The 72,089-nt window shown below is 39.7% G+C and overlaps 5 protein-coding genes across 8 annotated transcripts; 2 read left to right on the top strand and 3 right to left on the bottom strand.

Annotated features, from left to right (window-relative positions):
- Positions 1–46: 46 nt before the first annotated feature.
- Positions 47–11,017, bottom strand: RB195_016773 (uncharacterized protein; the record flags this gene model as incomplete). The annotated part of the gene is made up of 14 exons (XM_013445065.2): positions 47–121; positions 784–939; positions 1,013–1,109; positions 1,202–1,314; positions 2,937–3,028; positions 3,752–3,838; positions 7,738–7,835; positions 7,895–7,971; positions 8,037–8,119; positions 8,241–8,368; positions 10,398–10,485; positions 10,554–10,672; positions 10,731–10,834; positions 10,892–11,017. The coding sequence occupies 14 exons, from the start codon at positions 11,015–11,017 to the stop codon at positions 47–49; spliced, it is 1,443 nt and encodes a 480-aa protein (XP_013300519.2).
- A 14,886-nt stretch (positions 11,018–25,903) lies between these two features.
- Positions 25,904–30,769, top strand: RB195_016772 (uncharacterized protein; the record flags this gene model as incomplete). 2 transcript variants are annotated; one of them, XM_064183469.1, is made up of 10 exons in its annotated part: positions 25,904–25,979; positions 26,029–26,182; positions 27,076–27,221; positions 27,797–27,924; positions 28,176–28,287; positions 28,352–28,437; positions 28,591–28,706; positions 29,778–29,840; positions 30,281–30,393; positions 30,657–30,769. In XM_064183469.1, the coding sequence occupies 10 exons, from the start codon at positions 25,904–25,906 to the stop codon at positions 30,767–30,769; spliced, it is 1,107 nt and encodes a 368-aa protein (XP_064039349.1). The 2 variants fall into 2 exon arrangements, with proteins under 2 accessions (XP_064039349.1, XP_064039350.1); XM_064183468.1 differs by lacking the exon at positions 25,904–25,979 and having other exon boundaries at positions 25,995–26,182.
- Positions 30,770–32,244: 1,475 nt separating this feature from the next.
- On the bottom strand, positions 32,245–62,656 carry RB195_016771 (uncharacterized protein; the record flags this gene model as incomplete). Of its 3 annotated transcripts, XM_064183467.1 has the most annotated exons (37): positions 32,245–32,331; positions 32,389–32,517; positions 33,204–33,276; positions 33,357–33,426; positions 35,792–35,873; positions 36,440–36,535; positions 36,718–36,840; positions 37,180–37,255; positions 37,372–37,462; positions 37,520–37,637; positions 37,697–37,777; positions 37,842–37,922; positions 38,008–38,136; positions 38,577–38,646; positions 38,701–38,820; positions 40,050–40,159; positions 40,877–40,943; positions 41,004–41,100; positions 41,157–41,275; positions 41,343–41,472; positions 41,718–41,879; positions 41,952–42,058; positions 42,125–42,241; positions 42,303–42,385; positions 42,528–42,634; positions 42,704–42,761; positions 42,819–42,924; positions 43,432–43,511; positions 43,646–43,789; positions 44,447–44,643; positions 45,242–45,303; positions 45,524–45,558; positions 58,765–58,831; positions 60,155–60,180; positions 60,243–60,306; positions 60,856–60,922; positions 62,584–62,656. In XM_064183467.1, the coding sequence occupies 37 exons, from the start codon at positions 62,654–62,656 to the stop codon at positions 32,245–32,247; spliced, it is 3,504 nt and encodes a 1,167-aa protein (XP_064039347.1). The 3 variants fall into 3 exon arrangements, with proteins under 3 accessions (XP_064039347.1, XP_064039348.1, XP_013300523.2); XM_064183466.1 differs by lacking the exons at positions 58,765–58,831; positions 60,155–60,180; positions 60,243–60,306; positions 60,856–60,922; positions 62,584–62,656 and having other exon boundaries at positions 45,524–45,579; XM_013445069.2 differs by lacking the exons at positions 32,245–32,331; positions 32,389–32,517; positions 33,204–33,276; ... (28 more) ...; positions 45,524–45,558; positions 58,765–58,831 and having other exon boundaries at positions 60,043–60,180.
- Positions 62,657–64,778: 2,122 nt separating this feature from the next.
- Positions 64,779–67,628, bottom strand: RB195_016770 (uncharacterized protein; the record flags this gene model as incomplete). The annotated part of the gene is made up of 4 exons (XM_064183465.1): positions 64,779–64,913; positions 64,976–65,039; positions 65,897–65,963; positions 67,556–67,628. The coding sequence occupies 4 exons, from the start codon at positions 67,626–67,628 to the stop codon at positions 64,779–64,781; spliced, it is 339 nt and encodes a 112-aa protein (XP_064039346.1).
- A 3,416-nt stretch (positions 67,629–71,044) lies between these two features.
- Positions 71,045–71,466, top strand: RB195_016769 (uncharacterized protein; the record flags this gene model as incomplete). The annotated part of the gene is made up of 2 exons (XM_064183464.1): positions 71,045–71,270; positions 71,414–71,466. 2 exons carry the CDS (start codon positions 71,045–71,047, stop codon positions 71,464–71,466), a joined length of 279 nt encoding a protein of 92 aa, XP_064039345.1.
- Between the last annotated feature and the right edge of the window lie 623 nt (positions 71,467–72,089).

Genomic DNA, 72,089 nt, shown 5'->3' with positions numbered 1-72,089 from the left:
TAAGCTAACTACACATAGAATTATAATTGCAAACTTATTCTGCACCTCAGACGCATTTAAAGAAATCGGCAATAGATTCGAGTTGTAGCACTTGTTTCGTGGGCATGTCGTAGTCGGATACCTGAAGCGTTGAAATTAATAAGCACTTCTGCTTAATGACGAAGATTAGGAATGTCCAGAATTCAAGATTTTCGTTACTTTTTTGAATTTCGAGTGAGAACTTCCATTCTATCACCCTTCGAAGTCGCTACCGAAGTTTCTTGGTCAGAAATGTAAATGCTACCGAGACAGAGTTTTTCCCAACCTTAACCCTAACGCAAAAATGATGTGGGCCCGATGTCGATCAACCCGTAGGTGAAAGATGGCTTTTCTTAGCTGTAGCTGTAGCTTTTTGTGACTTTGGTGTTGCTTGCGGTTTTTTGTTTACAATCCATTTTTTTCTTTTTTTTTTGCGTTTCTCTACAATAAGCCTTGTTATCGCCGAACAACTTTGTGGAATTTGGCCCCGAAGAAACACGTCCCTTAAGCTGACAGCTAGAATTCTTTAAACGGGTGCGGTGGTAGAGAGAATGTCCACCAGTTATGATTTTCTAACCTACGAAAAAAATTGCTAGACTTTTGTCAGGCAGACTCTTGGTTACCGTAAAAGCATTGCGGATTTTTAGCATTTGAGTCTTTGAGATTAGGGGGTCAAAACAAGTGATTATATTCTAGCACATAAGAAAAAACCAACTTTCTTCATGTGATGTCATTACTGGGGTTACAGCTAGACAGGTTACTTACCGTAGTTTCATCAAACATCCAGTAGGAATCACTGCTTCGAACATCCTTAGGAACTCCTGAGCGCAAATCATCAGGCAAGTTCGGGAAATATCTGGTCTTATCATTCAGGAATGATGGCGCGTTTTCAAGCACATTGTAAGTGGCGAAGACGTTCCCCTGTAAAATTCCGAGTGTACGGTGAACAGTACATGATTGCTCTATATACTATGAAGATAAAAGTTTATCTTACCGAAAGTAGAATCACGCTTCCATTTGTCAATGGGAACGCTGCCTGAGGATAGAAAAGCACACGTTCATGCACTTCCCTTGGGAAATCCGGCGCTTCGCTTCAATAAAAGACTTTATAGTTAGTCATAGTGATTATTGATTGCTTCAAATTTATTCTTCTTCCGACTAAAAGAAGAAAAGAAAAACGTACGAGAAGCTAACTCCATCGTATTCATATCCATAAATAGTTCGTTCTGCGATAAGCAGGATTAAGTTACCGGAGGTCACTGTTGCGTTCACGAACTGCGGTCCTTTTGGAAAGACCTAAAGATATATGAGGGTATAGATGGCTTTATTTTGTTGATTATTTTCAATAGATTTGTGAGCAGCTATATGATCTCTTTAATTGGCATTTGGGTTAATCATAATGTTCTCTAGAAGTTCCTTAAATTAATAATAAGCTAAAGATAATCACCAAAGAGCAAAGCTGCTTTTTATTCCAACTCTATTGCAAAGATCTCTTTATTTGGTTCTCCTTAACCTTGTAACTGGTATCCTTCATTTTGTAAAGGTACTAGTTAGTTTAAGAAGGGCGATATGATGTTTTGTTCTTGTTTCTGGACCAAAAATAGGGACAAAATAATGTAAAATGTAGAAGAGATAAAGAATAGTGTAGAATAGAAAGGGTCAGAAAAGAAAGTTGGGCAAAAAGACAGTTAACAGTTCTAAGAAATGTAGAAAAGGCTAAACTGAGTGAAAAAAAAGAAATCTAAGTCCAATGTACTTTTGAAACGCAATTCTAAAACATATACTGTGGATTACGTTAGAACCTAATACAAGAGAATAAACATGACTGAAAAGACCATAGGGAAATTTCTCTACACTTTACGGCGGATCACTAATCATCAGTTTCTTTTCGAAGGATATATTACAGTTTTCGTAGTGGAGGCCAGTTTTCTGCACATTTGACGCACGACCGAATAAACGAAGAAAAACGATAAAAGCCATGGAAAATTATAGTTGGGTCAAAACGACATGAACTGTGGACGGTTGCGTAAGTGGTCACGCTCGAAGCGTCGCGGTTGGGATCGTCTCAGGATCCTTGCTACCGGCACCTGCGTTTCCAGTTCGCCATGATCCCACCTCGACTCCAACCGCCGTCTCAACCGCACCGCTTCGAGCGCAGCTGCTTACGAAGCTGTCCGTGCTTCATGTTGTTTTGACTCGATGTTATACTGGTTGGTTGGGCATATTCCTTAATGGAAACATCATCAGCGTACAGTGGCGTCCCGCACAGAATACGGACATTCGTTGCAAAATAAGAGGGAGTCGTGTAGAACGACTGTTGCTGACAGACTACTCCAGTTCGCTAGGACTAACGACTACAAAAGTTCCCCCTGAACTAATATTTGTGTTTTCTGGGGTTGAGTAAATTAATAGGTCTAGCTTAAGGTGGGTCCCACTATATCCTACTGCCATTGTACTCACAAATGTTCCCGCGTGAACGTGAATTTCCTGTGCTACAAAGACAGTCTTGGCTCCCGCGCGAATTTCAAAACATTACAATATTGACAGCGATCGTCCACCAAATGATTTATGTTCTGAGGGTTTGATTATTTTCTTTTTTTTTCGCTTTGTTGTTGTATTGTTTTGATTATTAGTGTGCGTTTTTTCCTAACAGAATAACTTTTTTCGTTTAGATGCGTCATTCACTTCACTTAGGTGCTGTTTCTTTTTAATTTCCTTCAGATTATAGATTGTAACGTTGGGATTGTTCTCGAATATTCCCTAACTAATTGTTCTTTCAAATCTAATAACAGTCATTAAGTGAGAGTAGTGAGCAGCAGTTAACTTCCTGATCCCTTAGAATTACTTTTGCAAGTAATTGTAGTTTTCCTGTTCTTAGCAGAGAAGGCATGTTTTACATCATTTGTAAGAAAACTTACGTCTTGGATCTTTCTTCCGTTATCGATGAATTTTCTGTTGCTGACTCGATAGACCTTATTCTGGACGAATACCACCCATTCCTTCGTATTTACTTAAAGTAAGAGAAATGAGGAAAAAAAGGGAAAGTCATTATGTTTTGACCGACAATTTAAAGGCATCTCCTCACGAATCTGAGGTGGTGCAGATTTCAGGTGGGTTATGCCTATACGGGGTCGTAGATTATGGGAGGTGATTCCGTCCAATTCTTCCTAATCGTTGTAAAATTGGCCAGAAAGATGCGGCGGGTGCGCAAGGCTGGCGTGCTCGAATACAACTCTTCGTAGACAACAGCGCCCCGGAACGCTCGAAGCCTCATCTTCCGGGCCGTTTTTTGCGGCGATTAGGAAGAGATGAACGGATTCGCCCTCTTCCCCACAATTACGACAATTAGAGTTCGCTCGCTCAGTGGAATACTTATTAGTTAAAATATAAGAATTGTACTGGTGAGGAACTGAGTTGTGCGGACAGACCGTTCTTTGCTGCGCTACTGGCCGATCCTCTCAGGATATTGTAGGGTGAATAACCACAACAGCAAGAACTATTTAAGGTCATTTAGCCTTTACTATCATCGAGAGAAAAAAATTTGGTCCAATAAATTGGCCGATTAAATGTTGAAACACTGTTTCCGCCATGAAGTACAAAAATTTGTGACCGCGCCTGAACATTTATTTGAGGACTGAGCTGATTTCATTTGCAGCAGATACTAGGACCTCCAGCCGCAAACTTTCTATACTTCCACATTTTTGATACCATCCAGAAGATCTTAGGAACTCACCATGAGTGACTGAATCGATTTGCTTTGGACATCTACTTGTAGCAGCCAGATCAGCAGCTAACTTCTTCTCGCTTACTTGTCCAAGTCCTGCAATGAAACTGTATGATCACAAATACGCCATGAATATCTTACTAACTTTTCCATTTATGTTGAAGTATTATTTGGAGGACTTCGAGGAATGAGTTGGCTGCACTTCGACGAAACTGAGTTGATTACACTTTCGAACCATGTTTTGGCTACCTTCATGAATTTGCCTATACAGAATTACCCGAATTGGAGTCCTATCGGATAAAATGTGGTTGGAGGACACAACACTGCTCCAGTCGAACTATACTTTAGAGCGCAAAAAACGTTCCTAGAGCAAAAAGACTGTTCTCGTACTGCATGATATGACGTAGCTATTCACTTAAAGTAATCCTTTCTGAGAAGTTTGGTGAAGTTAAAGCATAAGCAGTTCCGGCTCTGGATTTTATTCGGTCCTATCAACAGTTTGTGACAAATTTAATCAATAGCAATAAGAATGTAGGGATTTATGCTTTCACGGATGACCGCGTCGCACCCGCCGTAACTCACGCCCCATCCTCTTCTTGGTGCACACTCTTTTTTATTGGCTGTTTTGTTCCCTTTGAAGAGAATCAAAGTTTAGGAACAGTTTCTTAATTTCCCAGTCATATACTTCTTGAGTTTAGCGTACGTTATTCTTGATTGATACCTACGTGTCATTTCTGTAGTGCAGGAAACGAATGGAATAAAAACACGAGAACTGCTCCTTGCTCAGAATTTCCCACTTTTTTTTTCTTAAACGGAACATTTCTTTCCATAATTGAGACGATTTTTACTAATTATTGCTGGAAATAACCTATTATTATTTGCTTTGTTAATCTTATTTTAGTGGAGGATCCGATAAATTTCTTTCAACTTTTCCAGGAATGTGATATTTCTCTTTGTGGTTGATTTACCAGCTCTAGGAACAAATGAAATATCCATTTATTTATATTTATTATTATTTATTTATAAATATAAGCACGAGAACTGCTCCTTTCTCAGAATTTCCCACTTTTTTTCTTAAACGGAGCATTTCTTTCCGTAACTGAGAACTGATTTTTACTAATTATTGCTGGAAATAACCTATTATAATTTGAAATTATAACCTATTTGTTAATCTTATTTTAGTGGAGCGTCCGATACATTTCTCTCAACTTTTCAAAGAATGTAATATTTCTCTTTGTGGTTGATTTACCAGCTCTAGGAACAAATGAAATATCTACTTATTTGTATTTATTATTATTTATTTATAAATATAAGCACGAGAACTGCTCTTTTTTTAGAGTTTGCCACTTTTTTCTCAAGCGGAACATCTCTTCTCATAACTGAAATGGTTTTTACTAATGACTACAATTATTATTGCTCTACTCATCTTATTTTAGTGAGATGTCCCATAAACTGCCCCAATTTTTCAAAAAAAGTGATTCTGTTTATAAATGGTTTTGCAACTCTATTCTACACCTAAGTATGTGCTAGAAGATTCTAGAACCTCATATGTTATGGATATCATAATCTTTCTGAGTATATGATGAAAAATCGAGCCGAATGTTACGTAGTTCCCCATGTGACAATACTCCTCTACTCGTGTCCTTAATCGCCGTGCAAAAGTAAGGAGGATTTTGCTAGCAGGTTTGACTCCACTAAACCTATATATAGTCCTGACATTGCCCTTTACCACCATTCTTTATTCTGCTCTTTTAAGTTCTTCTTAGGAAATCTTTTAATGATCTAAGGAACCTCACGATAAGGTCGTTGAATTTTTCTGAACTCACAGTTGTCTGAGTTACTGGCTAAAGAACTCAGCCGGCTAATCGATCGGTCTAGGAAGATCATTGTCTGATTTGATGACTACACGTAACTTAATTTTGCATCATACCCACCTATAAATTTCATGATTTTCTCTCTTTTATCCACAAACATAGGTCCGATAGGGAGAAGCTGGACCCGCCTCAGGTGAAGCGGGATTAGTTCATGGGGTGCAGCTCAAGTGAGGGGGGTCCTTTCCCGAACCGTTCAAAAGTGAACGGGGTCAGAGCACCGACTCCGACTATCGCATCTATGTCCACAAAATATTTCAATGGCAACGAAATAAATATAGGAAAATATAAATATTGAACAAAAAATAGGAAGAAAATCGAAATGGTGTGCTGATAAGCGAGCATGAAACTAATTCTCCTTGAGGACACTACATATCCTCAGATGTATTCATATTCTGACTGCATACAGAAAGCGATGATGTCTGCATAGCTTGGTAAACTCCACCTCCGCTTTCTAATCGAGGATATGTTTTTCTTATGAAAAAAGGTGTTTTTTTTTTAAAGATGTGGGAAAAAGAAGAATTTGATTCTTACCATAAACCGTGGTCAGAGCTAGGAATAGAATACACATACGCATGTCGGCTACCAAATATGCAAGAAAATGAATTGACTGCGCGCCGTGCACATTCTAAACGAACCCTGGGGAATATAATCTGCGTGGGCGCTTGGTTCGGCGTTTACATACGATAAGGCCAATTCGAAGGAGTTTTCTTGGTTTTAATGGAGTTAATTTCTCGGCAGTTTCGTTTTTTTCCCCCACGAATATACCTGGCTATGGGTAAATGTTTAAAGGCATCACCCAACGAAGCTGGGTGGTACGCATTTCCGGTGGAGTATTCGTATTTGGGATCGTAGATTATGGAGAGGAGGGTGATTCCGTTCATTTTCTTCCTAATTGCCGTAGAAAACGGCCCAGAAGATACGGCTTCGAGCGTTCCGGCGCGCTATTTTCCACAACGAGTTCGATTGGAGCGCGCCAGCCTTGTGCACGCGCCGCATCTTCCGGACCGTTTTTACGGGAATTAGGAAGAAATAAACGGAATCATCCTCCTCTCCATAATCTACTATCCTGTATACGATACTCCACCTGAAATTCGTACCACCTCAGATTCGTGGGGTGGTGCCTTTAAGGTAGAAATAAGTGGTTTTTGGTTCTCCGTTCATAGATTAGATTTTGTTCGTGTTTTCGTCCCCATATTCTGGTATATTTGTTCATTTGTTTTTTTTTTTCTGTTACATTCTATCTATTTCTGTTTGGTATTCGAATAGCTGAATTTTCACTTTTGTTCAAACTATTCGAATATCCGAATAACCGAACTTTCTATGTTCTAAATTTTTTTGGGAAGTTTGTGTCGTTCGAATGTTCATTCCAATGCGAGCATTAAAATGAATTATACATATGTCATCACCATTTGGGAAAAACTCAAAGCGCTTGTATTTCCCATTAATAAAGCGTCATTATATGATAATAAAGGAAATGTCCAGATTTTTGGTATTTTTTGTGTATGTTCTTTTAATATCATAATTTGAAGGCGGTTTTTTCCCTCAAAATATTGTAGGAGATTCGCCAATTCTTCCTTTTCTGACTTGCTCTCATATTTCTGGAATGTTCTCGCTCGTTAGAGCAATATTCTCTCGTCAACCCCTGCTCTCTCTTCTCACTCTGCTGTCTGCGCTCTCTTATAATCACATGTTATTCTATCTCTGTGCTCCCGACACACAAATTCTATTTTTTGAGCGTTTTGTTAAGAACGTAACAATAAATAGCGTATTAAAATAAACAAATAGTAAGTATAAATAATAAAATTATTAAAGTAATCGCATTAAGTGCACTGCCTCAATCCTACAGTGGTATGGAGTTACTTTTTTGTAAATTTTAAATACCACGCCCCCAAGTTCTTCAAAAATCATTCGTCCCCTAGAACCAAGCGCTGATTTTGTTGTTGTTGCTGTTGTTGTTGCAAATGCCTTGCTTCTCCCGGAACTACAAAATTATCAAAGAAAGCAGTCCTTTTTTAATTTTTCCTCAAATAAATACACGGGAAGAGAAAGCGGATGTGAACGCTTAGGTTATCTAAATCTTTCGAATACACAAGAGAAAAATTTGCAGAAAAAAAAACTGACCGTAAAGTTTTCTTAACGTTAACTTGTCGATATTAGGGATACCGTCTAACGTTCCGTATGGGACCAGTGCAGGTTTCAATATTGGATACATTATTGAGCTGTAATATCCTGTTATATTTGTGTTCCAGCGTACAAATAGCATCGAATTCTTCCCAACCCGCGATAGAAGTTATGATGTAGACCAAGCGAATGGCCAATTTGATGAAGTAAGGTGTGAAATAGGGAAATTCCCCTCTAAATGAAATTTCTTCACAACATTTCTTCTTCAAGTGCTGTTACGTGTTTTGTTTTTAACGTACTGGAATATGGTTACGGTAGCCCCAAATGCGACTTCTATCCATAATAATTCGACTGTTCGGTGGACGAGTGGCGCCGGCTGCCACTGAAATTTTCTAATATTATTCGGTGTATGGAGGTTATAATTAGAGATAGAGTTGGAGTTGAACTTCTTTCCACATAATTCCAACAAGTATCACTTAAACTTAAGAGCCAAAGGTGCTTACCATTCATAAATATTCTTGGGAAATCCTCGAAACTTATAACAATATCCGCCTTCTTAGCGTTTTCGGTTTCTATGAAATCGATTCCAGCAACTTGTCGCCATTTTTCAAACGCCTCATCACATGCCTCCCTGAAAATTGCAAAAACTAAAGGTGATAATTGGTGGGTGTTTCTCAGAAAATGTCCTTCAGCGACGACACCCTTGCACTTGATAGTTGCCGTTTTATAGTGTGGTACGGTATCAGAAGTAATTTCTAGTACAACAAAATTACTTGCACCAATGGAGACAATTTATAGTAAGGTCAAAGCGAGATGAAGCACGGTGCAGTTGCGTAAGTGGCTGCGCTCGAAGCGCTGCGGTGGAGGTTAGGATCATGGTGAACCCTTCGTAGCACCACCCTCCGCTCAAGTTCACGATGGTCCCACCTCGATTTCAACTGCTACGTCCACCGCGCCGCTTCGAGCGCAGCTGTTTACGCAACTGCAGCGTGCTTGATGTCGTTTTGACCCGACTATATATGTCGCTTTATAAGACATCTATCAAGTTCTATATCAGACTAGAACTATTTTACAATTTCACGAGATTGACTGATGATGACTGATTGAGATTGACTGCAGGATTGAAGACACTCCACGAATCTGGTTTGGTACGGATTTCAGGCGGGTAGCGCCCATACAAGGGTCGTAGATTATGAGGAGGAGGGTGATTCGGTTCATCTCTCCCTATATCAGTATAAACGAACGACCTCGTAACGCTATTTCTTACGACGGCTTCTGTTGCAGTGCGCAACCCTTGCGCCTCTCCCCGAATGCTAATGCTAAGGGGTTTTTTTTTGGGTTTCGAGGGTTTTTTTTGAGCAAGGGTTGTGCACTGCAACAGAAGCCGTCGTAAGAAACAGCGTTCTGGGGTCGTCCGTTTACACTGATACAGGGAGAGACGAACGGAACGGAATCACCCTCTTCCCCACAATCTTCTACCCCGGACAGGCATTATCCGCCTGAAAACCCGTACCATCCCAGATCCGTGGGGTGATGCCTTTAAGGACACACTATATGTGTGCGACCTCCTTTGCAGTTTAGATCCCCTTCCTTCCGCAAAATAAAAAGTTGAAAACGGTCCAGTCTTTCAATGACACCATTTCGTTTTTGAAGTGCACATGTCAAACCACTTCAATTTAACAACGTGTGAGTTGTCGAATAGCTGTCCTTGTTCAAGACTCAGAGCAATGAAGTAAAACATCAGACATATCATTGAAATATAAAACGCAGCAAAAAAAAGTCATCGAGACTTTTCTCCTCTAAGCATGAACATAGCGTGCCTTAATTCCTTGTACTGCTTAGAGGCAGCGTATCACGAAATTGACGGAGTATGGAAACCAGATGAAGCACATAAATTTTGGTGCGTAGACTACGAGCATGAGTGTAGCCCCACTCAATTCCTCCTAATCGTCGTGAAAAGCGGCGTGGGAAACAGGGTTTGTTCCTACGCGATGCAAACTCGACTCCTTGCGCATGTGCCCTGTCCATGAGCTTGACGTCGAAGATCAGCTGCTGAGGGGATCGGAGCGTGTGTAGTGGGACGCGTAGGAACCATGGGATCAAACGTTCTTACGCCGTTTTTCAGGATTTTCGATTAAGTGAAAGAGTGTGGAGCGACACTGGTACGCACGATCTACACCCCGAACTTCATGTTTTCCATCTGGTTTCCACACCACGTCAATTTCGTGATACGCTATAGTAGGGTCAAAACCACCTTAAGCACGTACGCAACTGCTTACGCGGCTTCTCTCGAGGCGCTTCTGCGGAGCTTCTGTGTAGCGGCTAGAAGCGCTGTGAAACCCTTGCTGGGACCACCCATCGCTGCAGTTTGCGACGGTCCCACTTCGGTCCCAACTGCTACCTCCGCCGCTCCCTTTTGAGCAGGTACGCAAATGCACCACAACTACACTCGTAATTCATGTCGTTTTGGTCCGACCACACCTTTAACGAAGTAGATTGTAAAGTGGACATATTCGTTATTGACTGATGTCTCGTCTCCTTCTATTCAGGAGCTGAAAAAGATTCTCTCGAGTCAGTAATGAGGTCGCCCTGCTAACAGACTGGTCTCATAAATAATAGAATATATGCAATTGTTTTTTTTCCGGTATACAAACACCTACCGTGTCTGTGCGGGAGTAAGCGATGACGGATATGAGGTGATGTTCCAGAGAAGAACCTTCTTCTGCCAAAGATCTTTTTTTGGAAGATCTAAAGAGGAAAAAAATATGAATGATACGGTCCCACAGCTGTATCTGTCTGGTCTTTCTTTCGCTTACCTTGTAGTTCTTCCCCGTTGTTCAAATCCTTAATACCACATCGATATTCGTTCATTTTTGCATGCGTAGGTACATCCATAACACCAGAATGATATATAAGGAACGCTTTTTGGAATCGTCTAAAATAGGAGAACTTTATTTATTATCAAACTTAAATTGACTAAAGACTGAACTCACAAAAGTGCTGCCTGCAAATCATATTTGCTTGGCTCCGTGGTTTTCCCGTCAGTACTCTTTGATCCTTTCGGTTTGGACATATAACCAAATGCACTTAGATAAATCTAAATTTGAGCATTGATTTGAATAAAAATTACTCTTTAAAGCTTATTTAAAAATACCTTCGCATCATTGTCCACTAATTCCTTAATTTTCGGATTATCCAATTCACCGTTTGTACCCGGTGCTCCTCCTTGCACCAAATGAGCAGCAAGTAATGATAGCGCGAACAATAGGTAGTTCAACATACTGAATTGTGTCTCTCTAATGTCTAATGTGTCTATATATGCTTTGTTCACTTCGCTAAGGAGCGAGAACTGGTCTTCTTTCACGAACGGTGCAGGACAACACATGAATTCTAGATGTTTAGTTAAATCATAATTATTGCGTAGATCAATTTGAACAATAGAGTAGCTTAAAGGCAGCACCCCACAAATCTGGAGTGGTGCGGGTTTCAGACGGTCCGGAAGGTGAAAGGCGTCGAGCGTTCCGGGGCGCTGTCGTCCACGAAGAGTTGTGTTGGAGCGCGCCAGCCTTGTGCACGCGCCGCATCTTCCGGGGCGTTTTTTAGGGCAGTTAGGAAGAAATAGATGGAATCACCCTACTCCCCATAATCTACGACCCCGCATAGGCGTAACCCACCTGAAATGCGTACCACCCCAGATTCGTGGGGTGATGCCTCTTATTATTCATACTGCCTTTACATTGTCCAATTTTACTCGTCGAATTTTTGAAAATTTATCATACTGGCTCCATAATAAGTACATTCGGATGAACTGTGCACCGCCATTGTAATCAGCGCGTTGAAAAAAATAGTGTGTGAATTCTCGCCGTGCTGATGGCGATTTTCAAAATCTCGAGAAATAAAATTGGTATTTTGTGCAGAGCAATTACCATCCTGGTAAACATTTTACACGACGGAAATCCACAATGGTAACACGAAGAAAGTGCATAAAAATTGATTGAAAAAGGAATAACTCGGAATAGGCATGAAACTTTGTGCAACTTCGAGGTTGCTGGGGTGGGACCCTCGCTAGTTCCAATCGGCTCCGAATCTGGAAACAGGGACCCATCGCGCCATTTCAAGTGTAATTCCAATCGCAACCGCTTGCGGAATTTCACGAGGTTTCACATCGTTATGACCCGACTGTAGTCAAATCCATGAAAAAAGGTCTTCATTTCTAATCTATCAATCAGAGAAAGGAATCACTGCGAAGTTTGTCACATCAGGAAGAAGTGAGCGAAAACAAACAAGAAATTAATGGTATTGTTCATTTCGTGCGGAATCATTGGCTTTTCCTGATCGCCGTGTTCTAAAACCCTTCTACGCGTAACCTTCTTCCGCGTCTAAGTGGAAATTAGGTCGAAATCAAAGCCTACATATAGACACCACCGTAAATTTCTACCAGTCGATCGATCTGTGGGTTCAATCTGATGACCGATCTGGGGACGGTGTAGAGGGCTGAGGCTTCACTAAGCCAAACAGACTCCCATACAGAGAAAGACAGCGAGTTGCAGCGAATGCGTTGCGGCCATCCGCGCAGACATAAGTGCATGTGCATACATATATTCACACAGTAATTTAACTTATAAAACTAAATCAAATTTTAAATTATAACTATAGAATGGTATTCCAAAATTTTATGTTTGTTTAAAATAAAATTGATCATAATTAATTAGTAGTTCTCGATTGTATAGACTACATTTTAGTTTAATAAAAGACACTCATTGAAAATTTACATTCAAAATTTTGAAATTGATAGGAGTTTTAATTTGCGGAATTCTAGGAATTCAAATTTCGCTGAGCGTTGGTCTCGGGGTTCTCTTTAATTATTCTTTGCTTAGTTGTGAATTACACGTGAGGTTTACTCTTCACTTCACTTTATCCGCAATTGCCTCTTGTTCCATTTTTGTGCGTTTGATTCCTTTTTTGTTCTGGTTTATTTTTTTTTAGTATGTGACCTTTTTTGCTTCCTCTTTTTTCTGTTTTTGTTTGGAACGGGAGTTTTGTGAAGGACATATTCTCATGCAGTGACCTTAAACGTGAATCTTTTTTTTCTTGAAAATTGACCTACATGATCAACTAATTCCTAAGCTATACCTTCCAAATTCCTTTGTTTATCTTTAACAAAAGTTCTTTCAAAAGTTATGGGATTTTTTGAGCAAGAGAAACGCTTGGCAGCATTGATCAGTTGATTGGTAATTTCAATCGATTGATCAATGCTGCCATGCTGTCAGATTTATCGATCTTGATGATTCAGGGACAGGTAGTAAATTTGCGCGCCCCGTTTATTTTCTTGCAATCATAGTACAAAGCAAGTTCCTTGATTCTGTTCTATTGATCGTTTGAGTTCTGTGCGGAGTTGAAAAACGCGTCAAACATTGGAGTAATTTACTGTTATTTGCGTGAAATTGAATGTTTTCGTGGGGAACAAACACAGTAAAAGTGCGAAGATTTGCGAAAAATGTAAAGCATCGGAGACTGAGACGTTGGTGGTGTTCTTCAGGAAAATTTAAATTTTTTTTTAGGAAAGTTTGAATTTTCTCGTATGAGCTAACGAGGGAATTTTTGAGTACTAAATATTATGGAACTAGCAGATGTTATATGTAAATATGTAGACATATTTTCTTGTACACATGTACTTCCGTATGTCTTAGCGACTTACGAGATTAGTGGAGAAGGTCGTGTGATTTTTTTCTTGACCCACCGGCGGGTTACAGGTTTGCGAGTTGCTGTCGCCAAAGTGTTAAAGGCATCACCCCACGAATCTGAGTTGGTAAGGATTTCAGGTAGAGAATTCGTATACGGGATCGTAGATTTTGGAGAGAAGGATGATCCTGTCCATTTCTCCCTAATTGCCGTAAAAAAACGGTCTGGATACGGCTTCGAGCGGACTGGCGCGCTATTTTCTACGAGTTCGATTGTAGCACGCCAGCCTTGTTTTTTAAAAAAACCCCCCATAGAATCCCACGCGTATACGATCCCAAACCGACCCCCCAGATTCGAGTGATGCCTAAGTAAATTCTTCCAGGCCCTTTTTCTTTCTTCTTTCGCGCTGCTGACCTAGATAAAATCCTCGTTCTCTTCACCAGTAATAGCACAAATTTATCGTGAATTTTCAAATTTATCGCGAATTTTTTCCCAACATTTTCATTTTCTCAACAAAAATTAAGTATCAGGATTAAAAATTAAGAAAGAATGACTAATTTCGAAAGAAGTTGAAATGAAATGAAATTGAAAAATTGAAATACCCACAATATGCTTACAACATTAATCCAAAGTAGTCTGGGTGGTGCGGAGTTAAAAAACGCGAAAAAAAACAAAAAAAAAACGAAAAATTATTTCCTTCTAACGTTCCTTTCAAATATTTTGAAGAGACTGTGGAGATAAACGTGCCAAACGTACTGTTTTTGGGGATGGACACTGCTGTGTTTTTGTGAAAATGTTGTTGAACTAAAAATTCGTGTTCTCCATAAGCAGGATTTTTTTTCTCTTAGCTACCAAAAGAAAAGCAACGATCCATGTTGAGAGTAAATGAGAAAAAGAGGAAGGACACAAAATTCGCTACATTTCCCCGTTAATTCCACTCTTTGAGACGTACTAATTGAAGAATGTTAGGATAGCGCAAGTATGAAACTTGGAGAGAAAATATTTACAACCGCACGATATGGTGGAAACTGATGGAAAATACGTTTTCTTCTCGACTGAACCAGAGCAACGTAAACCGTTTACGATTTTTCATCTTAAGTCTATTGGCCGAATAAGTTCTTCACTTTTTTTGAGTGGCGAGAAGTTGTTTGTGCGACCGGTTACGATAATTGAGGAATAAACTTTGTGCGGCGTGAAATGGGATGGTGAAGATCAGTGTGATGGCCTGAAGTCTTCTATGTCGCATTAATTTTGAATGAGTGGTGCACAAGTTTGTTAGATAAATATTATTTATCAATAGATATATAAATAAATGTACAAATAATAATATAAATAAATATAAAATAATAATATATAAATAAATATACAAATAAATATCACTTAAAAACCTCGTTTACAGCTCATTAAAAGTTAATACGACATCTTGCTACTCACTGGAGGTCGAACTTATCGATTGAAGTCTTCCGTGTTCACAAACCTCCCATATATCCTTTAACCCTTTATAGGAACGTATTTCGATGGTGTGTCATCCTTTTTTGTAAAAAAAAACTCCATGCGATACAATATTTTTTGGAGGGTATAATGTTGAAATCCGGAAAAATTCGATGGTTCTAGTAAAAACCCAAGAACACGCACTTTTTGCTGTTGTTTTTAGTGTCTGGAGCCGGGCGAAAGAACAGAACGGGGGAAGCGGTCAATTCCTTTTAAAGGCAGTGTTTTGCACAGAGCTGGCGATGTTGGCGATCTTTCCACGAATGAATATTGGTAAATAGGTGTACATGTTTACAGGAAGAGAGGGATCATGCTTAATGGTCTCTAGTTTCCAAGGATAAAAGCGTGTGTGAAGCAGCCTTGTGTGACCCGTCTCCTCAACGATGCAACTTACTACAGGCACTAGGACGCGGGCAATTTGCAACGCTTCCGCGATTGTGCGGCTGCGGCAGCTTCGACTGCTTATTTAAAGTCACATTACCTTATCGGTTATATTTATTGTACGTTATGTCAGATGGATTGCGGACTTTGGACGATGGCGGAGTTGCCTGCCATCTATCCTGTAATAAGTTGCATCGTTGGGAGATAGGATCATGCGAAGTTGCTTCACAACGCTTTATCTTGATCACTGGGAGGATTGAGCGTGCTCGCATTCATACTTGTAACATTTCTCTGCACTCGTCTATTCGTTGAGAGGTCCCAACATCACCAATTTCCGCCTTCAATCCAGACTTAATACCGTAATTGCGTTCGCGCGCGCGCACGAGTGAAAGAAATGAACGTTGCTGTTTACGCACATTTTTCCGCTTGTTACAGGATTCTCGTACAGAATGAACTGCTACCATCGAGCACGCGTTGAGGTCGTTCAAACAAAAACAGATGTCTGCATTTTTATCCGAAAATAGCGCTGTACTGACGGTGTTAGAGTCGTTTCCGTTCCACAAATTTCTAAAATGTTTTTCAAGGAAAACATTGACGAAGCAAAAAAAGAAACATATCGTAAAGTGGCAATTTCGTTGAGTTCTTATTTTCTACGACGATTTTCTTCTAATAATAATAATCAAAATGATGCTTTCGGCGAAAAAAGTTGTTTTGTTAGTGGTGGTCATGCAATTTCCTTAGAAATTCCTTTGAAAAACCTCGAATTCGGCAAGTACAGCTCCTTACGTAGCTGCTTAGAACACTTCTATTACGTTAAAAATAATTCCTGACTAGAGAAACAACGCGTGTTTTTTTTCTGGAATGAACGTTCTTTCAAAAGTACCCTCCACACTACAACTTCCATCCATTATTCAAAACTTCAATAGTGTTTATGGAACGTGAACGTGGTAGTCGAAAATGTTATAAGAAAATGTCAAGGATGAAATACTGTGTAAAGAGAGAAAGTTCCGGAAAATTCTACGATGAAACGACTAGTGGGATACATATGGAAATACTATACGTACATCACAAAATAGACTAGGATACAGAATATAGTTCACGTGAACATAGTCATCCCACACGGAAAAAAAAGACAAAGATCCTTAATTGGACGTAAACGTTGCACGCATTGATTGTTACACTGCGTCTCATAAATATGTTTTCGGAGTCTCTTGCGACAACTTTTACTGACTGACTGACTGACTGACTGACTTCGCGCAGTGATCAGAGAATTTTCTCGATTGGACGACTGGAATGAATTGAGATTTTGATGATTTTTTTCTTACGGATCACATTTACAGAACCTGAACACGAGCTTTTTTTCTGGATTGACGGTTCTTTTGGTTCGTTTCCATTTGTGGCAGCTTTGTAGGGCTCTCCTACCGAAGAATAAATTATTATTATTATTATATTATTTATTATTATTATTATTATTATAATTATTATATTATTATTATTATTATTATTATTATTATTATTATTATTATTATTATTATCATTATTACTGTTATTACTATTATTTTATTTCTATTATTATATTATCATCGTATTGTGTTTCATGGATTTTTTCCGAAGAAAAATTTCAATTACATTTTAAATTACAGTCAAATACATTCACTAAACGATAACAAAAGCAAAGTTCAATAAAAGAGATGAAAATTCGGATTTCGATAACGGAGCGCGAGAAATTTCTCGTAGAGATGTTAGAGTGTGAGGTTATATGCCTCATAGAATAAGTATATAGAAGTATAGTGAAGGATAATCAAATAATTATCCTGGCTTGCGACGCTGGGTGGTTTGACGAACACGCTCCTCCTGATCGTGCGATCAACGTCAACGCGTCTGACGTGAATCATTGGCCGCCGCCGGCCGTGGTGGCCTCCTTTAAGTAGCTGGTTTTTTTTTCTTTGTTTTGGATTCACGTGATTCAGAAATTTTCACTTCACCTCTTCGGGGAAATCTCTTAAGCGAAATAGTTAAAGCAGCGAATCGTGAAGTGTGTTCGTGTTTGGAAATTGAAACACGTGTGTTTTTTTTTTCTCAGGACGAATTAACTTAAATCGAATGAGTCAAGTGTGAAATACATTTTTTCAGCTCTTTCCAGAAAACTGAATAAAGTGATTCAAGAAATTTCCCGATTCCCTTGTATAAGTCATTGTTAACGAGATCTACCGTATCACCATTTGAATGAACACCTATTAGACTGTAAAAGAAGAGCACCATAATAGAAATATAAAGAAATAACGTTTGAGAATATTGTCACTTAGACATTTTTTTCCCGAAAACAAATGACCATGCCTGAGAAACTCACAGATGTTACTCAGCCTCATGAGTCACATTCTTTTTTTTTTCTTCTTGTACTTAGCAGCCTTCTGGTTAGAGCTCATTTGAAATGATGGTTAAACTAAGTTATTCGGGCCAATGATCACACTTTTCTATCGAAAATTCCAGAAAATCGGGTCTCAGTAGTTTTTCGTAAAGCTCTTCATATGCAGAAAATTCAAAAAATAATAGATGATGAGGCACGATTCAGAGAAATTTGTTTTAGCAAACAAAGCAGGGAATTTTTTTCAAATTAACATTTCAAAAAAAAACTTTCAAGTACAGTAAACTTTGTAACTTCAGCTTTCTACTGCGGTTTTCAAGAGCATACAAAAACTCCTCGAACAACAATTAATAGGATGTTTGTTGATAAGCTTACTCAGAAATCAATGAGGAGGTTGGCTTTTTTTTTCTGATTCTTATAGCTTCACGCTTAGGATACGGTAGTTGCGTGTGAAATGTTCGCGTGGTGTTTTTGGATGCGTAAAAGAATATTTGCCGTCTGAATACGCTATTGAGTCCAGACCTTTTCATGAATTACTCGTAATTCATGAAAAGGTCTGGACTTGTAATTAATCCTACCTGTAACTGTAATTAATTAAGACTTCTAATTCATCCTCCCTGTAATTATTCCTTGGTAATTGCAACTCTAACATGAGTACCAAGAAATTCTTGATTGGAACTGATTTAAAATTTATAAAATCCAGAAATTGCATTCATCTGGAAATGCATTCATTGCGTTGGATCTATAAGTTTGCTGGAAGCAGAATTGCCATTGTTGAGAATATAATCGCTTAGAGATTTTTTTCCTGAAAACAAATGACCATGCCTGAGAGACTCACGGAACACCTACATTTAATCCCATGAAGTTAAGAACGAGATCCTAATTCTAATGATTTTACCAATAAATGCGCAGGGAAAAGAATATAAGCTGATGTCGAAGTTTTTTTTTCATATTTCTGGTATACAGATTAGACACGGTTGTCGACAGCGCAGTATTCGAAAAAAAAGAGAAGTGCAGGAGAGAAGAGAACTTGTTTGGAAGCAATATGATATGAAAATATCAAAATAAAAATATTTCTTCCAATTTTTTCTCCGAATTGTGGGGATTCACATGATTGAAGTGGAATTACCTATTTGTAATGGTAAAATAATACTGGGAGGCGAACCTTCTGAGGTATATATACATGCATGAGTCACACAGAGGCAACCGTTCCGCATAATTTTTGGTTTTTTCGATTTTTGGCTCAATTTGTGACAAACAAATCCGATGCTTTACTATGAGAAATGCTTAGAAAAAATGAAATTTTGAATCAGGCAACAAATAATCCGATCCGTATACGAGCAAATATTCCGCTAAAGATAGATAGGACAGCGGCAGCAGCAGCAGCAGGAATGGTGCAGCAGTATTGAAAGTTTACACTGACAGAGAGTATGTATGTAGTCACGCTGTGATCGAAAATTTCATGATGATTGTTTCGAGAAGAACGAGAAAAGAACTTTGGGCGACGACCAGTCGCCGCGATTTATTCGAAAAGGTGTCAACTTAGCGCTGGGAATCGTGATTTTTTCCCCCTTCTGGTGTTTTCGATTCTACGACGCTGTGTTCGTGTGGAGAATTTTAGGTAGATTTATGTACATTTCGGTCTATCGAGTGGCTGATAATTCAGGATTTTTGTACTCGCAAAAATCCTTGGAACACTATAAGTGTGATTAAGCTTTTAAGCCTTTTAAGTCGTTTTATAAGTTATAAGTTAAGTTAGTTATAAGTTCTTATAAGTCTTTTTATGTTCAGCCCTTTTTTTGTAGGAATTTTTAAAAATTTTACCTAATATCATTCGAGTAGATTAGTAGTTTTTCTTAATAGTAACACATATGTACTTTAGCAGTAATTTTTGCATTTATGGATTCTTTGTTTAAAAGGAGTCGGAAATAACGAAAACACTAGACAAGGCCACTTAACACAACCGCTACACGAGGAAGAAAAAGCCTGAAGAGTTGGTTCTTCGCGGAACGTTGATAATAAGAAAAAAATAGGAAAAATTTCAAATAATAAATAAGAGGGCAACAATCAATAATCGATTTGATCAAGAAATAATAAACAAATAATTAAATATATAAGTGATGTAGTCCTAAAGGATTAAGGATCAATCCATGTTTTCCTATTTGATCAAGAAATGATAAATAAATAAATAAATAAATATATAAGAGATGTAGTCCCAAAGGATTAAGGATCAATCCATGTTTTCCTACTTGATGGGAAAAGTATGTATGTACGAGGCACCGGTGTTAGTCGTTCTATTTTCTTTCTTTCTATTCTATTTTTCTTTTTCTATTATTCTTTCAGTTTCTCACAAGCGAATCTTTATGAATCTGTATTTGAAGTTATTCACTACATTTGGTGGGAGAGAAATTTTAAAAAAATAGAGCACTATAATAATAAAATAATAGCATAATAATAACTAAATATAACACATTTTTGCTCGCTGAAAATATTCCAGAAATCCAAAACTTCTACTAAAAAAAAAGCAACTATGTACGCATAGGTTCATATTCTGTGAATCTATTGAATAATTTGGAAATAACGTGATAAAAATTCGATATAAAACAATTTAAAGGTGAGATGACCTGTAGAAGAACGTTAGCGTTTTTAGGTCGTCGGATAACATGTATTCCATCGATTTCCACCTGCTTTTCTATTATTAATGCTACACGTTGAGAGAAAGTCAATTCAATTCTTCGGAAAGTAGCGAATGTAGGTTTTTGCTTGTCATAACTCTTCAATTAGGTGTTTATTGATCTTTTCCCTGTCTGTTTTAAAAAGAATTTAGAAAAGAAAATATAACTCTAGATCACATTGATTGCTTATAAAAATATTGTTGCAGTTGATTTGAAAATAAAATTTAAAAAAATAATAAAATAATAAAGATAAAATAATAATAATAATAGTAATAATAATAATAATTAATAAATCTATAAAAAATATCGCAGTTGATTTGATGTGGTCAGAAAAACTCCATTTGGTATTTTCTTTGAAGGAGCGAATATTGACATAATTAATTGACGAGTTAGGAAAGAGATGGGATGCACTAGTTCATAAATAATAATAATAATAACAATAATAAATTAATTATTAGAATTTCCGGGGGAACTATGACTTGTAGCTCATTTAGTGAGAGCGATGCTGTTGTTCAAACTTTTTCGATGCGAAGGGACAGGCGGAGCTATCTATGGATAAATAGCAGTGCCCTAAGTACAATCCTGAATTTCGTCGACAAACGAGAAAAATGCCTACGGCTATTCCTATCGCTACGATGATCCGGCGACACCGCTCATCGTTGAGCACGCTGACCTTTTGTAGAGAAAAAATTAAAAATTTACTAGATACGAAAATAATTGTAGCGCGACAAAATTTCTTTTTCTTTCTTTTTTTCGTTTTTTTTTTGTTTCTCGCTTGATAAGTATCATGTCTCGCTAGCGAAATATGATTACGTGATTGATCATTTAAAGGGGAAATTTCACTGGAGTGAGAGATCGAACACTCCTTCGAAAAAAAAGGTCATTGCCCTGTTTTCTTACCCAAAACCTTTTATACTATTACTCTATTACTTATTTCAAGGACCGCAGGATGTCCAGGAAAAATTTGGTTGCTTTTTTTTTGCCGTCCTATTTCTCCCATGAGCAAATGGCCCAAGTCGGAACATTAGTAGAGTCATCGAAGTCACTAAGCACTTAATAAGTCTTACGCCACTCGACTTGTAAATCCAGTTGCAGTAGTTGCGTCGTGATTCATCCCGGAACCAGTTCAACTACACCTAGAAACTCGAAATTTCTCTTCATGAGTCATGTGGATAATCCATAATCCAGCAATGTGTATTTTCGGGCTTGGCCGGACAACTGAGAAGTTGTCCTTGTTGAACATTTGCTGAAAATCACTCAGCTAGTTTTCTTCTTTTTTTTATTTCGCTATCATTTTTCCGCCATGGAGCAAGTGATGGATTTCTCAACTGACCACAATGAACACTCATATTGTCCAGAAAACGAAACGAAGGGAAGTTGGACTGTAGCAGAAAATACTCTTTTCAAGAACTAGATTTTACAATCTGAGAAAAATAAACACTATGTTATGGTTGTGATAATAGAGCGCTCAATTCTCTCTTTTTAGCGCGTTGCCATGAATTCTGCGTAGCGTTGACCCTGTGACAAGATGGAATCTGGCACGGATTACGCATATATTCATTCAATTGTTTTTCTCTCTTTGGAAACACTTAGAGAGACAAATTCTCCGATTAATGACGCATATAACCAACGTCACTTATGTTTACTCACGTGACCGCATTGCACTTTCGATTGGAGCAAGGCAAAGGAAGCAAGGAAAGTAGAGGAAACATACGTTAAAGGCATCACCCCACGAATCTGGGGTGGTACGGATTTCAGGTGGAGAGTTCCTTTACGAGGTCGTAGATTATGGAGAGAAGGGTGATTCCGTCCATTCCTTCCTAATTGCGGTAAAAAACGGCCCAGAAGATGCTGCGCGTGCACAAGGCTGGCGCGCTCCAATCGAACTCGTTGTAGAGAATAGCGCGCCAGTTCGCTCGAAGCCGTATCCAGACCGTTTTTTTACGGTAATTAGAAAGAAATGGACGGAATCACCCTTCTCTCACGACTCCGTATAGGCATAACCATTTTCGGAATCGGAAGTTCTCGGGTTTTCCAGCTCCTGTACTTCCGACTTCCGAAAACGTTATGCAAAATCGGTAGTGTTTGACAGGTCCTTCTCCTTTTTTTCCTCACATCTTACTGTTTCTATTCTACCGTCTTTAGTGATATGTGGAATTTTTTGTCATTTGGCTCGGATAATTTTGAATTGAACATTGATTTTTTATTTCTATTTTTTTATAAAAAAATTAATGAAATAAAATTTTTAAAGAATTTAGAATTTTTATTGAACAATTATTCGTACTTTCTTTCTTTATATCCATTGCACTTCCTCAATATTTTGCACAATTTTTTTTACATTCGGGTAATTGTTCCATCATTGAATTTGTTTTGATCCGTGTTTTTTTCTCAGTTGTTTCCACGCGCGCATTCTTCAGTTGCACGACTCTGACGAAAAAATTTTTCCCATCTTGTTTTGTCAGTGAGGATCTGGTGGAACTTCATTTATGAGTCGACGTTTCAACAACCTCGTTTTTATCAAAGGCCAGACTCACCGACGATTATTACATCGCTTTTATTCTCGTTAAAGGCATCACTCCACGAATCTGAGGTGGTACGGATTTCGGGTGGAGTATTCGTATACGGGATCGTAGATTATAGAGAGGGGGGGGGGGGTGATTCCGTCAATTTCTTCTTAACTGCCGTAAAAGAACGGCCCGGAAGATGTGACGCGTGCACAAGGCTGGCGCGCTCCAATCGAACTCGTTGTAGAAAATAGCGCGCCGGAACGATCGAAACCGTATCTTCCGTGCCGTTTTTTACGGCAATTAGGAAGAAATGGACGGAATCACCCCCCTCTCCGTAGTCTCCCATCCCGTATACGAATACTCCACCTGAAATCTGCATTACCTCAGATTCGTGCGGTGATGCCTTTAAACTAGCGGTTGGAATCGAAGCGGGGTCATCGCCAGTTTCACTCTGACAGCATTATTGAGTGCAGGAGCTAGCGAGGATCCCAACTAGAACCTGTGCAATAAGTCCATTTGGCAAAGCAGACAATTGCGTGGTCCCTGATGTAGTTTATAGTTGGTTCACAACGAAATGAAGCACGGACAGTTGCGTAAACGGGTGCGCTTGTAGCGGAGCGGTGGAGCGTAGCGGTTTGGATCGTGTAAGGATCCTCGCTACCGCCACCTATCTCTGGAATTCGCCATCGTACCACCTCGATTCAAACCGCTACCGCACCGGTTCGAGTCCAGCCGTTTACGCAGCTGTCCGTGTTTCATGTCGTTTTGACCCTCCTATATTTAATTTCGTGCGCAGCATGTGAGGAACAATACATTGACAAAACAGAGCGACCTCTTTGTGTTCGTATTAGAGCACATCTAAATGGGATTAAGAAAAACACGGCGTCTCCTTGCTGCGTTTGTTAGCAGTAATAAAGAGTGTTAGCGATCCTGGCTCCAGCTTCACATTGATAATCGACAAGTTGCAGTCATCATATCACGATTTAAAGAAGATCGAGCTTCTGCGCTTCCAAAGACCATCGATTTATTGATCAGTTACCCCGTGAATAAATTCTGGAGGCTGTGATCTTAGTTCCAAAAGCTTGAACAGATTTTTTTCTGAACCTTTGAGTAATTTCCCAACTTATCCACTCGGTTATCTACTAATCTACTCATGACCAATTGTTCCAAAAAAACTACTGTACAACGGAAAGTAAGGAGTTTGGAGAGATTTGTTTTGGATAATTTTGTAAAATCAGTCAGTCAGTCAAAGAAATGATCTACGGATCTTCGCTGAAAGAATGCGATGGTGTTTTGATGATAATTCTCCACAGTATATTTGCTCCGTTACAACAACTATACTATTTTCTGGTCGTGGGGTTGGATTGTTTTCTTCCGGCCCTGCAGTGATCAGTGATCAGTGATCATTGATTAGTGAATTTAGAGGCGGCCGCCGCGGTGCAAATCTGCATCATTTGTTATTGTTAGGTGTTGTTCGTAGTGAGTTAGGTTTTTCACTTCGCAAACATTGCATTCGTTCCCGTCTATGATGTCAAGCTCGTTTTCAAATTGTGGTTTTGTTTGTTTGTTTTTGTTTGTTAAGCTAAGCTAAGTTAAACTGTTAAGTTTGTTAAGCTATATATTCAATGTTTCCATTCATTTGATGTAAACATTTCGAATATTCGAGAAGGGGAAGGATTGACGCTTGAGAAAGCAGTAATAATCTGGAAGAATTACTCAGAATCGCTGTACATTTAGAGTCTTTATCGTCTTTACAAACGTTCGATCTATCTTTCCTATCAAAATTTAGCCTGTAGGGATCTTATCATCGATTAAATAAAAAATCAATCGAGAGACTAGACCAGGGTAAAGTGTAGTTGGTGGTGAGAGGGACACACTCAACCGCGCTCTTATTTCTGGAAGTGAATAATTAGGTCAGTAGGGGCACACTAAAACCTAAGCATTAGTCTTAGAAGATCTATCATACGTATGTAAGCTGAAGTCACTAAGAGGAAAAAGGAAGATAGAGCTTCCAGGAATAAGAGCGCGGTTGAGTGCACCCCCCCTCCCAAATATACTTACCCAGCGGGCCATCCGGGCATCCAAGCCCATCTGATTCATTCTAACTTCTTCCAGGAGTTTTTCGTCTTTGCCATCACTGCGGATGACAACAAGCGTTAGACATTGAAATCCCGCTGGGACACACATAGCCAACCGTTACGCCTCTTAAGTGACTCAAGGGTTTCCAGAATTTTCCGTTCTTAGCTGCCGATTCGACCTCTCATGGCTATTTTTCGTTCTTTTATACTTCTATTAATTTTTTTTGCAAGACAAAAATATTTCACTGCTATAATTATTGGAGAGCGAGTTCTTTGCAAATCTACTTGTTTTTGGAAATTCTGGAGCATTCTCAGAGGAATTGATAAACAAAGAACTAGTTCCACTGGGCAATGTTCTTTGCCCGACTAATTTTCGTCAGACGAGCATCGATTTTTTTCCATCAATGTGTTCCTATCGATCTCGCTAGTTGTCATGATTTATATCTAATTTCTACGTCAAAAGAAACTAGACTAGATTGAGCCGAGTAGGTATAACTTCACTTAGATGTGAAATCCGTTTAAAATTAAATCAATCAATTTAATTTAAAAATTTGATTGATCGAAGTATATTTACTCCAACAGATCTTCTTTTTCCTGAAATCTTTACTAGGTCGCGTCGAAACGACCAGAAGTTCGGTGCAGTTGCATAAGGTGAAGCTAGCGGCTACGTTCGGGTCGGGACCATCGCTTACTTCAATCTGACTGCGGGCATGAGTATGGGTCCCGCCTCGATCGCAGCCGTTATATCTACCGCATCACTTCGAGTGAAGCCGCTTACACAATTGTACCAGGTTGTTTTGAAGCGACTATGTTTTTCTTTAAAATATTTTTGACCCATTGTGATACGAATGCGATCCATTCCATACAGTATCATCTAATTATCCGGCGATCTTTGATGTATCCATCGTTGATTGATTTTTGTGTTTTCGTATCTCGCATAGTACACATGATGCCTATAGTGTAGCCGATCTATGAACAATGATCCGGATGCGACCCGTGCGTGGAGAGAGTGCACTAAGGATGCAGAGATTCATTGCAGCCACCGCCGTCGTTGCTGCTAAACGTCTGATCAACTCTAATGCGGCCGTCATTGTTCCGTATTGTCAGCAAAGGTCTAACCACTGATTACGCTATTTCGTTGCGACGATTGTGTACCAGTAAAAGTGAGGCGATTCCTCGTCAACAAGCATCGACTTCAATGGAAAACTTTGAAGAACGTGCGAAGAAATTCTTCATTTTCGAACAAATCGAACCAGATGTGTTCAGGTAAGGTGTGTCAGGTCACTACTTTTTTCTCTTCTTTTTTCACTGTATTTGAAATTTGCTCACGTAGCAGAGAATGGGCTTTAATGATCCATATCCTGTTCGTTTTGTCTCACTAACAATAGAAATAAATGTTTGTCACACGTAGTGCTTGTAATCCGCCGCAGAAAAAGACAGCGCCAGTCTTCTCTGGCAATAATTGAGCTCCGGTTTCAGTAAAGTTTTGTCGTTTCTTTTTGTTCCTAAGATTCTCTGACTCAGACAAAGTGTGTTCCATTTCTTTAAGCTTTCTTTGCTGGTGCACCATTGGTGTAAGTGAATAAATAAATAAATAGCTGGAAATAAATTTGCTGCGATGTTGTATGGCTCTGAAATTAGAGAACATCCAAATTTACTGGTCTTATTGGATACATACGTACTCAAACAAAGATTAAACATTGAAAACATTAACTTCGTGAGATGTTTCTGAAGGTCCCCTGTATTTTTACCGATGGTCGATGCGTCGTGCGAAAATTAAATCATTCTAGAAGTTTCGTTACAAAACGGAATCATTTGGGCATTTGTCTTTGTTTCAAAACAATCACACTCCCTTGTTTTGTTCTTTATCGTTAGGGAGAAAAAATACAAACGGTAAGGATAATTAATTGGCAAGGAATATATCGGTGGCTTTGTTAGTTGCTAGTTGAGGTTTTACTTTGGCGATTGCATTTAAGGGCTTCTAGAAACTTCTTTGTTTCTTCATCGCTTTGAGCAAGCTTATGATAAGGACAGTAAGTGTTATAAAGTTAGGAATGTGTCAGTGTAATACGCAAACCTCCTTAGAAGATCATTGTGCGAAATTTCTAACATAATTTTCATGTGAGTTTTCATGTCTCCTCCTAATTCTCTTTTTTTAGAACATCGAATCTGAGTACGATACGACAAGGCTCTACCAAGGCTGCATATGGTGGTCTGATTTTTGCTCAAGCATTAGCTACTGCTGAAAGTACGGTACAAGAGAAATTCAAGCCACATGCCATGCATTCTTTCTTTATATTAAACGGTGAGGGCTTACTATCCTCCCTTTAAATAGTGTTTCGATTATGTTTGAGCTTCCATGCCCTTCCTGTGGTTATCTTATCGATTGTGGTTTCTCCATGGGTCTCGATGATACTTCATCAGCACTGTAATTTGTGATGGGATCTTGTTTGAGGGAGTAAACATTCGTCCTTATAATGACCTGGAGGGTTGGCGGCAGTTGTTTTGACGAGTAGTTTTTTTCCAGAATCGCTACCCAATACGTGAATGCTTAATTTTGTTGTTTCCGAAAACCGTATTGCGTATCGTCAGTCACGTCTTTGTTCTTGTAACTGGTTTTATGAACCATGACCAATCCGTTTGCGTCTCCTTAGTCTTAATTTGCTCGCGCACCAGCCATTGCTCAATGAAATGAAATAACAATTCATGGACATCCGTTTGTGTGTTGCGGACGCTCGGAATAACATAAAAATCAGCGTCTGTAGCTACAGTTTTTACAGAAATTTTGTCTTTAAATTTAATAAATTTTTCATCTTGCGTATCTAAACTAAAATAGTTACTCTATTCAGTTGCCTTTTATCCCATTCTTTAATTATTTAGTGGATACTTCAATACCAGTGCAATATCATGTACGCCGCGTTCGTGATGGTCGATCCTTTTGTACACGAACAGTTGAAGCTGTCCAAGAAGGGAGGATAGCTTTCACGCTTCAAGTCTCTTTTCATGTGGTGAGTTTTTTCTTTACTTCTGTAAATGTCTGTCTTTTCTAATTTCATTATATTCAACTTTATTTTCTTTTCTTATGTTGAAGAAATGCCGATTTCGCATCACTGCTCAACTTCGAGTGGCGATTCGATGTAGATGACTATAAACGCTGAAAAAAGTTCAGCCAACAGCGTTTATTGCAAATTATTCAAGTTGTTGAAATATACAATGATGAAATGATTTCTCTATTTTATTCCATTCTTGCCCCATCCAGATCGAACCCGATGCGGCTGTTCATCAAGATACTATGCCTGTTGTACCATCATGGAAAGAATCGAAATGTATGTCTGATACTATCCCTTGGTTAAAAGAGGAAATAGCTGCAGGTTTGTTCGTAAAGTGCAGTTTTTTTGTGCGGAACAAGGACCATTTAAAAAAACCCTCATGCAGGAAGACTAAAAGTGAACCCAGCAGTTCACCGACGGATACACTTTTACGAGAGTCGGGCAAATCAAAAAAATGGAGACTTGTTCCAGGTGAGTATTGATGAACGTGGTCTAAGTCCAGCAAGACGGATATTTAACACCATTACCACCTATGGAAAGGTTCTTTTATGACTAAATTGAGCTTCGTTGGCTGACCCCTGATTCATACAAATTACTGTATCTTCTTTAATTTCCATCATTCAGCTACGACCAACGGATATAGATAGACATATTGGGATTGGCAAGCGGTCTACATCCAGAACATTTTACACTTGGTTCAGATCAGTTGGAGATTTAGGAGATTGTGAAAAGCTGCACAGGTATTTCCTTAAAATGCAAACACAATTACAATTAAAATATTTTTAAAAAGTGCATATCCATCAAACAGAGATGTGCGAAATTGGAGTTTAATGCGTTCTTTTTTATTTCAAAGCTTTTGACTTCGGGAGGAAAAGACTAAAACTGAAAGCTTTAGGGGAGCAATTTCTAGGTTCATTACTTTGTTTTGAATCTAATAAATCTGGCAATAGCTTGTATTAGTTGGGCCTACAAAGTGAAAATTTGTTACTGGAATTTCACACAATGCAGCAAGCGAAGCGAGCGCAGAATATTCGTAAACAAACTACAATGTGATTCGGTATGGGCGTTTTTGATGTTTCGTCAAATTTGATTGTCTGATGCATCCAATCCGAGTAGGCCTTTCATCATACTCACATCCCCTATATCAGTGGCATGAGAATGTAATTTTCTTGGATGAGCAGAAATGATATTTTCAGAGGAAATTCCATGCAGGATCTCTTAACCACCAAATCTATCAATCTATCTCTTTCGCTAAATATTTCAACTGTAGAATATTGGGCGTTCCACTTTTGAGCTCCATCCATAGCCGTTGTTCGGATTTTGTCGCACTTCTCAGATTTAGAGTTGCTACGTCAAGAAGCAACTTCCACCAACACTTGGTCCTGTTACAAAGGCATTTTAGGAGGCGGGGAGTGGCAAACGTGACAGTTGAAATCGTTATACTTATTTTTCGAGATTTCTATTTTTATTGGTAATGTGGATTCTGCATGCAGTTTAGTGCAGATTTTGTTTTAAACCAACATAGAATTTCCTCTTAAATGGGACCTCCGTTCAGGCACATACATCACTGTTAGTGCTATAGATTTTTCTATCTTTAAAAGGGCCATTAACAAAGTTCCGGCTGGATCCAACGCGTAATGCCTGCTTGACACTTATTAAAATTCCAAGATTTGCTGAGTCGGGCATTGCTAGAGAGTTTTTAGTCTAACTAGACTACGAACAGTCTCCTAATCTCAAGTTTAAATGAAAAATTTCAATCGTAGCTCTGAATTCGTTGATGCAGTTGTTTTCTTTTAATGTCTGTTGTTTAGATATCTTGTGGCCTACAATACGGATGTGACCATGGCTGGATCGGCCTTTCGCCCTCATTATCAGTGAGTTTATTCATATCTGGTCGCAAGTACACACTTTATATAAATTTACTGTTATAGCATCTATTCTGTTGCTGTGATCTGTTTCTTCTTGATCTGTTTCTACACACGCTCATGTATTGATCCCTTATTGGCGCCTTAGCTCGCTATATACTGCTGGCTCTAAATTAATTTGTCTTTCTTCTCACTCCTCTTTACTGAAGAGCTTCGAGGTTGGATTAGTACTTTTATTCTTCTACCAATCCGCTATTTTTCTTATCTTTCCGTCAGAATAAGCCTAAGGGTTCAGGCGAAACATATACCTGCTCACTTCTAATCTATTCTCCCTGCGTTCGATTCTATTCTAACCTACTCCTGTCTGTTCTATTCTCTACTAATCTGTTAAACCATCATTATTTCCTACTTCTTTGATTTTCTGCTATTTTTTATTTTTATTTTTTCAGCAATGACTTTGACCCGAGTATGATTTTCTCACTGGATCATAATGTGTGGATGCACCAGCATATGATGCGTGCTGACCAATGGTTGCTTTTTGAGAACACCTCAACAGTTGCTGGTGAATAATTAATTTCTACTATCGTTATTATATTTACTACTAAGCGTTATTAACCGGTTGCGCTCGGAGCGGCGAGATAGTGGTTGGAATCAGGGCAGCACGATCGCAAACAGTGGCGAAGAATGGTGCTAACAAGGGCTCCGCTCGATCCTAACCGCTACACTCCACTGCACCGCTTCGGGCGCAAACGCCTACGCAACTGCACCATGCTTCATGTCGTTTTGACCCTACTATATTTCTCGCTTCTAACAGTTTATTTTTAGGTAGAGGCAGAGCGTTCACTACTGGTAAACTTTGGAGCGAAGATGGGACATTAATTTTAAGTTGTGCTCAAGAAATTCTTTTACGGAGCCGAGGAATTGTATCTCGAATCTAGGTTTTCTATTGTACATAAGTAAATACTGTTATTACTTGCGAATGAATGTGAAGATATATATTGTGATGACATTACAACACTCCTTCCGTGCTATTCGCTCTAGGGGGGTTTGCCCCTATCTTAGCCATTGCTGTTCTGACCGTTTTGCAGCCAAATGTTTTGCCTTTGAAATTAGAACTCATAGCAGCAGGCGATAGATGCAAAAGAAGTCCGGTCGTAAGAGAAGCGGCGAGAGAAATATCGTTGAATAAAGTAATTCCAAGTTTCCGCCTTACACTGGCATGAATTGAATCGAAAAAGGAAACCAGAAAGTCACTTGAAGTATGTTTTAATTGTGCACTGTTGCTAACAGACGATGTGTGAGTAGACTCTATGGCAACGTTCTGGATATCATCACACTGGCAGCATTTGCGGGACCTTGTTCGAAGCTGATACCTAGAAATTCGTGTCAATTTCTAGCTGTTAGCTTCGAAGACGGTCTTCAAATCCTGCTACGAGGTACGGGTAGCGTCTTGCCTTTGTCTGAGAGTTACGTGAACTTCTTTGCCTGCTTCTTTCAATGAAAAGCAGGAAGAGAATTAGTAATGGATGACATGTACTCGGTCAGGTAATGCACCTGCACAATACCGGGAATAGTAGCACCCTCCCAATAACCGTATCTCATTCAGCTAATCAATAATGGTCTTGTAATCCGAACCTATTGAATTCATGTTTTTTATATTAGTTTAGATCCTTGACCTCTACTACACCTTTCCGATAATATGATGTTTTCATCATGGTAGAAACGAATTATTATTAACTTTCGCACTATCGCATCTGTACCCAAATAGTGCTTTTACTTTTCTGCTGGTGCTGGTCTTTATAATTATCTTTATCTTTATGATTGTAAACACCAAAAATGTAATTTTCAGTTGCAATGCTTTCCGAAATACTGCACGTTCTGGAGATTACGGTGTCGGGGATGCTTAGGGGTCTCATCTAAATCTACTTAAACGGCTGCGCGGGCCGTCGCGTCGCGGTGCGCTGGCCCGCTGCCACTTCTACCAAATTGGGGGCCCTTCACAAGCGTGAGGGCTAGATCTAGATGGCACCGATGCTTAGGCAAACGCTTTTTCAGGAGAATTTGTTGACTTCTCATGTGTACACTCTTTTTTCTTGGAGGACGTCAAATAATTCAAAAAAAAAGAAGAAAGAAAACAGAAATAAGATAGAACAGAAATTCTGTTACTAATTTTGGTTTGAGAACTTCAAATATCTTTATGTCAAGAGAAAAATTATGAGAATTTATATAGTACGAGTAGTCAGTTGTCATGGATCTACACAAGTCCATAAGCTCGTCTTAATGCTAGAGTAGAATAGTAGCTAGTAAACAAAAGTTCAAAAAAAAAAAAACAAGAAGAAACCATAGAGTGATTGCGATTACCAAAATGTTACTAGAGATCGCAGTGATCGATAAAGGTGATCGTGTTTCGTACTCAGGAATCGATAGTAATCACTTCCTTACCACTGCCACCTATGAATAGTACTCGTTGAAGATTCTCCGTTAACACGTCCAGATAGACCTGAAATTTCGGGATTACTGTATTTCTATATTTCCAAGTAGATATATCGTTACTAACCATGTACGAATGTTGAAATGTGCTTCGATTTTTCGGTGGACGTGGTAATGTGAGAAGCACAAGCTGAGAACTGGGTGAGTTCTCGTGAATAACGCGATTCAGACGAACGGCTGTATTCATTTTGTGGACCTGAAGAATCGGAAGGTGTTTTCAAGGCATAGGTGGTTCAGAAAACCTATCTCGGTGATGTTCTCATGATTCAGTGGTATTTTCTCTCTAATAGGTATAGCGAATACTCTGGAAAATGTGTAGGTCGCGAGCTCTTGGGATTTTTGCCCACTTTCTTCGAAAATCAATATAGGGCAGCGATACGAAAATCCTTATTACCGTTCTGTTACCTTATGATTACATTCTTTTCGGTGGTGGGACCCTTTACGAGTTTTTTGGGTTTCTTTTGGTTACAGAGAATGTTACAGATAGTTCCACTTTCTACTGAATAAAATGTATGCAATGATTTCCTACTTCGCTTATTTTCCGTTCATTACTCATGTCATTTGCAATTCTCTTTCTTCTTATCTAGCTATTTGTAATCTAAATTATTGTAGTTTCATCACGAGATCAAAACTATATTACTGCTAAGCAACAAATGAAGTTAACCAATCGATACGCAGCAAACCTTAGCGCAAATGTTATTTTTGTCGAAGGGAGGAGAACGGAACGATGTTACGCTGTAATTTATTTGTCCATTAATTCCTTAAATGGCAATCCATGTGTTTCGCAGAGTGTTTAGCACTTTTCTTCTGCCTACGTTTATTATTCAAACAATATCTGTCTTTAGAAACTATACGGCTAAACAATTCACTAGGAAGACTTACATTAAGCTTGACATCGCCATCCTCACTATCTTCACTTGGCGTTGATGGCCTGTAGAGTCGATCCGCTGGGTTGCTGAACCAAAGGAACTTTGAAAACTTATGATACCCTAACAATTCGCAAAAAAAGGATTCGTGGGCGAAGTTAAAGCTTACTCAATAAATGATGTTTCAGCATCTTCGTTGATGTTTATAACAACAGGTGTGAAACTTCGAACAGAGTCATCTATAAAAAAAAGATCGAATAAGCAACGTACAGTGAATAAAACACAACGTTTTTTGACTTTGAAACATGCTCCCATCTTCTTTTTACTTAAGCAGTATTTCCGGAAAATGTTGATAAAATGTTGAGATTACACAAAGCCTATCGTTAACATTACATTCATTAATTACAAATTAAGTAATATGTAGAGTTGCTTATTTATTTGCTTGACAGACCTAAGTGTACTCATTTTTACCAAACATAGCAATTGAAAGAAACAATTTAAAGGCTGAATCCAGAGAAAGAATCGAAACCGACTTCATACTATATATGTTTCTTTAAAAAAAAGGCATGTCGTGTAAGGTCAGGTCAAAATGACGTGAAGCTTGGTGCAATTGCGTAAGCGTCTGCTTCTCGTGAAGCGTAGCGGTTGCGATCGTGATTGGACCACCACTAGCACTACGCATTGCTGCAGTCTGTGTGAAGCTACCAGTGGTCCCACCTCGATCATAACCGCTAGCACAACCACGCTGATTCGAACGCAGTTCCGTAAGCAGTTGATTCCAGTAGTTGATTTATGGAGATTTCCTAAGTTCTCTATCAAATTTTGGTCGTAAATGCGTATGATATTGTTCACACTATGCGTTTTCACAGTATACAGTAAGTATGTTTATGATGTCCTAACCGTGCCCGCGCTCGTTTGCTCTACCCATTGATCTTTGCACATCTTTTCGAACATTCTAGAGTTCCTTGTATTGATCGCCTATGTGCTTTCAACACTAAGTTTTGTTGTACTTCCTTAGCCTTAGCTTTTTGTTCCATTCGGACAGGAATGTGAACTCTATTATACTATAATAGAATGACAGAAAATGTCATATACTGGATGGGATTTGTTTTCCAACGATTAGAGACACATCGACTTTAGTTCCCACCTGTTTTGTCCTAAGCTATCAACAAGCGACAACCTCAAATTCGCGTTTTTTCCCTAACACCTGATGCCCCCAAAGTAGTGATACAATTGGTTCAAACGACGTGAAACACGGTGCAAATCCGTTGCGATCGAAGCGGCGCGGTTGAGAGAGCGATTGAAATCGAGGTGGGAACGTTGGAAAGTGCAGAGATGAGAGGTGGGTCCTCACACGATCCTAATCGCTACACGCCACTGCGCCGCTTCGAGCGCCAGCACTTACGCAATTGTCTCGAACTTCATGTCGTTTTGTCCCGACTATGTTTCTTTTTAAGCGCTCCAAATGGAGATTTGTTAGGTTCACACGAAGGCACAACAATTTTAGTAGTACTTAGGATGCGAATAATCTACAGTCGGGTGAAAACCACATGGATCACGAGTGTAGTTGCGGTGCATTTGCGTACGCGTTCGAAACGGCGCGGTGGAGGCGGCAGTTGGAACCGAGGTGGGACAAATAGCAAACTGCAGCGATGGGTGGTACCAGCTCTGGGTTCCAGTACGTCCCTAACCGCCTCGCTCCACCGCACCGTCTCGAGAGAAGCCGTGTACGCAATTGCACCGTGCCTCATGTCGTTTCGACCTTACTCTACTTGTAGATTAGTCATAAAAGCAGAATTCGTATAAGTTCCTGCATTGCTTCAGTGCTTTTATAAACATACATGTAAATTTTCTGTTTTCTTACGGTAATTCACTACAAATGATACGAACAAAGCGGCATAAAAACAAACTAAGGCATCCTCCTTGGATGCAGACTGAAATGATCAATGTTTCATATTCTCTTGCCTTTAGCGTGAAAACATATGTACATGAGGATAAGTTCCGCAATAGTCCATGCGCTGTTTCGCACGTATTAAAGTGTACATCAATTACGTGAAACGATATGTATTGTAGAGTCAGGAAGACGTGAAGCTTGGTGCAGTCGCGTAAACGGCCAGGACTGGAAGCGGTGCGGCGAAGCCGGCGGCTGCAATCGCCATGGGGCCGTTACTTATCTCTGCACCAAGCTTCAGGTGGTTTAGCTTAGGCTTATTTTTAAACACCAAATCTCAAATTTATTTTCTCCCCGGTTTGTAATCAATCGAAATTTTTTTTACAAAACCATCAGGAGGCCAGCCAAATTAACTTTTTAGCTTAGGCTTATTTTTAAAACAGCCAGAATCTCCTCAAATTGTATTTTTCTCCCCGGTTTGGGTAAAATTGTGAAAAGTGGAAAATTTTCTTTAAGATAACCCTCAAACCCCGGCTCCACAACCATCAGGATGGTCCTCAGGCCAAATTAATCTTTGTTGAGGCTTAGCTTAGGTTTAATTTTTAAAAAAGCCAGAATCTCCTCAAATTGTATTTTTCTCCAAATGAAATTTCGAAGATGACCAAATCAAATTTCGAAGCCTCAATAAAATGATTCTACATAGGTTCACTTACTAAGTCGAAGTTTCCGGCTATTAATGGTGTCATCGTTGTTGTAGCCATCGTTGATCAAACCGCTCTCGCGAGATCTGCTTCTCTGGAAAGGTTTGATATTCAGGAAAGTGCTCACTTTTGCCACAACATTATAATTATTATATCATATATTATATCATTATAAATAAGTCAAAAGCGAAGAGCCCAGAGTGGAATAGCATTTAGAAGGTAACTAAAGGCATCGCCCAGGGAAATTTTTGCCGGAAAAATCTTGAGTTCTTCGCATGTGTCATCTCTGTGTGATACGGAATAAACATCTAAAGAAGAATTGGAGAAGACAGACATGGAATCCGTTAGAAGCTGGACCGGTAACCAAGTGGTTATATTGTCGGATCAGAATGACTGTGATGCTCGGTGGAATTGCGTAGGCGGTTGCGATTGAAGCGGAGCTAGCGGTTGCGAGCTGTCGTTTACCGTAGAGACGAGTAAGGTCCCACCTCGATCGCGGCCGCTAGCTTCTCAGCGCCACTTTGATCGCAGCTGCTTACACCACGCTTCAGGTTGCTTTGGCCTGACTATGTCTCTGAGGTTTTATGTCTTTTATACACTTTCATTTTAAATAGTTACTTTTTCTAATTTCGAACGTAAATATTTATCGAAGAAATTTACCCGGATTTCATTCTTGATTGTTTGTTGTCGTCTTTCTAACTCTGCGGTCTTCTCGACTACTTCGTCCGAAACCTCCAAATCCAGTAGATTCACCATCTGAATGCATATTTCATTGCTATTGAAGCATTTATTCGTAGCACTATTTGTTTCGATTCGGTTTTTTTTTTCTGAAATGAATGCGGGAAGAGGTCTAATTTTTTTTTATCTTATAAATGTTTGTGTTCTTTTTCTTTTCTTTTTCTACTTTCGTATGATATTTTACTAGAATATGCTCTTACAAAAAGTTCAGCGTCGATGCGTAACATGTAAATATATTTCTGAAGTCCTTTGCGAATCTCTTCGTTTTTTGAGGAGTCGTTGTCGCCGATTGCGAAGATACGAAGTGTGCAACCACGCCATACCTGGAAAAGTTTTCTTCCAGAATCAAAGCCAAGTAACAGGTTGGTTACATTTACAATTCCCATGTTTTTACATATATTTGCGTATTTTTAAAATATATTTTGTGTATATTTTGTCTGCGAATTTTATAACGATGCAACGTTTCTCCCAACTATTCGATTTCCACCACCTGCTACTTTCTTAGAGTTCTTTCACTAAATGTTTGTATTTTACTATGTTTTCACAGCTTTTTTCGTTTTGTTTCTTCCCGATTTAATGGTTGAGAGTTTTTGAGACACGAATTTCAATTTTTCTTCATATGGTAGATGTTATTTGATGGTATAGGGACAGACAAAGCTTACCTTATGTTGTTTGAGGAGGTAAGCAATTAACATCAAAATACCACCGTCCACAACGACCCACCATATATCGATGTAACTATAAATATTAAAATCTGCAGGAAAATGATTTAGAAAATTTTTTGTTCTTAGTAGTAGTATGTTATTCTTTAACGAAAAAAAAAACAGAAAATGCTATGTTGATTGACACCAAACCCAATTAGACGATCATTCGCATCTGGAAAATCGGTGATTCCCTTGGCAACTAGTAGACAATTGTCGTTTGCCACGCCAGAGATGAGTTTTTCTTTAAGAAATAAAAAAACGATACTATCTATTTATCTACATAAATTTCTTATCACACCTGAAAACAGTTGCACTTCTTCGGAATCGTCGGTTTTTGGCCAATTCAGTAGGATAGTGTTCGGCCGTAGGCCACCGATACCGACTGATTGATAGAGACCAGAAACGCATCCGCTCATCTAAAATGAATTTCCCTTAAAAATACTTTAAGGTTAGCGCTACGTGATAACGCTTTTACCTGCTCCTCTGTGTAAAAGACTGTTTTACCAAAACCGCGCAGTCGAGCCTTCACCATATCTTTTGTCAGACGATCTTTTACCTAAGGAAAGAAAGGAAAGGATGGAAAATTACTACCCATTTACGATCCAGGCTAGACGAATCACCTCTTGAGCATGAATTTTATCTTTGGCATTGTCGGTGGATCCTTTCAAAAAGGCACACGCTATCGCTAGACCTCTCCCAGCCTGTGGAGATGGTTAGAGTTACAGTCAAGAAGAGCAATTTTATAAAATCAGACGGTGAAACGCCTAGAAATAAGGAGATGCTCACCTTCAATTGTGCTCCCAGGTTCAGCATAGACATTGCACGTAAATCTATCAACTCCTTCGACCATCTAGTTGACAAACAAATTAACAACTGTGGTCGCCAATTTTTCGGATGCGGATCCTTATCCTCGACCTGAGTTTTATTTTCTTGGGAAGAAAACTTGATCCCAAAATGGAAAATTCATTCAAAAAAACCAAATCATCGATCATCATCGAAAAATCGTGCGGCATATCGGTATTTGAGCAAAACTTCAGTGTTCTTCGCTTTTCTCTATTTTTGAGAACTGCTCTCTTTTCTTCCATTCTTTCTTTTCTTTTTCTTATCTCTCTTTCTCTAATTCTCAGTGCGCACCGTCTGCACCTATTAGTCCAAGATTTTTTTTTGCTAAACATACGTTCTTATTTTGATTTTTTTTTTTTTGCGTTTTGCTTTTGTGCCGATTGTTATTCCGTCTCTTCAACTTTTCCTGTGGAAAACTGATGGAAAACTGGTAGTGTCTACACCTTTAAATTTCTATGTTTTTAATCGGGAAATGATAGTTTTTTTTAAAGTCGGATAACTTTTGTACTCACCTTAAGAAGAGAATATTGTGCTGTTGTCAAAGCCAATCCACGGATACCATCTCCCCATTCCTTTTTGGCTCTAAATTTCGTTCAAAATCACAGTAAAGGACTAGTTATCCGAAAGGAAGCCCACCCTTTCCATTCTACATATTTATATATTGAAAATGTTATTCCACATGCAACTAAAGCAAGATGCCAATCTGAAGCGAACATAATGAAGAAGCACAGGAACGCTCCAATCAATGACAAGAACCTGAAATGTAAAGGAAAGGAATTAATAGTGAATTTTTCCTTCAAGGAAATTTCATCTTTTTTTTTCTATAGATGAGTCGTTTAAGCAGAGATATGTTTTTTCATGGAAATGTCTATACTGGAAAGTTCTCTGAAATTTGATTTTTTCGTCGTTTGAGCAGAGATATGTTTTTTTTTCTGGGCACCTGGCTTCTGATAACCACATAACGATGCATGATTTTAGATTGTTTTTAAAGTTATGCCTGTGACGTGTCGCATCTATACTACGTACTTTACTTCTAACTAATGTTCGTTATGACTTGTGACCGAATCGAAGTCCGAACTATTCGTTCATTTTCAAGGATTATTTCTTTTAAAATGGTTTAGCTCTATCTCGAATAATTTGTTCCAATTATTCTATGATTATTCTATGATAGTAGTAGGTATTTCCCTGATAGCTGAGTCTTAGATAGCAGAAGAATGTGACTATAAAAGACTTTAAATTTATAGATTATACATCAATAAATGTCAAAAGTAGGCAACTGAAAACAAAAAAAATAAGCAATAAAGTGTTCGGCGTCGGCCAGGCGTTCTTTTGCGGATGTCCCAGCGCATTCAACTTCAGTGGAAATCACTGGAAGTTTATGAAACCGTGTATCAATTTATCGATCCCAGACTGATGAAATATGTTTGGTTGACTCTGGAGCGGTTTCGAACCATCGACCAAACACTAGCGAATGGTACATTGAACAAAGAAAACCAAACTTCATCTCTAACGTGAACAAGTTCACATTTTCCGAACCGATATTCTACTTTTCGAATACACAGGTATCGCTACTAACGTTAAATAACTGTTCGCACGCGTCCCGGATGAGACGCATCCCGAGTATTTTATGTACTTTCCTAACTTGAACAATTCTAACCTCCGCATTCGTGAGCAGAAATTGAAAAACTTATAGTTGTTTCTGAAAGATTTCACTATCCAAGTTGATTTTTAGAGATGCGTTAGTTGGAAAGAGAGTATTTGTTCCAAGTTTCCGTTGAAATGGTTTTAGAGAACTATATAATTCGAATAAATCACGCATTTAATCTTTCGGAAAAGCTGGTTATTTGAAGTGTACGCAATTTCGAGGAAATCGATTTGTTTAAGTCCTAGTACGTTGAGAATCATCGTAAATTTTCACGTGGGCTATGCACGTGGTTTGTTATCGCACATATCGCCCCTGGATACACTGATTTTGAAAAACTGACCAATGGAAATACTTGAAGCGAGGCCTCCAATTTGGTGCTCGAAGAACGGAATGAAGGAATGCGATGAGGTTGACAAAAGCGTAGCACATAAGGAAGAAAAAGTCCAAAACCTAAACAAGAATCTTCGAGGATAACTGTACTGCCAGTTTAAACCCGACCACGTGACTCCCGGATAAGCTTATTCGCTTTATTTGTACACTTTTTAAATTTTTTATGCACTTATTCTATTCATTTCAACTATCTCAAGATGAGATTGCGCAAGCAATGCTTCGGAGGAATCTTGGATCTCTTATCAGCTAACCGTGTTAAGAATGCTGAAGCTATGCGCCTAAGCGCAGCGTATCACGAAATTAACGTGGTACGGAAACTCTAAGGAAAACGTAGAGTTTGGGTTGTAGATTACGGAAGCGACCGTGGCTCCGCTCACCTTCCCCTAATCGTCGTCAAAAACCGGCGTGCGAGAAGACTCCGTCCCCACGAAGTCAGTTGCATGGCCCCGGGACTACGAGCAAGCGGCTGTCAATCAATGAGGTCTGGTCAGCAGCCTATTCAGGTAAAACCAAGGCATAAGGTGCTGAAGGAACATGAGGGCTACTGTGGCCGTTCTAATGTGCCTCGTAGGAACTAAAGCGGTTCCCACGCCGTTTTTAGGACGACTAGGAGGGATTGAAATTGATATTGATTGAAAGGAATTGAAGGAGAAACCAATTCTTGTAATACGTCTTCTCTAGGGTTTTTATACCTTTTTATTCCGTGATACCCTGCCTTCAAGAACGCTTTCAATCCACGGGTGGTTCTTCAGTGGGTCAGAAGCATGTGGAACTAACCTCAGCAATCTTGTCAACGGCACCGAGAAGTATAGCCAACTCTGCGATGAAGGTTGTGAGAAGAAGGCTAAAAGAATGAGAAATGGGATGTTAGTACGAAGAACTAGCCGTGTAATCTTCAGCTTACCCAAGCAACGGTTCGTTTTTTGAAGTGACCCTTGCGAACGGAGCCAGAAAAGGAATCACATCGTCTTTAGCGATTGATTGTAATAGACGAGGAGCACCTCAAAAGTTACTGCAGTGATTTAGCGCGCGTAGAAGTATAAACGAGGAGACATACTGCACAAGCACTGAAGTGCAGCACCGAATGTGCTCAGGAATGAACCGACTGTGACGACCCAAGGGGATGGCCACGCCAGAGTGGATACGACCATATTGTTATCGATCGACCGGCCGAATCTGAAGGTGAATACTTCGGAGATCTGTAATACCAAAAAAAAAAACCATAAATTAGGACAATCCTCACTTATCCCTCAGCACCGATCTGTCCACACTAGCAGCAAACAGAATCGCCAGAGCGTAGTAGATTATGGATGTTGTTACCGTCGCCGCTATTGTTCCACTTGGAATAGATCGTTGAGGATCACGCAGATCTCCTATAAATATCGAATTTAGCCGGTTTCCAGGAATTATCCTTCATGTAAGTTTTTCTTTTTTGGGTCCCACTTGGAAATTTCAAGTGAGACCCAAAAAGCTTTTTGAGCGATTAGCGAAGCAAGAGGAGTTGAATAGACCGTGCGATTACTATTTGCTGCAAGCTGACCTTACTTCCAACCTTTCATCCACTTCTGCTAACGTAAGATGAGCACACAGAATCATTTACGACAAAAATCCTGCTCACCGCTCATATTCGTCCCCGTCATAATCCCCGTTACTGCTGGGAAGTAGATGGCCAGCAAAAGGAAGAAGGTTGAAGTTACATCTTGCACCACTTCCGCGTCCTGTTTTCCGCGTATACCCGGTAACACTTCATCGCGTGCCATGTATCCTGCCTCGAGATTGTCTGAAAATTATGTGCGGTTTTGATTGGAAGGTTACGTTAGGATACGTGAAGTGTAAGTACACTTCGAATCACCTTTGAGAGTATCCATGTTAAGACCAGGGAATCCTTGACTGCAAGTGATTTTCACCTTTGTATACTCCGAGCAAAACTCACTGCTGTCACAGAACAAGTGTGTAAGTCTGAGAGAATTTGAACTTATTTTTAGAGAAGTATAGACGAATGATGGGGAAGTATAAACGCGTCACCCAGGGCTTTTATCGCACACATCGCATATGGTCGGTTCGGTGATATTCGTATGGGTGGTGTTGTGGTTCTTATACAGTACAGCAGACTGGATTAAACGATCATCCAATGAGCAAACCCTGAACTAACTGTATTAATGGATCAGTCAGTCAGATTAGTGGTTGATCACGATCGACATACATTTGCCCAGATCCAGTGATAGCCTTCTCCACACCACCAGCAAAACACGCTAGAATAGCGAGGAGAACGCACATCAGAGATACCTTAAACCGAATATTTCAAGCCGAATATCTGTTATGAACTTCGCGAACGACATTTTTCCTAACCATTTTTTAAATGTTGATGGATGTCAGAAGGAAAAAAAAAACATGGAATTATGGTAATAAATTTTCTTCAAATCCTTACCGGCGCGAGAAGCTGAACAAATTTCACTCCCATTGCGACGATAAGCACTTGAAGCAGAAGAAATACTGTACCGTAGATACGGTAATTGTTGTACAATGGACCAAACGCTGCAAAAAGTTGGCTGTTTTTGAAAAATCTAAACTCTTCCAAATCGGAGGCTGAAGAAATTTATTTACGATCAGTGTCGTGAAGTGCTTCACGACCGCCGATGGCCATGTCGGGAACGATGTACATCTGTAAATGAGTCGCTGCTTAGGGGATATCGTGATATTGTCGTGACAATACGCTTACCAGTAACACTTCAACACCACCAACTATGTACATGGACGCGGCTACAGTATTCGCCAGGTAGAATAGTATTCCCACCGCTGAACCAAACTCTGCGCCCAAATTTCGACTGAAATTAGATAATCACTTTTTTTTGGAAATAAACTGATTGGAATCTCTACAGTGATGCGATTGGCCAGTTATAAGGTGGACATCGAGCAGCCAATCACAGATGACCACGGCCTCAAATGCTCTATTCGCCCCGTTGTAGGTCTCAACTTTAAAGGCATCACCCCACGAATCTGAGATGGTGCAGATTTCAGGTGGAGTATTCGTATACAGGATGGGAGACTACGGAGAGGGGGGTGATTCCGTCCATTTCTTCCTAATTGCTGTAAAAAACGGCCCGGAAGATACGGCTTCATTCGTTTTGGCGCACCATTTTGTACAAGAGGTTGTACAAGAGGTGGAGCGCGCCAGTCTTGTGCGGCGCCGCATCTTCCGGGCCGTTTTTTACGGCAATTAGCAAGAAATGGACGGAATCACCTCCCTCTCCGTAGTCTCCCATCCTGTATACGAATACTCCACCTGAAATCTGCACCACCTCAGATTCGTGGGGTGATGCCTTTAAACCCACCTTATAATGAAATACGCGCCACCGCTTTCAACGACTCCATTTGTTGCCACAGCTGACAAAGATATGGATGTGAGCAGAGTCTGTAAATATTTCCACATTTTCTGGTTTCTGTAGAAGGTTAGAGATTTTTCAGTAAAGAAGCATGAAAAATTCGCAAATTTCCGGACTTGAATTTTCTCAGGATCAAGAATTCACGTATCCAAACGAGACTCACGCATGAGCAGCAAATTGCAAGTAGCACCATGGTCCACCATAGTCCTGCCATGCCGACCACCCAGAACAAACGAATGAACATGGTGACACCGAGGATATGCTGGATAGTTGGCAAGTACACGCCAAGCATCACACCAAGGTTTGCCTGCAAGTCTTTCTTTTGTCGAATTGATCGATGGGAAAGTTGGTGATGGTCCCGTCCAGAGTGCAGAATCCCACTAAGTTTTATACCTAAATTTTTAATAAATGTCTGGGAAATTCCCCCGATAGCGATGGTTTTTTCACCAAAATTTCTGCTGCATAATCGCAAAGACCGTGTTGTGCAAAATTTGAGAAAATGTGGTGGTAAAGTGATTGACTTAAAGGCATCACGCCACGAATCTGGGGTGGTACGGATTTCAGGTGGAGAGTTCCTTTACGGGGTAGTAGATTATGGAGAGAAGGGTGATTCCGTCTATTTCTTGCTAATTGTCGTAAAAAAAAAACGGCCGGAAAGATGCGGCGCGTGCACAAGGTTGGTGCGCTCCAATCGAACTCGCATTTTCCGGGCCGTTTTTTACGGCAATTAGGAAGGAATAGATGGAATCACCCTTCTCCCCCCACCTGAAACCCGCACCACCCCATATTCGTGGGGTGATGCTTTTAAGGGCACGTCTCATCACCAAACTTCTCATTATTGTTACTATTTATTTATTTATTTATTTATTTATTCTTGCTTCTACTCTTGTTATTATGGTTGTTTTTTTGGTATTTGAATAGTAACTTTAATAGCTTTTTACAAGTGTGATGTTCAATTTCTAACCTTTTTATGATTGCTGGTGGCTCGTTCTTTCGGTCCCGGTGTAGTGTAGGCAGAAATGAACGACGCTTGATGTGTGTCATCCTCCGGGGCTTTGTAGAGTGCCAAATGTCCGAAAGTGGCCGTGAACTTACGATTCCCCTTATATTCCTGTGGTGGCTCCTCGCCGACAGCATCGAGCACCTGACTGGGCTTGGAAACTGCAAATTAAGTTTTTTTTTTTCCAAGCTATGGATTAATTAGACATTACCCTACATTGTTTTGATTTTGTAGCAACTGTGTGCGATGATGAGCTTCGAGTTCCATGTTATCCCTTTAAGTGATTCAAACGAAACAAATTCCAGAATATTCGTTGCATCATCACGTTTTTATTGTAATCGAACTAGTTTGGAGTAGTTGTCTGGTTATAGAGATATTGTTCGTGTTAATTGAGCAATGGTAGATTTTATCGATTAGTGGTGGGATGATTGTTCGATCAAGTAGAATGATCAAGTAGGGAAAAAAATAAAATTCACTAACGCTGCCTTTAAACGTACGCTTTCGAGGAGGGTTCATAAATATTTGTTAGTATATAAAAAATAAGTAGAATAAATAAATGTGAAATAAATAAAATAAATAGGAAATTTAGCAAAGTATAAATAAAATAAATAAAAAAAAGTGTGTACTTTGGAAATAGAGCTTAAAATGTACTCGTATGTATTTAAGTATCCAATCATAGGAAAGTCTCATTCATTCATCTCCTTTTCACTTCCATTTTCTTGATTCTAGACGAAATAAGGAAATTATGTAAGGATTTACCTTTTTTCCTCACTTTCTCAAATGTTTCCGGATTCACTTGCGTCACTGTGCTGAACCTTCTCCTGGAAATGTAAGAGAAAAAGACGCTGAATTCGAAATTCTACTCGAACATATGATTATTTAGTTTATCGATTATAAATTTTTTTCCTACGATCGAAAACGAAGTCTCTGGGACAATGGAATTCAAAAAAAAACTTGTTCTAGGAAAAAGAAAACAAGACATAATATGCACAAAGAAATTTGTTGAAGGTATAATTGCGAAAAAAAAAAAGGAGAACTCACGCTCTTGCCGGATCCATGAATCGTTTTTTGAGTGTCTGAAACAGAAATACAAACATTATTTGCAGTTGCTGGTGATTATGGATTAGTTTTAGAGCACTATGATGAAGCCCTGGTGCTTAGGCTTTTGCGGACAACCACGAGTTGTTGGAAATGCACCAAGAAACACAGAAAGCGACGGTTAAACGAGTGAAATATATCCTGAAGGAGTCCTAGACTATCATATCCAAAAGCTACATGAAATTTTAATAAAAACCTAAACTAACCTAAACTAATAGGAATCTAACCTAGCCTAAACCAATTTTTTAGATCATGTCGTGCGTTTTATCGCCTTTTTCAAAAAATATTTTCAAGGGCAAAATAAAAGCGTTAGTGGAAGTATTTTGAGTGTATGTAAGTCTTAGCATGTTTATACTCTCTGGAATTTATGTTCATGCGCGGACATTCGCGACGCGTCTGCAGCAACTGGCGCTCTTTCCCAGCTTAACGCTCAATTTTTGTGTCGCACACTGTGTTTGAATTGAGCAGAGCTGGTTCCCGGAAAAACATAGGTAGCAACTTTTGTTGCTTGTGATTTTACTCTACTCATACTAACAGAGGTATATTTTAGATGAAAAAAATTGCAAATTCAAGACTTTGGAAGGGATAGTTCCAAAAAAAAAGGCAGAACACAAGCTTAAACATGGAACTATTTAGTGACACGGAAAAGGTTTGTGTGTTCCTCAGTAGATAGCATCGGTTGAGGTCCACCGAGAGACTAAAGTACCATAATTACGTAGGACTATAACAATAAAATTGCTAGTACACTATAGAGCGTCACAATATGCTTTTAAGAGCAACGGAAAACGAAAGAAATAACTTAGAAAATTTCCTTTTCGTTTATATAGTTAGTTAATAATAGCTTATATTTGTTAGCACTACTATATACTTGCTAATGATAATAAGAATGAAAATCTGCTCAAGGATTATTAGCTAAATGGAGGGCAACAACGTTAGTTTTGAAAATTTCCGAATCCAGGATTTTATTCTCTCTCTGTTTTGCTTACTAAAGATAGTGAGTGTATTATGAAGTTGACGTGATGCAGAATCCCGAATGGCAAAGTTCGATTCCGGGTTGTAGATGACGAAAACGAGAATGGCTCCGCTCATCGTTCCCCGATCGTCGTGAAAAAAGGGGTGGAAGATGTTGCCGTTAATTTTTCACAACGAAGCGCTGCCCCTGCGTACGTGCCACATTTACGTGCGAGCGGTCGAAGAAAATCAATGAGGACGACCAGATAAGATAAGGTAGCTAATTGTTATGGCCTTTAAGAGATTTTTTTTCATTCTTTTATGTTCTCGTTACCGTTTTTCTTTTTTTTCTTTTGTTATCGACTTTTTTCTGAGGATGGTTATCGCTACGATTTCGCCTGCTTTTACTTACTTGAAATTTTAACTTGCTTCCTTTTTTCCAGTAGTGAATGTCCTCTGCTTTTCGTCACTGCACTGCTACCATTGCTCTGATATTCTTATTCTGGTCATGCAACAGAAATTGGAACAGAGCAGTGGCAAAAAGCAGACACATCCTTGGACTAAGAAAAAAGAAGCAAGAATTAGTGGATAAACGCAAGCGCAATTGTAGCGATAACCACAACAGAATTAGAAATGAATAAGAAAAGAAAAAAAAACGAGAAGATGGCAATAACAACATAAAATAATCAAAAAAAAATCCGTAAAATTCCGAAACATCGTCCCTATTCATTTTCGACCACTCACACGTGAATGCGTCGCGTACACAAGGCTGGCGCATCGCAGCTAAGTGAAAGTGATAAAATAGACAGTGTCTTCCACTCGGTTTTTCACGACGATTGGGGGAAGATGAGTGGAGCCATGCTCGCTTTTGGACGTCTACAAGCGGAACTCTAGCTTTGTCCTCAGAGTTCATGCACCACGTCATTTTCGTGACTACCTTCAAAACACAATTTCGCAAGTAGAGGAGGAATTTTTGTAGCCAATTTATATTTATATTTATCTATATATTTATATATTTGCACATAATGTCAGTGTAGCGCACATCTTTTCATGTTTGTGTTTAGTTTCATTTAGGCTCATGCTCTTTTATAATTTTTTTTCACTGCCAGGTCCCTTCTATTTCCTAGTGTATTTTTATTGTACCTAGTCCCACGAATAGTTAGTTTATATTTTAAACAGTGTACTTTATATCAGAATGTAAAGTATTACTGTTAGAATGCTACAAATCTTAATTTTAAAATGTGAGGATGAAATATTTGCCGTTAGTTAATCTTTTTGGGATGCATTTTCGCGTTCGACTTCAATTCATAATCGTTTGAGGTTTACGAACGCGTGTACAGTGTACACAACGGCTTGCGGGGGCTAGTCGATGATTTAGGTCAGTGTTTTCATCTTCCCAAACAAATCTGGCACCAATTAATCGACTCTTTGGATTTCGAAGTGCTAAGTTGGTTTTGAGGCGGTTCCGAACCATCGATCGTGCATTCGTAGCGGAACCTAATACCACTACGCTGCACCCGATTGCACTTTACCCAAAAATCCTAATAAATAAGGATAAAGAACAAAGTGTCTGGCGTTAGTCAATCTGCTTGGGATGCACCACCACGTTAACTCCAATCCAGATTCGTTTGAGGTTAACGACCATGTAACTGGCTCATACGATGACTTGCGGTGGCTAGCAATGGGTCAAGTCAGTGTTTTCATCCTCCTAGACAAGTCTGGTACTAATCTATCGATCCCAGAGAGATAAAAGACTTGGTGAGCACCAGGGCGGATTCGAACCTCCGATCGATCATGTAGACAGCGCAACCTCTTGCCAACTGCGCTACACCCGCCCCTATGAATATAGTATAAAAATACTAATATTATAAAAAAATATAATAATAAAGTATCAAAATATATGACATTGATAATAAATATCAATATATTGCAGTTCAAAACCTCTGAAATTATCGATTTATTCACCTGCACCTTTCTCCAAACATTTTCTCAAACTATAAACGCAGTATATTACAGTAAATGGCCGTCAAAATATTCTGTTCTAAATCGTTCGTTGATGTCAGCGTTAGAGTAGCGTTCTTATCCATTGTATATATCAACAATAATTTCCCTCTCACTCATATTTTTATATGGATATACGGTAGAGCGCGAATCGGCAATGCGCAGTTGTAAAATTGTCGATACAGCGATTATTTCCACAATCCATCGGGGCGAAAAAAAAAATTCTGTTAGGCATTGGTAACAATACGAAAACATGAACGTTACGATAGATCTCTATAGTTTTAGGGTTCCCAGAACGATGTCCCTAGAGTTGATGGGCACGATGTTTCTTAGCTTCACTGTAAATATGTTTACGCAAGTGATTACAGTGTCATTTACGAGAATTAGCAATATTTACGAGATACGAGTAGTTAAGAGTTGTTTGTTTTGCCAGTACTACAAATATTACCGTAAAAATGTTTGCGCGGAGAAAAATCGAAAGCGAAAGCGTGAAAACGTTTCCGCGTTCAATGAACGGTTAATACTAAGATATGAAGGCGTTTTTTTTGCTTTTTTTCTTTGAGGAGCGGGAAAGGGGTGGAGCGAAGGGGGAGGTTTCTTCAAAATCGACCAGAAGGAGGTGTTATTGAAGGCTGCGTATACACGAAATTGAATTTGTGGCTACAGTAGTCTTGATCTCTCTTTGGTACCTCTTTTGACACTACTTTAACACCATTTTTAAAGGCATCACCCCACGAATCTGAGGTGGTACGGATTCCGGTGGAGTATTCGTATACGGGGTCGTAGATGATGGGGAGGAGGGCGATTTTTATTCCGTTCTTCATTTCTTCCTAATTGCCGTAAAAAACGGCTCGGACGATACGGCTTCGAGCGATCCGGCTCGCTATTTTCCACAAGGAGTTCGACTGGAGCGCGCCAGCCCTGTGCGGCGCAGCATCTTCCGGGTCGTTTTTTACGGCAATTAGGAAGAAGTGGACGGAATCACCCCCCTCTCCATAATCCACTATCCCGTATACGAATACTCCACCTGAAATCCACGTACCACCTCAGATTCGTGGGGTGATACCTTTAAGGAGTTAAAAATACCGTAATCATAAATAACTTAGTACAATCTACTGAATGAATGTACTACTGAAATTCTTGGAGACGTTTCAAAGAATTTATGGAGCAAGACAATGTTTTACTTTTTCTTTACAAAAAAAAAGAATTTCAGTAGATCTCATTTCTGGACGAAGAAAATTGAAGAATGCCTTTTGGTAGTCTTCTTCCACTATGTGAATTACGATAGTCACCCACTTTTGTGACTTTTAAATATGTATATCATATTTCTGTGATTAATGAAGTTTTATTGTTCTAAGCAGAGAAATATTATAGCTCTTTTTATTAGATATAACCTTATTGTATTAGATGTAGTAAAAAGTTCTGTGCGTTTTCGCTTAACGTCTTTGGTGAGCCATATTTGACGATGTAAACATCGCATCGAGACATATTATACGGCAATTTCAAGGTGACATTACGCAACATTCAAAAAAGTTCTTTATCAGTTTTGTGTTTGGTGGAGGCAGTTGGTAAGAAAAAGAGAAGATTCGATACATTCTACAGTACCACTACGGACCGTGGTGAAAAGGTGAAACAAGCGCCCGGGGAAAAAATTTGTGCTGTTTATGGACCTAATACAGTGTCGAAGTATACAGTATAGTATATAGCAACAGCAAAGTGGTGGTTTCAATGATTTCGTTTCGGTAATATGGACGTCGAAGATGAGACACGCTCTGGTAAGCCAGTCATTGAAAATGTCGATAAAAAAAAATCATGGACGTCGTCAAGTCGGACCGCCATATGAGCATTCTATTGCCCATGAAGTGAAAATTAGCCAGAAAACCTCTTTGGAACCATTTCCGTGAGGCTATTCTCAACAAGAAGCTCGATGTATGGGTGCCAAACGCGCTCAGAACTGTTTACTTCACCTAATATTTTATTGAAGTCCTCTGCTAATTACAAACTTCCCTAACTGCTTTGACCACAATGGACATCTTTACTCTTCTTGTGGTCCAGAGAGAGCAGCTCAGGTTCAGTAGCAAAGTAAAGTAAAGTACATTGAATTGTATATATTTGTAGAAAGCTCAGTCGGTAAGAGGTTTCGCTGTGACTTTACGATCGATCAAATGTTCGAATCCGCCCTAGTGCTCACCGAGCCTTTCATCCCTCCGTGGTCGAGAAATTGGTACCAGACTTGTCTGGGAGGATAAAAACACCGACTTGACACATCGGCTAGCCGCCGCAAGTCATTGTAAGGGTCAGTCACGCGTTCGTAAAACCTCAAACGATTCTAAATTGAACTGAACGTGATGGCGTGGATCCCAAGCGGATTGATTAACGCCAAATACTTTATCCTTTACTCTTTTCATATTTGTGGAAAATGTGTTTGAAGGAAAAAAAATACACACACACCAAAACGTGATTCACCTATCAGATCAGTGGAAATCGTTGACATTTCAATAATTACATAGTTATTTCACAATAAATAATTTAAAATAACATAAATAACTTAGATTACTTACTGTAATTATATGACATGGAGAACTTACAGAATTCGCACTCATGGTTAGATTGTATGTCGATAACAAAAGCCGAAAGTGTTTTGAAAGTGAACTTCAATGGCTGGCTGGATAGGATTTCGTCATGAAATCCGCTTATTTTGCTTATTTTGACAACAGCTTGTGAAAAAAATTTTTTCAACGAGCCATGGTTTTGTGCAGCATAATTGGGACGCAGATACGGTTCAGTTGGTTAAATAAATTTGGCTTTAAACGTTTTTATGATGACTGGCTGGGATTCGAAAAAAAAAGAGAACGAGAGAGGTGAATTTTAGATCTTTTAAATTTTTTTTTTCGCTTTTGAGAAAGTCGAGTACCATGTGATTACTTATACTGAGGGAATTAGAATGAATCTGTAGAGGAGGTAGGTTAACCGACGTATACATACACACAAATATGCTAAACCCGCAACTGAGAAGTGTTTTCGTCGAAGATGTGCCGTATTTGTTTGCGGAAAGATTGTCAGGATCACTCGTTCGACAGCTACTCGACCGTGAATAATTTTGCTGATCATAACAACTCTCGATAACTAGTAAACGTTCGCAGATCACCTCCTCCTCCTCCCCCCTTCCCGTGGAGTTCTGTGGATAATTCTGGATACTTCAACTACTTTTTCCAACTACCTACACTTTTTCCTAAAATTATTCCCAGAAGCAGAAGTTGGTGATTAGTAGATGGATATTCGTGGACGTTTACCTGCAACATTGTATGGATGAGATGCGACGGAGAGAGTTCGGTGGGGCTATTATGAATGAGGGCAGCGAGGATAGCAGCCAGTAACAACTGGAAGTTCAACCAGCGAACCAGGCACGCCTGTTATACTTGCAACAGTGAATGGATAATCGGGATGTGGGTTGCGTATACTCACTCGCTAGTTCGTCGATGCAGTAACAATGAAGGGAATTTATTCCTTCAAAAACCTTACTTTGACCATCGGATGATAGACGAAAGGCTTTTTAAAACTCTCTAAGCTCTTTCTATCCAAAAAAAATCGCCTAAAGGACTCCACGCGCAATGAATTTGTTAGATTTTAAATTTTATGTGGAGTAATGCAAGCGGTGAGCTACAACCGCCTTTAACGGCCTGGTTATGACGATTTCCAAGCAGATTTTTTTCTCAATTTCTGCACAGAAATTGGTGAACGCCACCCTGAAGACGTGGTTTTTGAAAATAACAAAAAGAAAGATACAAAAATTCCGGCCTTAGTTTTGTGCTTTGCTGTTTTTGTGCCAAGCTACGGCCTTAATTTTGTGTTCCGCATGTAGCTAAAAAGAACAAAAAGGACTCCACCTACGTCCCTGTTTACCGTGACACAAAAAATCGTATTTAGAGCTTGTATCTTTAACGGGTGTAGCGCTGTGTCGGTACGACCGATACCGCTCCACTACCAAATAAGCCTTTTATCCCTTCGAGGTCAAATAAATTGGTACCAGACTTGTTTGGGAGGATAAAAACACTGATTTGATTCGTCGGCTCGGCTCCGCTAGCCATTTTGTAAGCTGTACACGCGTTCATGAGCCGCAAACAATTCTGAATTGAAGTGAACGCGATGACCCATCCCAAGCGGATTGATCAACCCCAGACACTGACACTTTATTTTTTACCTTGAGGGTAAGAAACTGAGGAGTTATTCCTGGTTTATCCTGTATCGCGACCCATTTGCAGCATTGGTCGGTAAATGAAGGTCCTAACTCGATTGTGCATGTGGATTGCCATGTGATGAATAAAACGTGACGATGTCTTTAAATTATTGCGGAATGGATGATTTATGATCGATGGGAAGTTTCTCAGCGTTCAATCGTTTTACTGTGGTTAGAGATGACGTTTATAGATGATGGATAAATTGTTCGGCGATGATTCGACTCTTTACGGATATGCCGAGGCATTCGACTTTATTGTAGAATCTAAGGAAAAGCCTGTGAATGCCTGTACGACCTATACGTTGTTTTACGGAGCCCCCAAAGATCTTTCAAATCAGTGTCGTTCCGAAATCCGGAACCAGCGACAACTAGAGGTATCCAGAGCTAAGCTATGTAATATCGGAGTGACTTTCACCTGCAATATTCCACTCACTCCCTATTACTAGCCTTCGTGCTCTAATTATGAAACACTGCTGATTGCCGTAAAGGGCCAGAAGCAAAAACTCAATAGAAGAAACAAAAACTTTACTGTTTATTGATATTTTTAGCGGTTTAAAATTCTGTTTCACTCTCTTATATGAACCACCCTTTATACGTATTTCACCTTTTCCGATGGACTCCTGACAGAAATCGCCTGCCGAAATCGTCTTGCCGTTCTTCCCATGTATGCTCTGCTCAGGAATACACATAAATGAATGTACCGACCCATAATGTAAACTACGCTAGCTCGTGTACGCAGTCTAACGAGAGCACACCACGAAATTAAAGGCAGTATACCACGAATCTGAGGTGGTGCGGATTTCAGGTGGAGTATTCGTATACGGCATAGTAGACTACGGATAGTGGGGTGATTCCGTCCATTTCTTCCTAATTGCCGTAAAAAATGGCCCGGAAGATACGCGCGCGCACAAGGCTTCCGCGCTCCAATCGAACTCTTGGTGGAAAATAGTGCGCCGGAGCGCTTGAAGCCGTATCTTCCGGGCCGTTTTCTACGGCAATTAGGAAGAAATGGACGGAATCACCTTTCTCTCAATAATCTACGATCTCGTATACGAATACTCCACCGGAAATTCGTACCACCCCAGATTTCTGGGGTGGTGCCTTTAACCCGAGTAATATGTTTGCCGTCCACGTTCGCAACGCGTCCGCACTACTCTTTCTGGTACACATCTGGGGTGATGCCTGTAAGGATTTCTTCACGAAAAGGTAGGATTAGGTGAGTAGATCAAAGTAGTAGCGCAATCACTCTCAATTCTCACTACTTGCTGTGAAAAACGCGGTGGAAAGCGGCCTTGCCTATCGAATATTCCTACGAAGCACCGTGTCACGTGGTCGTGTGTCAGGCATATGCGCAGCGTACGCGGGCGAACTGACAATGGGACGCTCACGCTCTCACTCCCGCTGGCTGACACGCAGCTCGTATGTCTGCGCTCGAATACGTGAGCGTTGTTGTTAGGTGCCTCGAAGGGACCATCAGTTTTGTGGTAAACTGCCATTTAGAAGTTTTTTCCTTGCACTCCAGCACAACGTTGCTATGGTCGCGCGGCGATAAAGTATGAACATGCGACTGTATATCTAGCTGAAGGAGGGAAATATAATCGAAATGCGAAGGTGAGACTGGAAGTGTTTGATAATCTTCAAACTTCAGAGAAGTTGGACTCTATTAATATTTGTTTTTATAGTCACAATTGTTTTCTCGAAAGTAATCTTTTGATGTTCCCTAAGTAATGATGTGACGGACAGTTCGTGAATATAAGTTTGTATATAAAAGTACATATATCCACTATCCACTGCTCTTGCCAGAGACAGAATTGTTTCTTGAAAAAAATAGGACAAGATGGGGGATTGACGGAAAAAAATCAATGGACTTGATTAATGGTAGATTTGAACTATTGATTTGCATGTTCAAAATGGCAGTAATGTAAAAAAAAATCGAGTAATGAAAGTTATGAAATTTTTTTGAACTTATTAGCGACAAGTTCTGGCAAATTCTCGCTTTTTTTCTGGGATCCGATTTTCTTTTCTTTTTCTGGGATTTTCTGGGATTTGGGACATAGGAGTTTCTTTTACCAGCTCTGCTCTGTAAATTTATATTTCATAACCGAACAAATTTACAATAATAAAAATAGGTAATTGTTGGTTGATGGTGTGGTGTGCGTTACTTTGAGCGGGACCTCAGTTCCTCCCAAAGGGACATTTCTTTTCCGAAAATGACTGGCAACCTCTGATTTGTCTTTTTTTTTCGGAGAAAGTAGTTAAATAGGCAAAATATGCGTTTATAAATGCATGAACATGTTTTAAAAATGGACCGACAACACATCCCTTGCATTTTTTTTCCTGATAAATGCGCAGGCGGATTTCTGTTCTTTATTTTTATGTTTTTTTTATCAAATTTTTTTTTTGTACCCATGTGCGTGGTCAAAAAAAAAGTGACAAAAAATGACAAAAAAAAAGAGATTTTCCCAGATATATGCATTTCCCAGATACACCTTTAAAGGATGTTCAGATTAAAAGTGGGCATGAAAATAGAAGAAACGATTTCTAAGAAAATTATATAATTGATAATAAATAAAATTAATAAAAATTGAAATGATTAAGTTAGGTTACTGTTGATGGAAAATTTATAGAATTTGTCGTCAGGTCGGATATTTGAAATTGAGGTATTGAGTTAAAGTTATTTTTTTTTTTGACATAAATAGCATGTGAAGCAAGCAAGATACAGTATGTGTATAGCGTGAGCAGGGATGAGATGCGCTCAATGGAGGGTGCGTGAATCGACGATCTGTGTCGGCGGATGTATGGACCGAACTCACTGACAACAGCCATTATTCGAGGCTTACCAACAACGTTTCACCGTCGGATATAACCGCCCCGCGCCCTACCTATAATTGTACTGTTATTGTACATTGGTAATGTTAGTGAATGATGTGACGTCACATGATCGAAATTTGCCGGTGAAACGCCCCGGCGAATAAGATGAAACGGAAAAAATTCTCATCGAGAAAAATTGTATGAGGGTATTAAACAAGAGAAAAATAACTAAGTCATAAAGTACTCTTTATTCAAAATATTTTTACAAATCTCATTCATGCGAAGAACAATCTTCGTTCGAAAAAAAAAGCGTAAGAATCTCGTAAACGTAAAGCGTGAAGCGTGAATCGTAAGTCTGGATTTCCCTCTAGGAAGTTCATGCATTGTTGCTCCGATTCGATTTATGTTTATAACTTTCAGTAATATCCAGTTATCCAGGACTGAAGGATACTTTGTTCTCATTTTCCCTGTTTGATTTCTTTTGAACAAGCTAAAATTAGACAGTGGAAAAAGTAGAATAAATGAATAAAAATAGTCAAAAGTAAAGTTAAAATAAGTAAGAAGTAACAGTTAAGTGATAAGTGAAGAGTTAAAATAAAAACAGAAAAGTAAAAAGCGAAATAATAGAAAAAAGTTTAAGAACAGCAGCATTTTAGGTGAAACAATCTTACTGTAATTAAAAATTACAGTGAGATGGTGCCAGTTGTTTCCATAATTAGAGAAAATATTGAATTAAGGTGTTCATTAGAAACTCTTTCTTCAAACCAGTAGAAGTTATAGTTTTTGTACCGTAAATGCATCAAATAGCAAACAAATAAATAAAACATAAACTAACCTTCATTCACAGCTTATTTCGTAAATTTCTCATATACGAACGAAGAATAATCTTTTTCTGAAAGCATACGAATCTTCAAAACTCTGGATTTCTTTTAGAAAGTTCACGTAATGCTGAGCCGATCGCATTTGTGTACATATCTAGCTTTCGGGATTAAACAAAACAAAAGCAAACGTCCTGAAAAACTTCGCTTTTGGTTTTAATATTTTAATATATATTTATATTATTATATTATTCTTATTTATATTATTATTTTTATATTATTTTTTATTTTATATTATTTTTTTATTTTTATTATATTTATATTATTTTTATATGTTTAACATTTTGATAAAAAAAATTTGTATTTTATTTATATATTATGTTTATAACACATAATAATACATTTTTGGCTGCGCTCATCTAAAATTTTTCTTGCTTTTATTTCCACGATAACATGGATCTTGCAAGTGTGTGACTTCGGAATTACCGATAATTTTCGGAATTTTTCGATTTTTCGCCCACCATCCTCATTCCTTTGAACAGATGTCAGAATGAGTGATTTAATGCTTTGGAAGTAGAAGTGGAGTGACGTTTCTCCCATTTTTGTTCCATCTTGAGTGTGACTAGTGATGAATCAGATGAAAAAAGTTGTTATATAATAATGAAGTACGGATTTAATAGTTTCTGATTTTTCTCGTATCCCATGGATGTTGTTTTTGTATTTATAAAAATAATCAGCTTTCATTTGAGTGAAAGAATACTCTATCTGCGAAAAATATATTTTGTTTCGATTTCCTTTTTTCTTGTATTCACTTGGTGTTAATGCAATTTTTTTTAGTCCTCATCTGTTCTAGGTTCATTCGATTCTATTTATTTTTAGTCAGTACTGGATCCCTTTTTGTATGTGATGATTTTATTAACTCAACTGTATTGTTTTTGGAATGAAATGGCTGTAAAGTAGGGATTTATACAGCTAAAATTGCTACGAAGGGCGTACGCAAAACAAAAGAGGGTTGTATTTATCGGAGGGGCGGTACCGCGATAAAATTATCAATGAGGATTATCACGGATTTGGACGAGTAGTGAACGCACTCCAGCGGAAAAAAATGAATGTCTTGGTTGGATACATCGTTATCCGATGAAGATTTGTCCTAGTACAAGCGCATCACATGGCGGAAAAATGCATAGGGATGAAATGCAACACATGCAACTCACACAGCAATGAAGCAGCTCACAACATCTCATCCCGTTTTTTGGCAAATCCACTTGCAATTATTGCCCCCCGGTTCTGCTGTACCAATGATTGCGCTTATTCCAATTTTTGCTCCGTTGCGCCAACTGTGCAGTTCCCAGCGCTTCCTAACCTTTTTGCGACATCGGACCTGTGTCACCCCATTTTATCGCTTTCTGGCGTTGACACACCGATTCGACGTCATAGGATCCGTTTACCTGCTCTCCGATATTTTGCTTCACACAAATTCATATACACACATATAAATGCACATGTGACAAAGTTATTTCATAGAATGATGTTCCTTCTTCTATACCGCTACAAAATCGAAGTTTTCTCGTAGTCGTCCCCAACAGTTAAAACAGAACGGGGTGAAAGTGCTAAATAACGTGAAAGCCATCTCTTGCAAGCATGATGAGTGTAACGTATAGAGGAGTGGACATACGAAGTAGTACATTTCGATGATTTGCCATGCAGGCAAACAGACTCAATTCATTTTACTGCTCTATGGCATTGACGGACTATGGCGTTGTGGTACCCGTCTAACCCTCCCCTTCTCTACCTTCTGGTAGCGGTATCTAAATAACGTCACGGGATGTGTTCCACTGCTTCCTGGCGCCAACATGCCTGACTGGCGACGTTCAACACGTGCCACCCAATCATACTGCTTTCTGGTGTGATCCGAGATCCAGAAAGCTGAAATGCGGATTATATCCCTCTCAATACACCTTTCTGCGTTCCGGCATAGGCACATCTATCTGATGCTGGAAAACCCGTCAAGCAAATCTTAGTACTTTCCAGCGTGGGCGCACATTCTGACGTTGTGGAACTCATACTACCATGTATTTCTACCTTCTGGCACTGGTGTAACACCTCAGCACAGTGGGACTCACTTTACCCCCCCCCCCCCCCCCCCCCCCTCTTTTTTTTTTTTTTTTCCTTCTCCCCCCCCCCCCCCTCTTTTTCCCAAAAAAATTTTTCCCCCCCCCCCCCCCCCCCCCCAAAAAAAAAAAAAAAAAAAAAAACCTAAAACATTTTTTTTTTTTAAAACACCAAAAAAAAACGGGGGCACTAGAAACTTAAAAAAACTAGAAACAATTCTTAACAAAAAAAAATGAACAGAAAAACAGACGGACCGAAGCAACAACCATAATCCAAATAGAAGAGACCAGCAACGATGGAAAAGAGCTCCTTGTGCAAATGCTGAAAAAGATGAAACATTCTAAAAAGAGAGAAGACAAAATTTTAATGTAGATGTCTTTATATGATGTATTAGATTTATAACAAATTTTCATGTTCAGGTTTTTTGTCGTGTTTAAGGTAAGCTCTTGAACATCATAACATGTTTTTTCTGCAACGAAATTTAAAGGCATCACCCCACGAATTTGAGATGGTGCAGATTTCAGGTGCAGTATTCGTATACGGGATGGGCGACTATGGAGAGGGGGGTGATTCCGTCCATTTCTTCCTAATTGCAGTGAAAAACGGCCCAGAAGACGCGGCGCTGCACAAGGCTGGCGCGCTCCAGTCGAACTCCTTGTAGAAAATAGTGCGCCGAAGCCGTATCTTCCGTCCCGTTCTTTACGGCAGCTAGGAAGAAATGGACGGAATCACCCCTCTCTCCGTAGTCTCCCATCCCGTTTACGAATACTCCACCTGAAATCCGTACCACCTCAGATTCGTGGAGGGCTGCCTTTAAGGGCGTAAATGTTATTCTTAGTACATCATGTTATGTTGCATAAGTAAAACCTGTAGAAACATTCTTTGACATTTGAAGCTTTTATTTGTGGTGCAGCAAAAATAATGCTCTAGATGGAAATGCAGGTATAAATATATCAATGTCTTGCACTTTTTCCTTTTTCTCTTATTGTTCCGCTGTAGTGTCGATCCACGCACACTTCAGTTAGTGTCGCTTAATGGCTAAATAAGAAGCTTACCGATTATAGTCCGATTTTCCTGTACATTCACTTTTCCTTTAAAAAAACAGTTCTGTGAGCGAAGCAAGCACATGGAAACGTCTTAAAGTCCAGCGTGAGCCGGACGAACACATTGCTCAGTTGATAATTTTCGAAAAAAAAATGTTTAAAGAAAACGTACAGGTGTTAGCTGTAGGGGCTGAGACAGAGTCGTACTAGTACAAGAGGGGATGAAGAAAGAGGAATGTTCGCGTAAACCCGTTTAAGTCCGCTTGAATCTCATGCCTGGACGTTTATTATAACATTTTATCAGTGAGAATGTCACTTCGAGTGCTCCGGACCGTTGGTGATCAATTTCTTCTGGAGCCGTTCTCATCTTCCCATCAAGCCTCTGCGTCGTTTTTTTCCCCTTGATTTTCAGAATCTAGCGTCAGCATCTTGCAGTACTTGGTACATCTACCAGTTATGTATAGATCGACTAATTCTTGCACATTTTATTCAAAGAATCAAAAACTTCACTACAAACACCACAGAAACAATTGCATAAAAGATGGACTTCTTTGTCGTAGAATTGCAAAGATCGCCTTTACAACAGCATTTAATATCATACCCTTCGGTTTTTGAGCATCCTTCTCCCTGAAAGAGTGATTCTCTGCAGGAACCTAAAGCTGTGGAGAGGAAATCACGCAGGACTTCACCTTACATCCATTCACGTCACACCAGTACATATTAATCCTTTTGTTGCCCACTTTTTGTACACTCCTGGAACAAAAAAGCATGTTTTTAAGTGTAGGCGTGTCTCTACTTATCTCTACCCGAACAACTATACGTATTCGACTACAATACAGCAAACAAAAAAATGTATGTAGAAAGAGACATGAACGAAATGCTGCGGACACGTTGCGGACGTGGAAGCCGGGGAACATACTAGTCGGGCTAAAACAACGTGAAGCTCGGTGCATTTGCGTAGGTGGCTGCGCTCGAAGCAACGTACTGAAGCTAGCGGTTTGGATCCACGTGTGACCAACGCGAACTGCAGCGATGAATAGTGTTAGCAGTGAAGACGATAGTCCGTCCTACCTCAATCCTAACCGCTACGTTCCATCGCATCACGACACGTGCTGAGCTTGATGTCTTTTTGACCCGACACATTGCAACTACATGTTTCGTTGTGAAAAGAACAACTGAGCTGTTCATTTCGTACCTTTTTAGCTTTTTTGGTCCATGTAATTATGTACTCTTCACAAAACGGATTACCATAGTGAATACTTCCCCATCTGACTTATTCTTCTTTTTACTATTATAACTTACTTTGAGCAATAATTTGACCAAGGACAGTCCAGCGTTGAGTTTGGTTTGTGGTCGTTTTCTGTCTTATCTGTAAAATAGCTGTAATAATCAACAGCTGCAGTTATCATTAGTTATGGCACCAACACATGGAAAATTCAAAGAGAATTCACATTTTTTCCGATGATATGACCGAAGATTGGTGTGATTTTGAGGCAGTAAATTCTGGTGCGTTTTCGCTGTGACTAATGAAGCTGATAAATACCTTTTGTTACTCAAATGTGTTCCCATAACAACCCAGTAGTGAAAAAATTGTAGATTGTGGAGAGAAGTGTGATACCGTCCATTTCTTCCTAATTCCCGAAAAGAACGGCATGGAAGATACGGCTTCGAGCATCCCGGCGCGCTACTTTCTACAACGAGTTCGATTGGAGCGCGCCAGCCTTGTGCACGCGCCGCATCTTCCGGACCATTTTTTTACCGCAATTAGGAATGAATGGACGGAATCACCCTCCTCTTCATAATCTACGACCTCGTATAGGAACTCTCCACCTCAAATCCGTACCACCCCAGATTCGTGAGATGATGCCTTTAAACGTAGCGTGTTACGAAATTGTCATAGTATGGGAATCTGATGGAAGACATTGGATTCGAGGAGTAGATCACGAAAATTAGCGTGGCTGCTCAACTCTTCCTAATAATCTTAGAAAACGGCGTTCTTTCCCACGAGGTACATGAAGACGCTCCCACCGCGGCGCAAGTGCCGCGTTCATGAGTGAGCAGTTGAGGATCAATGAGATCTCATCATCATCCTCTTCAAATAAAACCAATGAATAGGCTACTGAAGTGACTGGAGTGTGTACAAAGACGTTCTAACGCACCTCGTAGGAACAGACCCCGTTCCCACGCCTTTTTTCAGGACGATTAAAAGTTAGTGAGCATGAGCACACTCCTATTTTTAATCTATTCCCCATACTCTATCCTTGCCATCAGTCTTCCACAGTGCGCCAATTTTGTGATACATTTATTATTTTTGAACGTTCGGTATACCTTGCGCAGTCAGCAAACCATTGGTCACAACATGAGTTTCTTTGAGTTCGAAATCTTCTGAACCCTGAATCATCTCCCTATTTCTTCATGATTCGTCTCCGATCCATACTTTTTATCCGATATTTGTGAAATGTGTGATAGCGTTTATCATAATCCTAGCGCATTAAAAAGTGTTGTGGAGCACCTGTCAGTAGAGTAGAGTAAAGTGCAGAATTTTAGATTCATTCATTTAGAAATTTGAAAGGCAGCTCACATCGTCAGGAAATGGCAACTAGTAAGAATCACATCGTCAATGAATGTTGCAACATTTTTTTTGCTAATTTTCCAAACTTTGAGCTTGATTTTTTTGAATCGAACATTTTCTTTCATTTTTTTTTTGTAGGCGAATGGAAGCATAATGCATTCTGAGGGCTTTTTTTTCGATTATGAGCATATCTCTCCATTCTCGTTTCTACATATTTAGGAGGAAAATTGGAAAGATTTCAGTATGTATAAATGTGAGGGCACAAGAGGATTGCAATTCAAAAAGAGGGTGAAAGCTGAACAATTTGCTACACGATTACTGACGAATCTTACCTAGTGCTGAGAATGGATAGCAAAATCTATTGGAGAAAATCGTGACGCGAAAATGATGCAAAAAAAAAGTTATGAAAAATAATTAACTCGGTTGATTTAATGCTTGAAACATTTAAAAATACTCACCATTATAACATTTGTAAGCCATTATGAAGGCAAAAGTCTCAAAAAGAAGGAAATAGTATAGAAGCGATGACATTTCCTTGTGATGCGATGTTGCAGAGTGAATAGTTCAGTGATTTTATATCTTTTACCCAATGACACACACACAATTTTCAAAGGATCGATAAAAGTGCATGCAGCGCGGGCGTCAAATCTCTAAAAAAAAACAGTAACAGTCAACGTGGGTAGTGGAAACAGAATTTAAATATTTTGGAGAGGTGCGAGTTTCAAGCGGAAACTCTTATGGAATTCCCCATATACGACTTTCAATAAATGTTGGCGTGTGGTGCTGTCCGTCTCTCTTTCAGTGCCATCCTAGCCTCGTAAAGAGGTGGTCGTTAGATAATTAAAGGCATCACTCCACGAATCTGAGGTGGTACGGACACCTCAGATTCGTGGAGTGACAGACATTCTGGCGCATTATTTTCTACAAGGAGTTCGAGTGGAGCGCGCCAGTCCTGTGCGGCGCCGCACTTCCGGGCCTTTTTTTACGGGAATTAGGAAGAAATGGACGGAATTACCCCCTCTTCATAGTCATCCATCCCGTATACGAATACTCCACCTGAAATCCGCACCACCTCAGATTCGTGGAGTGATGCCTTTAAGGGATTTTGACCACACGCTAACTTCCTTTCTGATTATCGGTTGTGCAGTTAAAGAAATCTAACGAAGGCAATTTTCCGAACAACAAGGTGGAGAAGAGGTAGCTATCATTCGCGTTGCTCTGAACTCGGGACGGAAACTTCTCAACTTTGTTCAATTTCTTCTGCACAGTTGCACGATGGATTTCTTTACGTCTTGCTAAGGTTATGCCTTCTCCAAACTCAAAGATATTCAAAAACAATGTTTCCAAATTAAACGTCTTTATGATTCTAGAGGTGACCGAGCTCTAAAGTTGCATTGTTTCAGAAACCACGTGCGAGTAACTTCTCTGACAATAACCCAAACAGCATTTTGTTGATCAGTGTCTCCAGGGCAAAATTTTAGTTCTTTTCGTCTTTTGGCTGTTCTTCCATGACAGTACTTAGCTGAAATCCTGCCTTTTTCTTTTTTTATAGTTCGACCCTTAGATTGGTCCTTATCTTCCCTTGTGGTGGTTAGCCGTTCAGGAAGAGCAGAGTTGGTGAATCCATGTCCTTCAGGTCCCCTGAAGGTCTCATCGAACTTTCACTTCTATGGTATACTCCCTCTGAAATAATTGAGTCTAAATTGCCTTAAATTCGAGGAAGTGCACAATATGTGCATTGGAGCTAAATTGGAAAAGCTCCTTATTTTACGCAGTTGTCGACCCACCACTGCAATGTTTGAAGTCGTGTGATATGAGGAGCCGAAAGGTTGACAACATGCCCTTCGTGGAGATTGCTCGAGCGGCTAGAGCAAGTCCATCGTATCACGGTTAGCAATCCTAGTTATGAGCGTTCGCAAGAGCTCGCAACCTATCATGAACCTATGTTGGCCCTTTCAGACAATCACGGAGCTAAAAGACAGAACTGAAGATCGGGGAAACACAGGAACTTTGGATCAGACTTTCTGACAAATAACGACAGTGTTTTTCGAGGAAAATGTCGTGAAATGACCAAAATGAACGCTATACACGTATTCTGTTGAATCGCTTTGGTGGTCGTTTCGCTGCAAGGCTGCTTCGAGGCTAAAAACTTCTTCCTGAACGCTATTACAAGGACAGAGTCGTACTGGCACAAGAAAGGATGAAGAAAGAGGAATGTTCGCCTAAACCCATCAATGTCCCCTTGAATCTCATACCTGAACGTTTAGTATAATATTTTATCAGCGAGCATGCCGCTTCGGATACTCCGGACCTTCGATGATCAATTTCTTCTGGAACAAGATGAGCTGAGGAAAGGGGTGTAGAGTTGCAAACATCCAAATGGGGAATTGTGATTAGCTCTGTTTTGTATCTGTTTATACTCCTGCTGCTTCTACTTTCCCACTATACTGTGTATTTATGTATTTCACACAAAAATCGGAGTAAGAGAATTTGGGAATCTTCTCAAAGCCTGTTGATAAAGCCGTTTTCATCCTACCACCTTTCCTCTGCAGTGTTTTTTTTTTTTAATTTCCGGATCTAGCATCAGCATTTTACAATACTTCTTACATCTATAACAGGAAAATATAAATCAATTCAGCCGTGCAGGTTTTATTCAAAGAATCACAAACTTCACTAAAATCATAGAAACAATTGCAGAAAATATGGACTTCTTCGTCGTAGAATTGCAAAGATCCCCTTTGCAGCAGCATTTAATAGGATACATATCGTTCTTGGAGCATCCTTCTTTCTGAAAGAATGATTCTTTGTAGAAGACAAAAGCTGTAGAGAGGAAATCACGCAGATCTTCACCTCACATTCATTGATGTCACACCAATAGATATTAATTCTTTTCTTATCCACTTTTTGTACAGTCCTGGAACAGAAAAAAATATGTTTTAAGTGTAGACGTGCTTCTGCTTATGTTTTCCCGAACGACCGCTGGTGTATTCGATTATTGCACAGCAGACGAAAAGATGTGTACCGGAAAGAGTAGGGAACGAGCTGCTGTGGACGCGTTGCGGACGTGGATGCCGGCGAGCATATTACTCAGGTTAAAGGCATCACCCCAGAAATCTGAGGTGGAACGGATTTCAGGTGGAGTATTCGTGTACGGGATCGTAGATTAAAGAGAGTGGGTAATTCCATCCATTTCCTAATAATTGTCGTAAAAAACAGCCTGGAAGATACGGCTTCGAGCATTCCGACGCGCTATTTTCTACGACGACGAGTACGATTGGAGCGCGCCAGCCGTGTGCACACGCCGAATCTCCCTTTTTTCACGGCAATTAGCAAGAAATGGACGGAATCACCCACTTTTCCATAATCTACAATCCCATGTACGAATACTCCACCCAAAATCCGTACCACCTCAGATTCGTGGAGTGATGCCTTTAAAATGACGTGAAAACGTGAAGCTCGTGAGCGTTTGCGTAGATGGCTGTGCCTGAAAAAGCGTAATGAAGTTAGCGGTTGGGACCAAGGTGGGACCTCTGTGAACTGCACCGGCAAGTGGTGCTGACAGGGCAAGCGATGGTCCCATTTCGATTTCGAATTTCTGCATTTCATCGCACCGCTTCTAGCGCAACTATGTGCCCAACTGCACTCTGCTTTATGTCGTTCTGACTCTACCATACATGGGGATTACATGTTCTGTGAAAGAACGACCGAGCTGTTTATCCTGTATGAATATTTTACCGTCTAAACCATTCTTTTTTTACTATTATAACTTACTTTGTACAATAATTTGACGAAATACACTCAAGAGTTGAAGTTGGTTTCTGGTCGTTTTCTGTCGAGCCTGTAAAATGGCTGTAGAAATAAATAGTAATAAGCTGCGTTCATTACACGGCAGCAGAAAAAAGGAAATTCGAAATCAATTCACATTTTTGGCGTTGATTTGACCGACCATTGCAGCGATTTTAAGGCAATAAGTTCTTATTGATACTTATTATAATTGATAAAGATGATGATACCCTTTACTGCGTTACTCATATCTGTTACCATAACAACTCACGTTGGGGGCTAGTGAAAAAAATTCTGGATGCCGAAGTCGTAGAAAAATCACACAAATCATCGCAGAGCACACGGTCTCTCCTTACCAAAAATGTGAGACCTCCTGGGGACTTGGTAACGTGTTAAAATGTAGACCATCCTCTGTTATGAGGTTTTTACTTCACCGAAACCACCAAGGTTCCGTACGAGAATCACTCGGCAGCATTAATAGCAGCGTATCACGAAATTCTCGTAGTGTGGGAACTTAATGGAAGCCATAGGGTTCCTGGTGTAGTCCTAATCATCCCAGAACATGGAAAGCGCCGTACATTCTTATAAGGTACGCGAAGACGCTGCACCGTTATGCACTCGATCCTCAACTGTTCACGAGTGAACAGTTGAGGATCGACGGCATAACGGTGCAGCGTCTTCGCGTACCTTGTAGGAATGTACGGCATAACGGTGCAACATGAGTTCGACGAGATTTCCTCACCATCTTTTTCAAATAAAGCCAATGAATACAAAACTGAAGGGGCCGAAGCGTATACACGAGCGTTCTAACGTACCTCGTAGGAACAAACCCCGTTCCCACGCCTTTTTCAGGATGATTAGAGGGGAATGAGCGTGAGCACATTCCGATTTGTAATCTATTCCCCAAACTCTATCCTTTCTATCAATTTTCCTCACTTAGCCAATTTTGTGATACATTTATTATTTTCAAACGTTCAATATACCATTTTTACTATTTTTGCATTATCTTCCCTAATCAGTGGAGCAATCGCAATATGAGTTTCCCGGAAATTTTCGGAAGTGTCAAGCGTCTCCTAACTCCTTCATGATTCATCTTCCGTCCATACTTTTTTATCCGTCATTTGTAAGATGTGTAATCACCTAATCGTTACTTTGTGGTTATCTTAATAACTTAAAAAATATTGTGGAACACCAGCCAGTGCAAAGTGAAGTCTAGGAATCTGAAGGGGAACCAACGTCATTATCAGGAATTGACAATTCCCATGAACCACATCCTTCGTGAATAGTGTTACATTGATCAAACTATATTTTTTGTAGATGCAGGGAAAAATACTGCATACTGGTGATTCTTCCGGGTATGAGCATATCTTTCTATTTTCGTTTATTTCTATTGAAGAGAAAGATTGAGAGGGTCCCATTATCTATAATATAAATAGAAGGCCTTATCGAGATCGTCACTCAAAAAAGGCATAGAATGGGAATCAGTTGCTGGACGGTTAGTGACAGATTTCGCTTTGGGCTGAGAATCGTTAGCAAAATCTATTAAAGAAACTCCTGACGCCAAATTGATGCGAAATGGAGAATTTATGGAAAATTATGAACCTTGACTTGGTTGGTTCAATGCTTAAAAGATTTAGAAGTGCTCACCTTCATAACATTTGATAGCCGTTGTAAATGCAATAATCTCAAAAAGAACGAAGTAGTATAGAAGCGATGACATTTCCTTTTGCGATGAGGCAGAGTGAATAGTTGAGTGATTTTATATCTTTTACCCAATGACACACAATTGTCAAAGGATTGATAAAAGTGCACGCAGCGCTAGCGTCAAATCGCAGAAAAAACCAACAACAGTCAACGTGGGTAGTGGGAACAGAATTTAAAAATTTTGGAGAGGTGCGAGTTTCAAGCGGAAACTCTTATGGAATTCCCTATATACGACTTTCAATAAACGCGTGTGGTGCTGTCCGTCTCTCTTTCAGTTCTATCCTAGCCTCGTAAAGAGGTAGCCGTTAGGTAATTAAGGGACTTTGACCACACGCTAACTTCCTTTCTAATTATCGGTTGTGCAGTTAAAGAAATCTAACAAAGGCAATTTTCCGAACAACAAGGTGGAGAAGAGGTAGCTTTCATTCGCGTTGCTCTGAACTCGGGACGGAAACTTCTCAACTTTGTTCAATTTCTTCTGCACAGTTGCACGATGGATTTCTTTACGTCTTGCTAAGGTTATGCCTTCTCCAAACTCAAAGATATTCAAAAACAAAGTTTCCAAATTAAACGTCCTTATGATTCTAGAGGTGACCGAGCTCTAAAGTTGCATTGTTTCAGAAACCACGTGCGAGTAACTTCTCTGACAATAACCCAAACAGCATTTTGTTGATCAGTGTCCGATTATAGCCAAATTTTCCTGTACATTCACTTTTCCTAGAAAAAAAAAACCACAGTTTTGCGAGCGATACGATAGACTTGCTCTACCCGCTCGAGCAGTTTTGGATTGCTCGAGCGGGTAGAGCAAGTCCATCGTATCACGGTTAGCAATCCTAGTTATAAGCGTATGCAAGTGTTCGGAACCTATCATGAAGCAATGTAAGTCCTTTCACATAATCACGGAGCTGAAAGACAGAGCTGAAGATCGGGGAAACACAGGAACTTTGGATCAGTCTGAAGAACTTTCTGACAAATAACGACAGTGTTTTTTTCAAGGAAAATGTCGTGAAATGACCAAAATGAACGCTATCCACGTATTCTGTTGGATCGCTTTGGTGGTCGTTTCGCTGCAAGGCTGTTTCGAGGCTAAAGACTTCTTCCTGAAGGCTATTACAAAGACAGAGTCGTACTGGCACAAGAAAGGATGAAGAAAGAGGAACGTTCGCCTAAACCCATCAATGTCCCCTTGAATCTCACGCCTGGACGTTTAGTACAACATTTTATCAGAGACTATTTCAATTTGAATACTCTGGACATTTGACGATAAATTTCTTCTGGAACAAAAGCTGAGGGAAGGGGTGTAGAGCTGCAAACATCCAAATGGGTGGTGATGGATCAAACAGTGATTACCTCTATTTTTATCTGTTTACATTCTTGCTGCTTCTACTTTCCAACTATACTATGTATTTATGTATTTCACATAAATCGAAATAAGAGAGTTTGGGAATCTTCTCAAAGCCTGTCGATGCAGCCGTTTTCATTCTACCACCTTTCCTTTGCTTTTTTTTTAAATTTTCGGATCTAGCATCAGCATTTTGCAATACTTCTTACATCTATAACAGGGAAATATAAATCAATTCAGCCGTGCAGGTTTTATTCAAAGAATCACAAACTTCACTAAAATCATAGAAACAATTGCAGAAAATATGGACTTCTTCGTCGTAGAATTGCAAAGATCCCCTTTGCAGCAGCATTTAATAGGATATGTATCGTTTTTGGAGCATCCTTCTTTCTGAAAGTCTCCTGACGTCTCTCTTTCTGAACTCCTGACGCCAAATTGATGCGAAATGGAGAATTTATGGAAAATTATGAACCTTGACTTGGTTGGTTCAATGCTTAAAACATTTAGAAGTGCTCACCTTTATAACATTTGATAGCCGTTGTAAATGCAATAATCTCAAAAAGAACGAAGTAGTATAGAAGCGATGACATTTCCTTTTGCGAAAAGAGAGAGAGAGAGAGTGAATAGTTCAATGATTTTGTATCTTTCTCTCAATGCAGAGCGTGCACTTTTATCAATCCTTTGAGAATTGATAAATGTCGCATCGAATCGCAGAAAAACCAACAACAGTCAACGTGGGTAGTGGAAACACAATATATTTTGGAGAGATGCGAGTTTCAAGCGGAAACTCTTATGGAATTGTCCATAAACAACTTTCGATAAGCCCTGGCATGATGATGACTCAGCAGATTGTCTTCTTAAGGCATCACCCCACAAATCTGGGATGGTGCGGGTTTCAGGTGGGTTATGCCTATACGGAGTCGAAGATTATAGAGAGAAGGGTGATTTCGTCTATTTTTTTCCTAATTGCCGTAAAAAAACGGCCCGGAAGATACGAATTCGAGCGTTGAGGCGCGCCATTTTCTTCAACGAGTTCGATTAGAGCGCGCTAGCCTTGTGCACGCGCCGCATCTTCCGGGCCGTTTTTTTACGGTGATTGGGAAGAAATGGACGGAATCACCCTCCTCTCCATAATTTACGATCCGGTATAGGAACTCTCCACCTGAAATCCGCACCACCCGGAATCGTGGGATGACGCCTCTAAGTGCAGCGTATCACGATTTTGACGTGGCGCGGAACTCGATGCGTAGAGTTCGAGTGGTAGACTGCGTAATCTAGCGTAATCCCGCTCGTCTGTCCCTAATTATCGTAAAAAGACGGCTTGGGAACCGTTTTTCTTCCTATGAGGCACGTTAAAACGCACTTCCATGCACACGTTCCGGTACCTTCAGCAGCCTATTCGTTTGTCTCACATGAATAAGCTGGTGAGAAGACATCAGTGATCTTCCACTACTCGCATTTGGATGCGGCATATGAACGAGACTGGCGTGTTGCAACTGAAATCGCCGTCAAAAACGGCATCTTTGTTTTTTTTTTACGACGATTTCAGTTGCAGCAGAACCGAGCTCAGTTCCGCAGTATACTACCCCAACTCTACGGTTTCGCTGTTGGTTCCAGACCAGGTCAAGATCGTGATACACTACCTTCAAGGTGAGCCTGACACGACGTTGTTATAATCACCTATTGGCAGCTAACGTTTCGGCGAGTTCGCCTTCTTTAGAGCCTGAAAACGTGAGTTCGAATGTGATTTATGGGATAATTCGCCCTTTTCGCCCAACAAAGAAAATTCCAAGTCTACTGTTGTATCATACAGCTAGAAGTGGAAATTTAGATCGTACCATAGTATTGGAGGACTTTCCTGCTGCGGCTAGATATCCGTGGTGAACTGACTAGCGCAATCAAATAGCTGAGCAACCTGAGATTTGATCGCCTCTCACCGGTCCCCATACCGTCCGACGTCTGAGACGGCAGGGCCCAGTGTGCAGGGTACTGAGGCAGTGAATGTGCTGGAGTGGCAAAAAGACTTTTCCCCAAACTAAGCAGCTGCCACGGTGAGTTTAGTGTTCACCACAGGTCGTCGCCCAACCTATATGGATCGGGAAGCAACCTTGCGGCATTTTGCTAAGACGGTTGTGAATCTTAGCAGTGGTTCACTCCTAGCTAGGCTTCCGATTCCGAGATATCGGAAAATCGGATGCGCCGAACTCTTCACCTTGGGAGACCCTGCCCTTGGGAAACGAAGCGCTCCACTGTGCATCGCATTTCGACGCCCAGAGTCACCTCCACACCACTATGAAGCGGTAAACCATTGTGGAGGTATTGGTAAAGTAAGGTGGTCCCTAACACCTCATAATTTTGCTACTATTAAGCTAATTACAGGCTTGTAGGTGTTTTTTCTTCTGGAATACTACTAACAAGGATGTTTTCTTCCTAAATTAATCTTTTTTTGTGTTCTCCAGGTTCTGACGAAGAGGACAACGCAGTTGATGTTAATGTTCTTGGAAAAAGTTGATAACAATATTAGCTAAGGTCACTTAATCAAAACTTGGTGTTAATCAGGCTAAAAGTTCAAGATCAGCAGAGCATGTACGCTACAAATACGTTCTGTTTACCCAGTTGGATCCTGTCGGATGAATCATATGGGCGTCAGATGTAGCAAATCCTAAGAATCACTCGAACGTGTTATTGATGCGATCAGCACTAGTGACTCTCGTTCCACGTGAATCTTCTAGTGTTCACCTCATCGTAATGACTCGGATCACCTATATGTTTATGCTTACGAACCGGTCGTTATCCTCGGAGAGGACTGGATGAGAAGTGTCTCGATCTGCTTTCCTAACGAGGCGCATCGGCCCGTTTCTCGTCACTCTCGTGCGGCACTTGAGGTGTCTTAACACGATCAGTTTGTGTAGTGTCTATTCATCTAGATATGACTTTTTGGTCTTTTGGTTCTTCCCAGGGTTTGAGGCATCTCGATCGTCAAGGATAACCGTTGGAAAAACCTATTTGACGTTTTTGTAGCGATCATAAGTACTGATTTTTCGGGATTTTTGAGAAGGTTTTGACTGTATTAGAAAGAAATCTGAATGTAATTACACTTTTTCTTAGGTTCTTGTCAATCAAACCGTACTTACT

Source organism: Necator americanus, chromosome II (genome assembly GCF_031761385.1).
Source record: "Necator americanus strain Aroian chromosome II, whole genome shotgun sequence".
Lineage (NCBI taxonomy): Eukaryota > Metazoa > Nematoda > Chromadorea > Rhabditida > Ancylostomatidae > Necator > Necator americanus.
This window is presented reverse-complemented; position numbering and strand designations above follow the sequence as displayed.